The sequence below is a fragment of the Schistosoma haematobium genome, chromosome ZW, assembly GCF_000699445.3.
Source record: "Schistosoma haematobium chromosome ZW, whole genome shotgun sequence".
Lineage (NCBI taxonomy): Eukaryota > Metazoa > Platyhelminthes > Trematoda > Strigeidida > Schistosomatidae > Schistosoma > Schistosoma haematobium.
Genome location: NC_067195.1, coordinates 11,168,182 through 11,240,270, shown reverse-complemented (window position 1 = coordinate 11,240,270; position 72,089 = coordinate 11,168,182). Strand labels below are relative to the sequence as shown.

The 72,089-nt window shown below is 34.6% G+C and overlaps 2 protein-coding genes across 7 annotated transcripts in view; one reads left to right on the top strand and one right to left on the bottom strand.

Annotated features, from left to right (window-relative positions):
• The window catches only part of GLY10_1 (putative polypeptide N-acetylgalactosaminyltransferase 10), a 17,159-nt gene extending 5,679 nt beyond the window's left edge, over window positions 1–11,480 (bottom strand). Inside the window, exons 1-3 of one of the 3 annotated variants that reach the window (XM_051210394.1) lie at window positions 11,403–11,432; window positions 9,757–9,849; window positions 7,625–7,996 (exon numbers count right to left, since the gene is read on the bottom strand). In XM_051210394.1, the coding sequence (XP_051070382.1) occupies window positions 7,625–7,996; window positions 9,757–9,764 (380 nt within the window). In that variant the 5' untranslated portion in view covers window positions 9,765–9,849; window positions 11,403–11,432. Of the gene's footprint in view, window positions 1–7,624; window positions 8,017–9,756; window positions 9,850–10,271 lie in introns of all 3 variants that reach the window. The other 2 variants (XM_051210395.1, XM_051210396.1) reach the window with 2 other exon arrangements.
• Window positions 11,481–18,119: 6,639 nt separating this feature from the next.
• Window positions 18,120–69,423, top strand: MS3_00002766 (uncharacterized protein). Of its 4 annotated transcripts, XM_051210392.1 has the most exons (11): window positions 18,120–18,677; window positions 18,713–18,742; window positions 32,300–32,554; window positions 38,947–38,986; window positions 40,353–40,600; window positions 48,808–49,261; window positions 55,216–55,343; window positions 60,257–60,488; window positions 63,774–64,436; window positions 65,559–65,761; window positions 68,269–69,423. In XM_051210392.1, exons 1-9 carry the CDS (start codon window positions 18,519–18,521, stop codon window positions 63,812–63,814), a joined length of 1,587 nt encoding a protein of 528 aa, XP_051070378.1. In that variant the 5' UTR covers window positions 18,120–18,518; the 3' UTR covers window positions 63,815–64,436; window positions 65,559–65,761; window positions 68,269–69,423. The 4 variants fall into 4 exon arrangements, with proteins under 4 accessions (XP_051070378.1, XP_051070377.1, XP_051070379.1 ...); XM_051210390.1 differs by lacking the exon at window positions 63,774–64,436; XM_051210391.1 differs by lacking the exons at window positions 18,120–18,677; window positions 18,713–18,742; window positions 32,300–32,554; ... (1 more) ...; window positions 40,353–40,600; window positions 48,808–49,261 and having other exon boundaries at window positions 53,450–55,343; window positions 65,563–65,761.
• Window positions 69,424–72,089: the final 2,666 nt, after the last annotated feature.

Below are 72,089 nucleotides of genomic sequence, written 5' to 3'. Positions count from 1 at the left end.
TATGTTTCGCTGCCGTAAATTAAAACAGAACGAACTGCTGCGCAGTATACTCGTCCTTTTATTGATAGACGGATGTCTCGCCTTCGCCACAGGTGACGTAAGTTGGCAAAAGCCAAACGAGCTTTTCGAATCCGTGCTGAGATTTCATCAGACACTCACCCATTAGGGCTGATCAGACTTCCAAGATAAGTGAAGTTGTCGACGCGTTCGACTACTTCACTCCCTATTCTTAGTTCAGGTGTTGACGCAGACCAGTCCTGAAGCAATAACTTGCATTTAGAGGGAGAGAAGCGCATTCCAGACATTCTGGCATTGTTGCTGAGTGCTACCAAAAGACTGCATTTTATGAGCGTTTTCACCAAACAGGACTATAACATCCGCGTATTCTAAGTCGATAAGTGGACCTCCTGGTAGATCAGTACCCGAGAATTCAGTCGATGACAGCGTTATTTTCACCAGTAGATCTATGATGAAGTTAAACAGAAATGGAGAAAGTGGACAGCCTTGACGGACACCACTTGAGGTTGCGAAAGTAGACGACAGTTCGCCATAAGCTCTGACTCGACTGGTAGTGTTCGAGTAAAGAGCCTTCACAAGGTTTATGTACGACAATATAAATGTATGCAGTTTGCCAATGATGATTTGAAATGCTGAGTTCGTGCATTGTAATATGTAAAACAGTCGAAAGTAGTGACTGAAAATACCATATAACGCTTGTGAATATCGTTACTTTGTGTTGTATACTAAATATGGAATGTTTATGTTCTATAACTACTAATCATATACTTTTAATAATCTTTTACATTTTACTATCCTCGGTTTTCATCTGCAATAACGAATTGAGTCATGGTCAGCAAATTAATACAACATTCGAGTCTGTTATTCTGGGTTTTTTATTTATGCCACTATATTGGGTAGGCGAAGCAGACTGTCTTTTCGAGAAACAGTTTTGTAAAAAGTGTGAGACTGGAGCAATGAAGGAAGCAAAGCAAATGGGCACGTTAGCAGTTTACTTTGTTTTAGTTCGTGTTAGTAAACATTTCGATCCAACTATACTTTATCTAATGCAGACGGACACGTTAGCAGTCTAATCCAATGCAGCTGCACTTTCCTATCACATTCAGAAACTTTGTAACAACTCAAAGCTCTGAGAGCTATGATGAATACACTAGTATGGCAACAGCCATTAGTACATGTTACATGCAAATATAGAGTGCATAGACCGATGCCTACACACTCGATGATATACACATAGGTACAAATATGATTCACCTCAGGCCGCAGGCCAGCGGTTACAAATAATCAATCAGTTGAGTTGTGAGTCGTCTTTTGACGATATGCTCCTTCTCGTACATACCACAAACAAGTTTAGTGTCAACCACTGTAGTGATTATGGTGCAGTTTATGGTCTTTCGCTCTGATTTGCACCGGAACTAAGGAGCCTTCCTAAAGGTAATCCAGTCAGGCACCATTAGGAAAACTCTTCCTCGTGTTCTTCATTTCACATTTATCTACGTATTACGCCCTTCCTGTTAATCTATATCTACGACATAGTGGGGGATTAGCCCGGTCTCCATATCCCAGGGTTAATATTTTTTCTCAGTAACGATACAATTACCTGCATCTGGCATCTTAAAAACCAGGTTGAGCTTATTTATTGTAACAATGCACACGATCTATACTCGATTGAGCAACATATTAATCAAGTTTCGCGGCTATTTTATACTGATATGACGGGAAGAAAAGTCGAAATTCGATTGACTGTTGACTACACCAGGATATGGTAATTATAAGAAGCTGCTGAAGCAGTATTCAACAATTTAAGTCATTGTTTAATGATATACAAATTTTTATACTCTAGATTTTAATTTGTAGTGGGAACAACTTTACTGGGCGAATTTATTATGCCTCTGAATCAATTCAGCACAAACTATTTAACCATTTTTTTACTGTAATTTTATATTGCTTAAAAATGTATAAATTTATATTTTTGCTAAGCGTTAGTCCTTTGAAGACAGGTGGTATTGTCTTCTGATATTCTATAAGTTAGTGAGATACGAGGTTTCAAAAGTGCCAATTGTACTTGTTGCCGGTTCATGTATTATCGCTCCAAATAATTTTGAACTGTGCTAAAATCCGTTCGATTAGATTATATTACGTGGTAATAAATCATTTCTAAAATGTAACTAGCATACACAAGCAGTATTAGACTTGCACAATCGAGGCGGGTTAGGAAAGGTTAATCATGAAAAAATACACTTTGAGATTCCATGGATTTTCAGTGCTGATATTAATGTTGTAAATTGAAAAGTCGAGACTTGAAACTTGGAAGCAATCATGAGCAAAATGACTGTGTATCGTTTCCCTTAGTCCGATTACACTTTCTTAGGGTTTCCAAGTAAGACAACTGTTGGAAATCAGTCGTATTTCTATCCACAAATTACCTAAGTAATTATTTACATCTACCAACTGTGATAACTCCGCCTGTAGCTCTTCTCGAGTTACTGCCGGTCCCAAGCCTGGGTAAAGGAGGAGGATTGGGCATGGGGTTAGCGTCCCCATCCCGTAGAAAACTAAATCGCTAAAAAACGCTTACCAGAAAAAATTATTCAAACCATTTAAACTCTGCCCTGAAAGTTAGGTCTTCATTTAGAAGAATTATGACGCTTCGTGGTGAAAGCCGAGTTCCTTCGGAGGCCGCGAGGCCGATGCCCCTTCTAACAACCAGAGCAAAAAATTTTATAGGTACATGGAACGTCCGAACAATGTGGGAGACCTGGAAGACCAGTCAAATGACAACGGGAATGAGGAGATACAACTTGGCAGTACTGGGAATCAGCGAAATGCATTGGACTCAAGCTGGACAACAAAAGCTAAATACGGGAGAGATGCTACTATACTCCGGCCACGAAGAAGAAAATGCTCCACACACGCAGGGAGTTGCTCTAATGCTGTCCAAAGTAGCACGAAATGCACTTGTAGGTTGGGAATCTCACGGATCCAGAATCATTAAAGCATCGTTCAAAACAAAGAACGAGGGGATCACAATGAATATTATCCAATGTTATGCACCCACCAATGATAGCAACGACGACATTAAAGAACAATTCTACGAGCGGCTGCAGTCAATCATAGAGAAGTGCACAAGAAAGGACCTCACCATTCTGATGGGAGATCTAAATGCCAAAGTCGGAATAGACAACACTGGATATGAAGATATCATGAGATGACATGGACTGGGTGAGAGAAACGAAAATGGAGAAAGATTCGCAAATCTGTGTGCATTCAACAAATTGGTCACAGGAGGCACAATATTTTCACACAAACGTATACACAAAGCTACATGGATCTCACCGGACCACACAACAGAGAACCAGATAGACCATATCTGCATCAATAAAAAACTCTGAAGGACAATGGAAGATGTGAGAACCAGGAGAGGAGCTGATGTAGCTTCAGATCACCACCTAGTTGTGACCACTTTAAAACTGAAGCTAAAGAGAAACTGGACAACTGGACAAATAGCAATACAAAGGTTCAATATAGCCTTCCTTCGAGATACTAACAAAATCAAAGAATTCAAGATAGCTCTCAACAACAGGTTCCAAGCCTTACAAGATCTACTGAAGGAAGAAGGAACTACTATGGAGGACAACTGGAAAAGTATCAAAGAAGCGTTAACTTTAACGTGTCAAGAGGTTCTGGGCCTAAAGAAGCGCCATCATAAGGAATGGATCTCTATAGAAACACTGGACAAGATCAAAGAAAGGAAGAACAAGAAGACAGCGATTAAGAACAGCCGAACACGAACAGAGAAAGTCCAAGCACAAGCTGAATACATAGAAGCAAACAAGCAAGTGAAGAAAAGCATTAGAGCCGACAAGAAGAAATACGTGGAAAAACTAGCAACGACGGCGGAAAAAGCTGCAAGGGAAGGAAATATGAAACAACTTTACGATACAACGAAGAACCTAGAAGGGAAATACAGTAAGCCAGAGAGACCGGTGAAGGACAAAGAAGGCAGGCCAATCACTGAAATTCAACATCGAGACAGATGGGTAGAGTACTTCGAGGAACTCCTGAATAGACCGGCTCCAATGAATCCACCGGACATCGAAGCAGCGCACACAGATTTTCCTATAGATGTCAATCCAACAACGACGGAAGAAATCAGAATGGCCATCAGACAAATCAAGAGCGGGAAAGCAGCAAGACCCCACAATATACCAGCTGAAGCACTGAAATCAGACGTCGAAGTAACCACAAGCATGCTTTACCCTCTATTCAAAAAGATTTGGGAGGAGGAACAAGTGCCGATGGACTGGAAAGAAGGACACCTCATCAAGATTCCAAAGAAAGGAGACCTGAGCAAATGTGAAAACTACAGAGGAATCACATTACTGTCAGTATTAGGAAAAGTCTTTAACAGAGTTTTGCTCAACAGGATGAAAGATGCAGTAGACGCCCAACTTCGAGATCAACAAACTGGATTCCGTAAGGATCGGTCGTGCACAGACCGAATTGCGACACTACGGATCATCGTCGAACGATCAATTGAGTGGAACTCGCCACTGTACATCAACTTCATTGATTATGAAAAGGCGTTCGACAGTGTAGATAGGAGAACATTATGGAAACTTCTTCGACACTACGGAGTTCCTGAGAAGATTGTCAATATTATACGGAACTCATATGACGGACTACAGTGCAATGTCGTGGATGGAGAACAGCTGACAGATGCATTCCAAGTAAGGACCGGAGTCAGACAAGGCTGTCTACTCTCTCCCTTCCTCTTTCTTCTGGTGGTCGACTGGATTATGAAGACCTCGACATCTGAGGGAAAACGCGGAATACAATCGACAGCTCAGAATCAATTAGACAATTTAGACTTCGCAGATGACCTGGCCCTCCTATCGCATACACATGAACAAATGCAGATAAAGACAGCCAGTGTAGCAGCAGTCTCTGCCTCTGTAGACCTCAGCATACACAAAGGGAAAACCAAGGTCCTAAAATTCAACACAGAGAACAGCAACCCAATCCTTCTTGATGGCGAAACTCTGGAAGATGTAGAATCCTTCACATACCTGGGAAGCGTAATCGATGAACAAGGAGGATCAGATGCAGACGTAAAGGCGAGGACTGATAAAGCAAGGGCCGCATTCCTTCAGTTGAAGAACATATGGAACTCAAAACAACTGTCAACCAATATCAAAGTGAGAATCGTCAATACGAATGTCAAGGCAGTTTTACTGTACGGAGTTGAAACTTGGAGAACTACAACAACCATCATCAAGAAGGTGCAAGTATTTATAAATAGCTGTCTACGCACGATACTCAACATCCATTGGCCGGATGCCATCAGCAACAGCCTTTTGTGGAAGAGAACAAACCAGCTTCCAGCTGAAGAGGAAATTAGGAAAAGCCGATGGAAATGGATAGGACATACACTACGTAAATCGTCAAACTGCATCACGAGACAAGCCCTAAGTTGGAATCCTGAAGGAAGGCGGAAAAGAGGAAGGCCAAAGAACACATTACGTCGGGAAATAAAAGCAGATATGGAAAGGATGAATAACAACTGGAAGGAGCTCGAAAGGATTGCCCAGGACAGGGTTGGATGGCGAATGCTGGTGAGCGGCCTATGTTCCTTCACGAGGAGTAACAGGAGTAAGTAAGTAACCAACTGTGATAATTTAGATAATTAAGATTAATTGATCAGAATATTTGCTTTTAAGTCTCATTGTGTATACCACAGATCCCTTGGGAAATCAAACTATAAAGGCAAATGACTTTAAGTAAGTTGTAAACAATACAGTAGTATTCCTTTATTGAATAGTATGTGCAGCAAATGAGGATGGGTTTGACAGACAATCATAAGATTAGCAGTACTCAGTGTAAGAAGTTACGTTCACCAGAAGTTCACAAAAACAGAATTCGGGTAGATGATAAAAAGTGAGCTGAATTTATGTGAAAAGAAAGCATATGACAGAAAGGTTTATAGAGGATACTGATATAGAATAATATGAACTAAGCCCAATAAATAAGGTATCCGACAAGTCAAACATAGGATGAAAGCTAAAAGTCATACGAACTAACACAGTTACTGAAACTTCAGTATGCTAGAAATACATTTTTCTTTAGTGGATAAAACCGAAACAGATCTTGGACCTTATAATCGCACACGAACACAAAACAGGTAACTTAGTTCGATTGGCTTCTTGTATAGTAAACAGAATTTTTAGATGCAATATTCCCAAATACCTAAATCGGAATACTTCTTCAATTAGCAAAAATACATAGAATAATATTTTGGTGTAAATGGTAATGTTAGATTGGGGGCAATGCACAGCATGATTCCATAAATGTTGCCAACAAAAAATGTCAGCTTCCGTGACGTAGAGTGTCATTTAATCTTTTGTAGTCCATAGCTTGATCCGATATTGTACTCAGTGTTATTTTGTATTAAAAATGAAAATGAAATGAATAAATAAGCATTGAATGTTTACTTAATATTCCGAATCTAATGTAAACAATTAGCCTGCACAGAACAGAAAAAGCTCACGGCCCGTGAACGCCTTTCTTAATTAGAAAATTAAATTAGGCAGTTTTACCAAACATTGGGACTTTACTGTTAGTGATAACAATGGTAATCAACAGTCATATCTGAAAGTGTTTAACTAGGTATGTTATTAGCACTAACGACAGTCTGCCGGTGAATATCGAGGCGGGACAGTGTAAACTTTGATGCACTACCGAACACCAACTTGCGTAAAATACGAACACACGCCAGTAAACTTCGAGCCGCTTAGCACAAACATCTGACAAAACTGCTTACATCCTGCGATAATAATGCACACAGTACATTCACTTGATATTGTTTTACTTGAATCTTCCCATTGATGTTTTAGGACTGAAATTGATCAGCCTATTATTGGCATATGTGCATACTGTGCGTATGCCTCGATATTGCCTTAATTTACAAGCATTATAAGCAAAAATGGATAGTGGCTAACAGTGGAATCCAGGACGCGCGTTTCGTCCTGTTTGGGACTCGTCAGCTGGATGTACCTGCATCTCAGAGTTGATGTTCACGGCTAACCACTATCCATCTTTGCTTATAATGCTTGTAAATGAAGGCAATATCGAGGCATACGCACAGTATGCACATATGCCAATAAGAGACTGATCAATTTCAGTCCTAAAACATCAATGGGAAGATTCAAGTAAAACAATATCAAGTGAATTAAACTTCACTCCATTGCACAAGCAAGTGGCTACCAGGACTCAGTAGCTAAGTGGATAACGCGACGGCATTTGAAGCGAACGGTACTGAGTTCGAGTCCCAGAGCGAACACCAACTCTGAGATGCAGGTACATCCAGCTGACGAGTCCCAAACAGGTAGAAACGCGCGTCCTGGATTCCACTGCTAGCCACTATCCATATTTGCACACAGTACATGTTTTAAGAAAAAGCTATGAATTAACTGATTATAATGAACCCTAGTTTCAAATATCATAGTATGAGGAGCTATGTGAATTTTCAACATATGCAGAAACAGGTGTTTAAATCACATTAATAAATGAAAAAATTTCTGTGTCTGAAAGATGAGGTGAGACTTACTGCTTTATAACTCGAATATCTTCATGGTAGCTATATTCGAATTTCTGGATACTAATGGCATTAGGATTATCTTTAGTACAAGGACGCAATTTAACTGGAGTATACTCATTTGCACCCATTGCATCCAAGCATAAATATGAGTCGGCAACCGATCGAATCTCTCCATCAGCCTTAGATATTGGTTCGATGAGTGGGTACTTCTTAACCAAATCAAATGCTATTTCTGTCATAAACCACTTAAATGACTTGCACTTAAGTTTCTCTCGGATTTTGCGCTGCTTGGTCAAGTCACCTGCATCCAAATCCCTGTATCTTGGTCGCCGTTTATACAGATACTCTTTATATTCATCCATCCAAACTTCTGCTACACGTCTATGAAGGAAGCGATAATTCTCAGTAAAAAAAAGAAAAATATTTACTTTGCCTTTATTAATTCCTTCAACATCAGTTATTTATCAGTAGGGTCCACTATTTACAAAACAGCAAGAGTAAATCATAGATTTTAACGCATAGAATTCCCACCTATGGCATTAATATTCTATGCTGTCTGGTGATACTGAGTGCACTTTTTACCACCTAGGTTCATATAGAAACGGGAAAATGATTATTCAAGTTTCCTAATGACTCAATTTGTTTAGGTATGTTAAATAGCACAAGTTGTTGTAAACCTATATGTGGTCAACCTGGTTGAGTGGATTGTAAATCCAGACTATTTCAAACCTTAAAATCCCCTCGTTACTACCTATAAAAGCAGACAAAACTCTATTACTTTGAAGAGATTTGAGGGAACTTGTTTGCTGTCCTATAGTTTCCACAACTGAAACAACAGAGAACTAATCAGCTTCGTAGTCATATTTTTAACATTTTTTCCAAAGTACTCAGTCTGAAGGACTGAAAACAATTATAGGGTTCATTGAAAGCTAACATTCTTATCAATCGCGCAGACCAGCTTTCACCTTTGTCACTTTCGGGCTGATACGGAATAAAATATCAGAACGAGTAGACAGTGCAGTCGATATTTACCAAATTATAAGAACTGATGTTTCACTCACCATATCTTTTAATTACTACTAGCATCTAGTCACACTCTACAAGTCAGTCAGTCAGCTACAACGTAGGACCAGGCACATATGTGCATCGGTCCAGGTTGCCATACCTCATTAGCACAGTAAGATGAACACCGGATTCATAGGAGTGGTTAGGTCAAAGGTGGTAAGTCAGTCAGTCAGCCACACTGTACAAGTAGTTCGGTCATATTTTCATACACACGAATGATCTAAGGTGAAAGTATGAGGATGATTCATCATCCTCTAGATTTATTTAAGCTAACCAGATATGTAGTGAAGGAGAACAGCATATTATCGAACTGGCTACTTTGGGAATTTCCAAAAAACATTTGTTCTCTGAGTAAATCAGGGGTCATTTATTTGAGTATTTTAACTCAATGTCGACTGATACTATGCAACAAATCTAATGTATACAAGGTCCCAGATGTTAGTGGAAATACAACACAGTTATTTCAATTACTTACTTCACCAAAAAGTCCATAATTCTACTTTCATGAAGTTATGTAGATATTGACCACACTTAAGTTACTCAGGTTAGCATGTTACACGAAATAAAAAGATCAGCCTATCAAATTGACTACCCAAACTAATTTGCATAATGAAGCTCTTATTGAAGTGTCCTGGGTCAAAATGATGATTTTTATGCGTCCAGATATATTCTGTAGGTGAAAATGTGTTTCCCGACTTTTCAATCGTGGTAGTTACTGCCTTATCCATATTTATCCACCACTTTAGGTTGCGATATTTTCTATTAATGTGACGTGTGATACAAAACTTGCTAATGACTTAACTAAATGTTTTACTTAATGGCAACAGAAAACTTTGAGTAGTCATGTAAAACAGCATTTTCTAGTCATATTCAACATTACACTTCTGACCGTATAGTGGTGGGATACGATATTAATTTAAATCCATTTATACTTATCTGGATCCTAACCTGAATCCACAATGATAGCAGTGATCGACCGCTGGCCACGCTAGACCATGTGGGTGAAATTCATTTTTAATTGTGTCATCACTTTCAAAACTGAACAACTTATTGTCTAAGTTTAATTAGTATTTTACCTGCACATTTCTTGTTTACAAATTGCACCAGTCTGAGGTGATTAAATCCTATCCTTGGTATATAGTCAACTGATCGGTTTGTGTTGTAGTTAACTAAAAATAAGGACACAAAAATTTGTTCTGATAAGACATGAGAGACACTAAAGCCGTCATGTAGTTGAAAATTAGGGAAAGTTGGTTTTGCGACTATTAAGCTGAAAGTATGGATTTAGCCAACATATATCACCGAAGAGTTAGGTAGTGTCACCACTTCTTATAGAAAATGCATGAATCTGAACTCCAGTAAAGAAATTTTCTTAGATTTCAATTGAGTACGCGAATCATAAATGTGCGGTCAAAATTACACAAAAAATTCAAAGAGCGAAGTAAAATATATGTCGATTTTGTACAAATCAGTGTACTTTGTCTTAAACTATAATGTTATCGAATGTTAGAAATAAACTTAAAAATTCAACGGAAAATACCGTAGACCATGTCCTAGATAGTCAGTAAAATAATACAACGGTTTCACTCACTTGTAATTACGACCAACAAAGTCCCCAAATTCTGCTTTCGGAAAGTTAGTTGAGTATTTACGATATATATGGCCTATTCTAGAACACGGGGCATCAATCATACGCCCTCCACACATCCAAATCTTGAACGATAACTCGTATTGCTCTCCACCCCAAATAACAAGACCAGGATCATAGCCTCCAAGTTCCCAGAACCATTTCGCACTGATAGCAAACAGACCTCCTGCCATCACTGGACTGTCAAAAGGCTCCTCAGGATGATATCTATCTTCTGGTAATCGTGGAAGGCGCTTATAGTACAACTCCCAGTCAAATGCTCCCCGAGCCCCTTCATCTTGTGCACGATATTCAAAAGTATTTGCATCTATTACATCAATAAATGGACAAACAACAGTTTTGTAGTTCGCAGCAATCGGATCAAGTAGCGGCGGAAGCCAGTTTATTCCTGCTTCACAATGAGAATCCAGAAAAATGAGCACTTCTCCAGTAGCTTCTCTGGCGCCTGCTGTTTTCGCTCGAATAAGACCTCCCCTCTGTTCCAGGTGAATTACACGTACTATACCACTTGGATACGCAGTTGCAAGATGATTATCAAGTTCATCTTTCAGATATTTTCGTGAGCTTCCATCATCAACCAAAATTATTTCCTTGATTAGTCCTGAAGGAGCTCGATTCAAAACAGATGCGACTGTGCGTAGGAGAGTCTCCCAATGCTCTTCAAAAAAAGGGATAATCACTGAAGCAGTAGGAAGGTTGCTGGAATATAGTTTTCCTTTACAACGTGGATGGCGGATATCTTTAATAGATCTATCTGTTTTGATTTTCCCACTAACATACACACTAAAACCGTTCTCATTTATAGTTTTATTGGATAGTTCTCTATCGAGAGGGGATAGTTCGAAAGCCATGCCGTTCTCTCCAGGTCCCACTCTCGAACTTTCAAGTGCAGTAAGTGAGTAGTTTTCCCAGTCTATTTTAAATGGCTTTACATTGTGTACACTTGCAAAATCTTGATTCCGGATAAGTTGGCTTATAGAATGAGGTCCAGATAGCGTCTTATCCAAATATTTATTATATATAATAGCGATACAAAGTAGGAATAGTAGGGAGATTAAAGATAGTCGAACTAACCGAGAAGGATGCACACGCATCTGCCACACAGAATAAGCAACCAAGGTCAAACTTAATGTGGTCGTTCAATTCAAGGGCAAGAGGTTATAAATCGAGACAAAATGTCTCATAACAAGCTTGGGTGAATTAACCGTTCGTTTAAGCACAGACCTATATGTTCAAATTTAGGAGAAAGACGGAGAAAAATTTAACTTCATATGCTAGGTTGCGTTTAAAGGCTTCATTTGTGGTATGTGCATATACCTACAATATCAATATATTTGAGGTCAACTTGTTTAAATCGATGGATTTCTTCGCACTCACCTCTTGCTGTTTCACTACGGTTCCCGGTATATGGTGATGTCCAATGTATGGTGGTCTAGCCACTCGACTGCACCAATTCTAGTCACTTAGACAGATATTTGTGGATTTGCATATCTTGAAATTTGAGTGGGTGTGGTTGTCTCAGGACAGTAGGCATCCCGGATACCAGCAGTTATCACATCACCAAATAGGAGGTTGGTTGGTCACAATGTGAAGATTACCACGTGATAATTCCAGTGCTGTGAGGAGACGATTGCTTCAAGCATAAGTAAGTAATCTACGTAATTCGTAGTGTGTACGAAAACGAAGTCGAAAGGACAAGAGGGGGAACGGAGATGAAAATAAGTGAGACAGGAGGTGGTTACCGGCATGTGGTAATGATAGTCACGGTAATTTATGAGACATGAGTCAGACACAACTAGTCCACAAGGAAAACTGGCAAGCCATGAGTGAGAGCGTATCTGTCAAGTCACTTCATTCGGGATAGCATCCCAAATGTAGAGCCTGTCCACATAAGGTTTCCGTTTTAGCCCTATCACACCGAGTTGCCCGTCTACGTACTTGGTCAAAGAGACTTATGTCTCTTTTGAGAGGACACAATGAAATTGTGAACTGAAAGTTGGGGTCATGAGTACGTCTCAAACGGTGTTAGGAAAGACTCCGTGGTGATTGCACCACATAGTCTTCACATGAAGTGGAGATTTGCGTTTGACCTAGCTGCAACCCATGTAGTTTGAGTTGCTGTCTGGGCTTTCCGTGGTTGCCAGCCTGAGATCATGCCCTGAGGAGACAATCGGGAGAGGATTTCCATGGAGGGTGAAAATGCTTTGCGTCAATTGATGCAAAGTGTTTATGACATGACATTCCAACTAGTCACGTTTCAACCCATTATCTACTGTTCGTTACCCTCTTATTTTAAGGTCCTTCTTAAGCTTGAGCGAATCAGTTTCTCTTCACATGGATCTCTACATCCTTGCATTGTCTGCATAGGTTGGTGCTGCTAAGCTGATGATATCTATCAGATCGTTTATAAAGATCAAGAACGGTAGTACCCCTCCGTGGAGCGCTCCGACTATTATATTGGGCATTTGAGTCTTGCTCAAACTCATATTCTAGGGTATGAAAGTTTGTAATCTGTCTCTATGACCAGTGAGCATTATAACATGTCAACCTAACTATCAACTGGTATAAGGATTGAGAGGTGTTCAGCAACTGCAGACTCCTGGTTTGGTTTGCATTAAGCACATCAGCTATCTCTAAGGTAGTGATATCTTTGCTATTTAGGTTTGTGTGGTAATAGATTCTTCTGCTTTGTAGGCTTTCCGTTCATGAGCCTGTAGAGATACTTGGGGCTAGCTTGCAGTTGACTGACAATATCAAATGTTACAGATGTCACAGGATTCACTGTAATAGGTCACTCAACTGTCATATGACACACTGGTTCTAGGAACAGAGGATAAATTTTCATGCAAAAGAAAATTAATAATAGTGTATTTCTGGCAAACCTGACATACACGATATCTACGGGAATGATCAATATTATACAACATGGGTTTACAGATAAGATATTACACAGTGAGATGATAAAATATGCAACATCAATGAAAATTTGTGATAAAATATTCTTGCAGATACATTAACAAGTTAATAAATGGGTTTGTGCTTTCGTATTGTGCTATTAGTTCACATATTATGATCTGTTCAGTAATAGCACATCGTACAAATGTTAACCTTGAAGAGCACACATTCACTTCCAATTTCACCTTTGCGCGTAGATAAGGTAAGAAACATTCTCATCCTCCCAAAGTATCTCGTTTGTGACCACGTTAAACATGACTGTACCATGGTTGCTTCCTCTTATTAGTTCGTGTACATGGACGTCCTCAACAAAAACTGATCGCTTGTAAGTAAGTAATCTTATCTTTGGGTATTTTGTTTCTGTTTCATCGTATGAAGCCACGCACAAGTTCATTCAATGATGAGCATCCAACGCCTGTGAAAAGCCGCATATGCAAAAAGCCCATGGGAGTTGCTTCCTGAGTGTTGAGATCTAGGGATGAGGTTTCGAGCCTCCGAATATTAGTGTAGCGGCAAATAATTCCCTGAAGTCGTTAACTCTGTAAGTCTTCGAGATTGGATTCTGAAAACATTGGTTTTAATGGAATCACCTAGCTGAAGGAACTCCGTCATGTAGATGCACCAGATCACGAAGGGAACGCCGTGCTCACCATCCCCTGCAATCGTAGCCAGATTAGATCAATCGATCCCCAATATATTGATAGCCTGTCAAACACATCTTCTAACCTCCTCGCTTCCGTCTTTTGATTTCACTTAGTGGGTACGATTCATATTAGGTGCTACTTGTTAAAGCGTTGTCAAACTTTAAATACCTGTGGCATCTTCATTAGGATTTTGTGAAACCCCGTGGATAGTAGCTTTAGAATCGCTTGTACCATCTCTTCTTTTAAAATCAGATAATTTGTAAAAGGGCCCATATATTCCTTCGAATAAGTACTTTCCACTGTTCTCATTAAAGCAACAGCGTGATTCTGTCACCTCAGTTAATTCGGTACCGCGACATCTATGGCTGCAAAGATCATTTCACGAGCTGTACTAGGCCTGAAGATCATCAGTTAAATCTCTTAAGTTTATTTAACTGCTGGTCCCTGGGGTTTCACTTAAATATCATCCGTAACGTGTACTGAATCTAAATTTGCATTTACTGGTGGGGTTTCACTTTTGCTACGTGTTGGCCCTTATACCAGTGGCATAACTTGGCTGCAGTGATACCACTTCCCAACATTGTGAAGTATCGGTTCCACTGTTTTTGTTGAAGGCTGGCCTACCTTCTAATAAGCTACACTTCGATACTGAGAAGTGAGGTAAAATCAAGGAGTTTCGTTTTAAGTCGTTATCTCTCACTTTTAGCAATTTTGGAGCTACGATCTCGCCGTTACCCTTCCCAACGCTCACCCACGACATCTTTAATAGTGAATCCAAACACTGCAGAAATCGCATTCGAATGTCATGTCCCTGGTTTTAACGACCGGCGAGTATGCGATGCAAACATCGTTTGTGCGTTGCTTCGCCCTAGTAGTCAGCACAACAGACAGTTTGTGACTCTTTGTTCACCTGTTTCGATTTTCCCACTAAGCTTACTAGTGATAGGGAATGGAATGGGAGTGTGATCGTGATTGCCTAGTAGAAGATTCCTTTCCGGTGTTTGAGTTGTGTGATCCACAGTTCATACACTACTCTGAGATTCGTTTTCTAGTGTTACAATGCTTCTAGGAACGGGGAAATTCTCTGTACTTTGATCTCTGTCTTTGCTAGTCGTTCTTGCAGTTACAGGGCAAGTACTGGTGACAACACTATTACTGCCTATGTTACCCAGTAGACCGAAATGTGAAATATGAAACTATTTAAGGAGGAATAACGCAAGATGAAGGTTTTGAAGTAGAGATATAATGGAGGTAAGTCAACGTGTTCAACATAATAATAGGACCTGAAAGGCATTTGAAATTTCAACAATGCAGATGACTACCCTAGCGAGTAACTAGTTACTGATTCCTAAGTCTTGTGTTCGCAAAAACGGATGTATGTTCCAGTTGGATCAACTAAGAAGAGAGCAGTTGATTAGGAATGCTGGACTTACAACACACTGAAGTAACCTTGGTACGATTATGGTCTATCCACCTTATACCTCCTAATAGTAATTCCTCACAGTGACTTGTCATTCTTATTCGACCCTCAAAAGTTGTCAAACCTTTGTAGGTCGCTTCATCATCAATAAAAGTCTACTATAAATTGCAGTCTCCCAGATTACTAATATTATATGGATCTTACAGCTAGTGTAGTGCAATAGAATAAGACGGACCAAAAGGAACATGTGTTTGCTCGAATAAATTGTAAAGCGAGATCGTAAATATAGTTCTAGTTTCAATATTTTAAGCAAAACTACGACTGTAGCTCTTCCGGAGTTGCTGACGGTCCCAATAAATAGTAAAGGAGTATAAGGCATAGGGTAATAATCCTCACACTAGCCAGAAAAAATCATTTAGGCCATTTGAACTCTGTGATGTAATTTGAGTGTTCTTGATTTAGAAGGGTCTAATGGGTCGAGAATCATCATACCATCCTTCAAATCAAAGGAGGCAATCGTAATGACTGTTACCAAATGTTATACACTCACCAATAATCACAACTACAACGATGGAGATCAGCTTTGTAAGCGTCTGCAACTGATCGTGGAGATGTGCCCAGGAGAGGGCCTGACAATCCTGATGAGAGACCTAAACGCCAAAGTCCGAATGGACAACACTGGTTGTGAAGACATCATGAGAGGACATGCACTGGAAGAAAAGGATGAAAATGGTGGTAATTTTGAGAAACTTATGTGCATTCAACAGTATTCTGACACAAACTCATGCATAAAGGTACATGGTTCTGATCGGATAACACTACAAAAAAACATGTAAATAACATTCACATCAATGAAATATTTGGGTTTGTGTAAGGAGTGAGAGCAGAAGAGGAGATGACATGGCTTTATATCACCACCTTGTGTTTGCAAAGAATAATTTTAAGCTAAAGCATCAATAGACAACTGGACTAACAGCATGAAAAAAGGTTTAAAGCAGCCTTTCTTCGACATCCTGATAAAAATAACGAATTCAAGATTACTATCAACAACAGGTTCAAAGCCTTATATGATCTACTGAAAGACGAAGAAACTACAATGGAGAAAACTGGAAAGGGATCAAAGAAGGACTGATTTCAACGTGTCAGGAGGTTGTAGGTCGCAAGGAGCATGACTACAAGGAGTGGATCTCTATGGAAACCCTGTTTTGGATTCAAGAAAGAAAAAACAAGACGACGGTGATTGGCATTAGTTGAACAAGAACAGAGGAAGTCAATTCGTAATCTGATTACACAGAAGCAAACGAGTAAGTGAAGAGAAGCACTGGAGTCGACAATGAGCTAGACGTGGAAGAGCTAGCAACGACGATGGAAAAATATGCAAGAGAAGGAAATATGAAACGACCATGTGATACGGCAAGGATACTAGCGGAGAAATATTGAAAACCAACCAGTCAACCAGTCAAGAAAAACGAAGACAAGTCAATCGCTGAAATACAAGGACATAGGAACAGGTGGGTAGAACACTCTGAAGAACTCTTGAATATACCATCCACATTTAACATCAAAGCAGCACTGTTAGTAGAAGATTATTTTGACAGATTTACTTCTTTTAGTTACTTCTTTTACCCCTTCGTTTAAAAAAAATAACAAGGACTACTGCTTATAATAACCGATGCGAGTTTCCAATGAAAACCCCCGTAAACCTTTGTTTGATATTCCATCGTTAACGAAACCTCCTGAACAAATTTGTAAATCTGATGCTATCTTGTTTCATCAAGTTAACCGTTATGGGAAATTTGTGAAACGCAAGCCTCTCAGTGCCTAGTTTATATGCAATAAATGTAAGTGATATGGCACACATCTCCGTTATTTTCTTCGATAACCTACAAACACGGGCCTTCTTACACCTCTTCTAGCCACTATGATGTATCACGGCAGATGATGGGTGGACACGCGTTACACATGTTTTAACCTTTCCTGCTTACTCAAATGCTCTATGATAAGCGAGAACTGCTTCTACACACACTACTGGAACACTAGTAACTCAGGGGTACCTTGAATGGTATCGCACATCGGTCTACACTTCCGCTTAGCTCTCTAGTGTCTCCGACCACCACTGATTACAAAGATGGCAGATATAATAATTCCCTCTTCATCCTGATTGGCGACTAAGCAGACTGCCACTATTAAGAAGTAGAGTTGAGTTTAACCGCAGCCATTGCAATCCGTACGAATAGTTGTGTTTACCTTGATAATCGAGGATGCATAGAAGGGATATGAATTCTAATAAAATGTTTCAAAATGTATATTTTCTAGTGATTGAGCTGACCACCATGTGCATTAGAAATAAATAATCAAACTATACTAGAGTTAGATATGCACAACCTAATTGATATGCCAATATCATTAAACTAATGCTATAACCTTGCCCTTTGTAAATGAGTTGTGTTTATAGGGACATTAGTACTAGAATCACCATCATCATAAACATAATATTTACCAGTAAGCTTTGTCGAGAGTGGTGATATCGTTCAAAGTAGAAACGAATTCTACATACTCTATAATATCTCTCAAAGACATTCGTACTGTGAAGAGTGGAACTACTAACTTAGGTGAACAATATTGTTATCAGTTGGATCGTCATTAGATCTAATATTCACGAATATTGATATAAAAATATCAAACCAATCAAAAAAACTCTCGAGTCAATGATGAAAAAAATTAATGGATGCAACTGATACTCACAAAAGATAAAAACATAAATTTATCTGTAGTTAAGCTATATATACCATTGTAATGATCGTTTATCAAATTAACTTAATTAGTACAATAAATTTAAGTATACATTCATTTATACCAGATAAAAGCATGATTGCGATCTAATTGAAGTGAATATTATTTGTTGTTCCTACGTTTTGTACTCAGCGCGCGTGTTTGTTTTAGCAAGGTCGATAAACAGCGCGTACCTTGGGATCCTGTTGTCACTCGAGACAGCGTGAGTTTGTGCTGAGGCTGGTTGAAAAGCTATTTGTGACCGGAATTTCGATTTAGCTGAGTTGGTCCCCAAATAACCTGCTACCTTTTCGCATGTTTCGGCAGTTCATCAGTCACGAACGTGAAAGTTATGCGATCATATTTTACTAAATAACATTTTCGGATATATCTAAAGAGATGGAAGTTATTGTTGAGTACGACTATACTGCTGAAGAAAATGACGAATTGACAATTAAAAAAGGAGATATCATCAGGGATGTTTCCCAGTTTGAGGAGGGTTGGTATATTGGATGTTTAAATGGCCGCATCGGAGTTTTTCCAGATAATTTTGTGAAGGTAAATATAGTTATTTTCATGAAAAAATGTTTCAGGTTAAAGCGCCTATGCAGTCCAAAGTTTCGGTAAGTTTTCACATGAAGATAATCCTCTTCAAAGAGGACATTTGTCCCTGAAGTTATTTGTAAATCCTGTAAGTCATACTTATTGTGAAAACGTTTTCTGGTGCACTTTCGCATTAATAAAGAGATCAACATTTCCACCTCCACTGTGTAGGTAGCATAGAAACGTTTTGGCTATAATAAACATCCTATTAGAAAACACGTCTGAATATGTATGTGTATGATGAAGTTTTTGAATAGCTTTCATTTAACTTAATAAAAAAATCATTATAGAGATATGAAAATCGATATGAATGCATTATATTACAACAAAAGTTCATCGCCAACTAATTTTGTTTTAATACGAACAGACGTCACTGACTTTTTCCTTAAATTATTGTTGCTCACTTTTAAGTAAGTGAATACTAAGATGCATTTATATGTATATGCTTTTTAATATCTTGCACTTTTAGTAAAGGCAGCCAAACTAGCAATTTACATTCCCCCATAGGTGTTTTATTCACTGATGGTTCGCAGGTATTGAAACACAAGTTGAACTAGTATCTCCACGTTCATATTTTTCAACTGCACTTATTTCCCAATGATATTTTTTAGACTTTTCTTATAAATAATGACAGCTAGATGATTTGCTATCTCACACTGCTATAACTCTAAAAATTTTCGGTTTCATAAATGGTATTGCTTGTGGTGGATCCCAGCAAAATATGCATATCAACATATGCTTCGTTCGCGAAACGATTTAGACTTTTAGTCAGTATAGGTTCGTAATTCAGTAACCTTAGTTGACGTGACGTGGTGAGTAGGTGTAAAAATTGAAATGTTTAATGACTTAAAACATCGGTGTCGTTGCTTAATCCTTGCATGACCGTTAAAATCCATTAGTCATTGTAAGTTGTGGAATTATACAGTTCTTTAAAAGTCATGTGTACACATATTTGCAATTTTTTGATTCATATAACCATCCTTTGTACGGAATTAACAAGGAAATCTAGTCTTAAAAGTCGGATGAAATAGTAAAGTGAAAAATTGGAATAATACAGCTTAAGTGCTTTAGGAAAATAAATTGTGTCCTAATATATGCCACATTTAAGTCTGGCCTTATGGACGGCCAATGCATAAAAAATAACTACGACCAATTCGTCCAGTGTTTATGCCTTAAAACTATCATGCTTTTTTATTCACAGGTATACATATGCACTATAAAATGCATAAGTTAACAGAAATCGAAAAAGACTTCCGCATTTGTGTCAATATTTAGTCAACTTTTAGTCTATTAGAGCTACTAAAGCTTTCAAGATGGGTAGGATTGTCGCCTTACTCAACCGCTTAAATCCTTATGGTCAGGTTAAGCATCAAACTGAGGCAAAAATCAGGACCGATATTCTACTTGAACTTGAAAATCCTGTTTTAAAAGTCATCGAACTGCTCCACAAGCGGTTTTAAAAGCTACATATTGCTAGCGTTCTTAATAAACAAAACTATTACAAGTTAGCGACAGAACATCTACTAGATTTGATTAGTACCAGAGGCGTGTCTAGATTAAAACAATGGAATATCCAAATATCGTTTATGGACATTGCTCGATTTGACTAGTTCAAACGCTAGTTGTTCGTTAGTCATGATATGGAGGACTGTGTTCAACTCTAAGGCTTTTCATAGCTCAGTGTACCTTTTCGATACATCGGCGAAAGTCCACTTTATTATTGCATCTGAATGTTAGTACAGAGGAGTGAAAAACAACTTCCAATAGTAATCGGTAATCTTGCCTAAGTTTCGAATGCTATCAAGGAGTAATAACATAGTTGATAAATTGTTATTTCGATCTAACATTCATCGATGAACATAGGCTTGTTGTACCTAAGAATTGTCTGAACTTTAAGATTTTGGAAACCACAACTCTTCGTTTCAGTAATGGTCATTACAAGGTCATTTGTATTATCCCTTACAAACTGAGACAATAAGGTTTTGTTTATTATGAAATAATACCATGATTTGAACTTTAACATAACAAGGCTATCAAAATTGAGTTTTATGCAAGTCGCAATGTTACCACGCAGTTATAAAATCTCAAAAAAGAGTTACGTAATTTATTGTTTTTCGGAGCATTATAGCATATTAACCCATCATATTATATATGATTTATGAACTCGCTGATCGCCTGAGTGGCTGTTTATGAAAAAAGCTAGAATTTTTCAATTTCATTTATGATTACGAAATGATATAAAACTTGTGTTTATTCCTTGCATTTCTTATCTACATGCGATGTAGTCAACTTATTTAAAGTTTAGTTGAATTGCAATGTTTATGAATTCAGTCTGATTATTAGGCTGATACAATATTTAGATGAACAGCCAAATTCTCCAGTTGCTTTACTTCAGTTATTACTAAATAGTGAAGCGAAACATCAATATTTATCTGCGGGTAGTTCATTGATAAACAAATCAAAAATATCTGGAAGCACTGGACGGCCGTTTCGTCCTAGTATGGGACTCCTCAGCAGTGCGCATCCACGATCCTGCACCACGCGGGGCTCAAACCCAGAACCTACTGGCTTCGCGCGCGAGCACTTAACCACTAGACCACTGAGCCGGCATCCAACGCTGTTAATGTTTAACTTCAACCAATCCACGAAGTTGCGCCACCGTACACCATTGTCTTCAGTGAGTTCCTATCTCACAACAGACCTGGTTGAACTCCACTGGTAACGGCTTCTCACTAGAACTTCGGGAGTTTTTCCTGAAGTCAGTCACTAGTGAGCAGTTGATTATTATCAGAATGGGTTTTGTGGAGATTTTAGAAATTTCACAGATTGAAATCATGAGTCAGTTGAAGTTAGACATTAACACCGTTGGATGCCGGCTCAGTGGTCTAGTGGTTAAGTGCTCGCGCGCGAAGCCAGTAGGTTCTGGGTTTGAGCCCCACGTGGTGCAGGATCGTGGATGCGCACTGCTGAGGAGTCCCATACTAGGACGAAACGGCCGTCCAGTGCTTCCAGGTTTTCAATGATGGTCTAGCTTCAACTGACTCATGATTTCAATCTGTGAAATTTCTAAAATCTCCACAAAACCCATTCTGATAATAAATCAAAAATACACCAAAAACAATCCCACTAAACAAAATGTATTATCCTTACATTTTATTTACTGTGCATCATCCCATATAAGAGATATATATACCCCTATCATGGTAAACCTTTGGACTTGAAAATATTCATAGTAGGCGTTTTTGCTACAATCATTCACTAAGATTATAAAACATGCCGTTACTATAAACCTTAAAGTGATATTACATCATAAACATATGAGTTACTCAATAATCATAATTTAAAATGTTATGTTTCTTATGTGTGAACGTTTTGTCTATCACCTCTTCAGTGTTGAGTGAGACAATAAAAGGACAAATTTGTTGTTTAAATCAATTTAATTTTGTAAACATGTCTATCGCTTATGAGGCTAACCTGAAATTCAGTCCGAAGTAAAAATACATCTCATTCAAAACTTTATATTATATTATTCTTCACCAAATTTCGCATACCGAACAATTAAAACTGTTCTAAGGCACTTAACGTTTGAATCAAGTCAAATATTTGGGCTGTTCATTGGACTGCCAATTAAAAATGTTTGATAAACGTTGCGAATGTGTGATCTAAACAAGTGATTAGTTAGAAACGATCGAATAGTGATGCAGTCAACGGTAGTAATGATAGGTTGCTTGGTTTGTGTTAATCGCTGAAACTTATTGTTCCGTCAAGATCCATTCTTGCTCCAACTTTTACTGCAAACACTAAGTTATGATACATTATCCTTTTAGTTTTCTCAGTCTCATGTCATCTGTTAAGTCCCATTATCTGATTCTTTGGAAAGGCATACCTCAGAATGATCAAAATGCTATATCTAATTATAATATACAAAGATTTTTCCTACAACATAAATGTGGTAGCATAGAAAATCCTCAATATTCCCTCAGAAAATGAACTTCATGATTCATTCATAGTTTTGAGACAGAATGTTTTAGTATTTTGATTTAAAAATGCTCCTAATTGCCTATTGAGTTTCAGACTATTTTTCAGGTAAATTATAAGTAATAGACAGAGGTACCGTTTTCTAGTTTGAGTTAGAAACCTGTTAAGGATTGAACATGCGTTACGTATGCCCACTGCCTACCTTGACGGGGAACGTTGTCTAGTGTAGGTGTAGGTTAGAAGAAAACTAGGAACGGTCAAACCAGAAAATGACACTGATGAATGAAGTTATTAGTAATTTAATTGGGCCATATTAATAGATGTAGACGACCGCGTTGTGGTCAGCATTATTATCGTAATAAATGACTAAGAATCGTTAGTGCATACACTCCTTTTCTTCGTACGAAGCATTAACTTCGAAATTTCTAATATCGTTTTTCCTTTCCCTGTATCTTCTCTTTTCTACCACTGACACTGTTACTACTCCTACAACTCGGTAATTTGTCTTGAAGTATTTCTATCTTGCTGTACTAGTGTGGTATGGCAACTGAACCGAAACATATATTTGTAGAGTTCCACAATGTGCACGAGTGACTGTCTGGGTAACTAATACAGACAATTCTAATCATAACTTTATCACTCACAATCAGACTGAAAATATCAAAACATCGTAATCTGATTTAAAAATTACCACTATGTAAATAGAATTTATAAAAGCTAATGTATTACAAAGTCAAAAAAAATGTTATGAATCAGCAAGTATTCTGCGGGTTCTAACCTTTATGCGACCACTATATTCCACTTACTATCGAATCGGTTATATATATATATATATATATATATATATATATATATATATATATATTGATTTATACTTCTTGCTTGAAAAATGTAATAACAACAATCTAATTACAAGAAACAATTTAGATAACAAGATAAACTGGTAGTGAGTTAGATAAATGTTTTGCTGTCTTGGTACATTCATCATATCATAGCATAAATTTTAGGTAGATAGGTGTTGTGTTTTATATTTCAATACATGTTAATTCGTTGTCTAAGACTAAACTATTTCCAAGAAAACTTATAATAAATGTCAAGTCGTACTATATTCTTTCTAAATGGATACATTTAACAAGGAACTGTTCTCCTCAGAAGATATATATATATATATATATATATATATATATATATATATATATACTAAATAAAAGTATGTTTATAATTTACAAATGTAGACTAACACTATGAGAAAAGTTGTATATTTATTCAGTTAAAAGATCTTCCGAAAAAAAACTGATACCTTCAAGAATTCTTCATCCATTTATGTTAGTTTTCTGAGACATTTGAGAAAAGAGATACATTTTAGTAAAGCGAGAAGAACAAGATTTATGGAATAACATGAAATCATCAAATTTCAAGATTTCTCATAGGCTGCAAATGGGCTAAATTTGCATTAGTGATGTGATTATCAGAGTGTTTTTTTACATACTATAATCACTGAAGTTTACGTTGAAACGACATAAGAAACAGGAAACAACATATTTAATATAAAATAAGGATTAAAGTAGCACTAAAGAGAAGCTTCTCTACATCCAAACTACTTTCAGTGTATGACACAAGATGTTCTTTAAATCAATCAAAAGTGAATCAATACCCTATTGATATCACATCCAATTATATTTACGAATTAACACATACTTGTGGAAGCAAGTACATAAGCAAGACTGAAAGAAGGTCGCCCACAAAGTTTTCTGGACTTATTGTGTGTTTTGTCTGAATGATAATGATTACAAGGGCGGTCATCAAACATTTGATGGATAGTGGACACAACGTGAGTTTCCAAGATGCGTTAAAAATAATCAGCAGTCAGTGTACACCACTTTTACTCTGCTTTGCAGAAACCAATACCACCAAGCCCTTTCAACCTGACCTTAGTATACTGGAAGAAATTTTGGTAAGCCTCTCATTGTCATGGTAAGATAATTATATTATTTCAACTCTTGTCAGTTAGGTTATCTCATCTTCGTGATTTATAACTTAAAGTAAGAAATCTCAATAACGTTCACTCACGACGTTGACTTTAATTTTATATCAACTAGGTGCCTTGAATATAACTCATTTGTTAACAATCTGTTTTTATTCATTGTTTTTATCATCTCAACAAATAAATGCTAATCAGTCTTAACTGTTATATTAGGTATGTTGTTTCCTCTGTTTCTCATATCGTTTTGAAATAAACTTCATTGATTATGGTATGTAATAAAAACATTTTTATAGTGATATTACTAATGCAAATTTAGGCCGTTTGTAGCTAATGAGAAACCTTGAAATATAATGAATTCATATCTTACACCAAATCTTATTCTTCTTGCTTTAATTAAATTTTGAGGATGGGGAGTTGTGTAGATTGTAGTAATTCTAATAGTTGAATTCATGAGTCGATCTAAGATAGACCACCATTGAAAACTTGGAAGCACTGGATAGCCGTTTCGTCCTATTATAGGACTCAGCAGTGGGCATCCGCAATCCACAACATCTAACTTCGGTCGATCTATGACCTTGCGCAACTCTTCATCGATAGACATTAACACAGTTGGAGACCGGTTCAGTGGTCTAGAGGTCAAGCCTTCGCGCGCGAGACAGAATTTCATGGGTTCGAGTCCCATGTGCGGGATTGTGGATGCATACTACCGAAGAGTCCCATACTAGAAACGGCGGTTCAACCCTCCCAAGTTTTCAATGGTGGTCTAGCTTAGATCGACTTATGAATTTACCTATTAAAATGATTTAAATTTATCAAGAAATTAGTGTGTATTAAAAAAAGACTGATAACTGTACTTTCGTTCTATAGATCAAATCGTTCGTTGTTTCAATATATTAAAGACTGCTCATTGTTTCTTCATTGTAATTAATGTATTATTATTATTTCCGTTTGAATCATTTCTGTTTTCGGTTATCAACCATGACTTTAAAAGTTGTTCAAACTGATATTGTTTTCTGTGTAGTATTGGACAAAATGGCAATCATGTTTTGTGCGTTAATTTACTCACATCATTGATTTGAAAACCTATGAACTTGTTACGACTACTTGTTTTTTCCACACTTTGGAAAAATATCTTGGACATTTCAGTAAACAGGTGTAATAAGTACGTTCACATACATAAAATGAAGTTCTATTCATTAGACCATCTTTGGTTACTAAATTTAATCAAAATGGATCTAAGCAGTTTAAAAATCCTGATAGAATATTCAAAAACAGAATATTCGATCGAACAATTGTTTTCAATAACTTCATCATCAGGCTCAACTATTTTCAGCCCATAATCATAATATTTTACAAAGGCCAAAATAAGGCATAAAATAATGAAATTGACAATGTTATATGTTAAGAATGGTGAACGTTTGCATCTGTTACGACATAAATATCCCAAAGTTGTGTTATTTGTAAATTAGACAGGTCATTTGATAACTGTCATAATGATTTGTAGTAAAGTGTCAAGTCATAATCAAAATAATGGTAATATAACAAAATCAACAAACCATGTGAGTAAAATGCATCGTAGGAGAATTTCGTCTTATCAATCGAGGTAATAATAATTTCGTTGTGTGTAATAAGAGGAGTGTTATCAAAGTAATTACGATAAAAAGAATTCATGTGAACTGGGAAAGATGAGTGTGAAGATTAAGATATAAACACGAAAGGAATTGGGAGGGGCGACAAGCGGTTTATAATATCCAGTTTAGGTATCCGGTGATCCAGTCGTGGGCCAAGGTAAATATAGAGGCTGGATATGTAGAGGGGCCGTAATCTAGCTCCTTTAGGTAGATTCTTTGGAAATTGACATAAAGCCTCATCTATCTTCGTATGATGTTCACTACCTACCAAGTGAGAAAGAATGGTACTGTTAATTGATTTAGTGATTCCTCTTCCCAACCATGCTTGTACATGTTCACGAACACTCAAGGATAAGGCCATCTGAGTACGGCCTATGTAACTGGCTCTACAGGAGCAGTTGAATCGGTATACCCACATGAAAGAGTTCATCATCGGTAACCTATCCTTAATTTTTTGTGTAAGTACTGGTTTGGTTCAGAAAATTGTATGTAACTTGGAGACCTAAAACGTCGATGTTTTAAAACAGCACCCACTATGTCTCATTTAAAATCCAGTTTTGGAGTCAGGATTTTTTACTGACGATGTAACGCCTTCTTTTTTTAGTACCTTCTAATAGAATTTTTCTGAAGAAGTTATTTCACAATGTGCTCATAAGTTGGTCGATTTAGCTATCTACTCTATTTTCAGGACATAAGGTTGATTCTGTCTTTGAGACATTTAACCAAATCTATTTTGTAGTGAAGAGGTGTAAAGTTATGGAAATGGGTATAATAACGTGTCCATCTATTCTTTCTAAATACATTTCCTTTTATGGGACTGTCTATCCTCCCAGAATGTATGACATCACAGAAAGCTATACTATTGTCGTTCTCCTCGGTGTTGAATTTAATAGCTGGGTGAACGCTATCGAAACTGTTCAACAGCTCTTGTTTGTCAATACTTTCGTCACACATGATTAGTGTGTCATCCCTGTATTGACAGTAATAATCTAGTTTAGATGGTGGTTGGAGGTAGTCAACAGGAAACCCTGGACCCGGGTTTCGTGCTACTTGGCACTCGTCAGCAAGGTGTACCTGTAATCTTGAGGGAACTGGTGCTCCCTGGCGGATTCGATCTCGTGTCACCCAGCTTCACAGTCAGAGACGTTACCACTGAGCTATCCGAGCCGTGACTAACCTCCTGTAGGACTGAGATGTAATCACAATTGATTGATCACTGGGTGGTGATCAATCTCATGCTTGTCTAGTCCTTATTAGTGCAGATCGAATGCTATCGATCATGTTGCAATGTGGCCACCAGTCTAGGTGACTCGACACTGCGGGCACCATGTATTGAGATTAGATGGTGGTTGGAGGTAGTCAACAGGAAACCCTGGACCCGGGTTTCGTGCTACTTGGCACTCGTCAGCAAGGTGTACCTGTAATCTTGAGGGAACTGGTGCTCGAATGCTATCGATCATGTTGCAATGTACAGGTACAGGTACACCTTGCTGACGAGTGCCAAGTAGCACGAAACCCGGGTCCAGGGTTTCCTGTTGACTACCTCCAACCACCATCTAATCTCAATACATAGTGCCCGCAGTGTCGAGTCACCTAGACTGGTGGCCACATTGCAACATGATCGATAGCATTCGATCTGCACTAATAGGGACTAGACAAGCATGAGATTGATCACCACCCAGTGATCAATCAATTGTGAATAATCTAGTTTGTTTAGAATGTTGCTTAACGGTCCATTTTCCAGTTTGATTGGAAAAATATTAGCAAGGATCAGGCCTAAGGGTGATTCCATTGCTACTCCATCTATTTGTCTGTAAAATTCATTGTTAAACATAAAGTATGAATTTGTTTTCGTGATTTTGGATAGTGATCAATTTGTCTACATAATCGAGACCGTGAACATGTGATTAATCTAATCGATTATGATTAAAAATAGTAACGTAACGTTCTATGATAGAGTGTCTCCAACATCTACTTTTAATATTCATTAATAAGTGAGTCATTAACCATGTATTTATTTAGAAAGTATGCCAAAAATGTTACAGTGATTGTAATGAGCTTTTAGCTATTAGATTTTAATGCCAAAAGAAGAGAAATGTCTGAATAATTTGTCAAAAATTTATTTACTAGTTTTCCTTTGTGCAATAAAAATGTTTACTGGAAAAATACTCAAAATTAGAGTCATGAACAATGGTACAGTATTCTAACAAATCGATAAAGAACCCACCAATTATTTACTTCTAGAGATTGAATCTAGGTTGTTCAGAATCGGCGTAAACGCACTATTATTGTGTCATATACGGAAACTAATATAACTGAACCTTCAACCCATTATTTCATAAAACCTGTCTTCTCATAACCTTTCCGCAATGTCTTTGTTATCGAAGAATGCGTTTTTGTTGACCTCAGACATCTTTTATTAATCTTCGCTTTTGGCTGCTAACTTGTGAGTATTGAGAAAGGATCCAACAGATAGTAATGAATTTTAATCATCATAGGCTGAACTTCGAAATTAATTAATTTTTATCATAATGTTGTATCATATTAGATCGTACATAGTGTATTACATGTTTTGGTCAAAAGATAGGACATCCTACATCAGTATGGTTCAAGAGAAAATTAACAAACGGAGAAGCAGTGAAGCTGAAATAGTATTAGTCATAGTTGGAAGCTACATGTAAGAAATGCAGTTTAGAAGGAACGAATAAAATCGAAGAATAAAATTTATTTATTGCTGCTAAGCTAAAGACTGAGAAAAGTAAAAGATGTTTACAGCTGAGCCAATGAAAATGATTTTTGACCATGAAACTTAGCATCTCTAACCATTCATTGAAAGCGTTCTCAAGCTGAACAACAATTTATACTGTGCACGGTTTATATATATGTTTAGTCTTTATTCACATTAAGATATGCATGAAGACTGATTCTTATATATAATCTATCCTTACACAGATCAACTACAGTTCAGAAGCTCTAGATGTGATAATCATGGAAGTATCACTGAATTATTACTACTAATCCTCTCACTATTTCTACTACTCTGGAATTCAACTTGACAATTTGATTTCTTTGTGTTAATAGAGTATGCCAACTTGGACTGGTGTATACTTTTACTAGGTTCTCAGATGTGTTTGACTGACTGGAATTACAGATGTATACATGTAAAAAGGAACTCAAATTTTCTACAGATTAGGAATTGATGTTTTTAGTGTGCATCATGATCACAAAATGTAGATCTAAGACTATCTGTTATTCGTCTTTCATCATCCTACACGGTTTTCCGAGACACTAAATCATTTAATATAACTTAGGGATATAGTAGTTGTCAGAAACACATTGGTCGCTAATAAACAATATAGAACTTATCTAAGTATGAATTCCATTTATGGTTATATGACAATTTAGTTTTTAACGTGAATAGTTTCTTTTATCAAGTGATCTAAAACAAGAAAAAAAACACTGTATTCGGCAAAAATTACATGAACTTACTTGAATTTTCTCTTGTTCAACTTTAATCATGGAATAGATTTTACTTTAAATTCTCTACTCATTTATCTGATCATGACACCTTTATGTAAACTTTTCCACAGTTTAAGAAGCATGTTCTTTTCAAAGTTTGATCATTATATCTTGCATACTAATGAAATTTTATTGACTGGTTATGAAACCTATCGATGATATATGTGCTTATTAATGGTAGTTAAAATGTACTCTCATTTTTTATGACTTTCTTATAACACTTACAAAATAATTAGTTTTAGATAGTGAACTTTTTGAACATGTGTAATCATATCTATTAGTTACATAGATTAGAGTTTGCTTATGTTTGATTGTCATCGTAAAAAATGCGAATTAATTAATTGACAATCGATTTCGACAATTTAGCATAAATAATCTTCAGAGCAGTTAGCGATTTATTTATGGGCCGAAAAAGTAGTCAACAATGATAGCAATCTTAATGCTTTTAGACATCACACATTATACTAGTTATTTGTACTTTAAATTAGTAGCTCATTGAGAAGAAATAATGATACTAACAGTGTTAATGCCACTACCTTCTTAATCCGTTTGGAAAATAAAAGCAATGTGTTTAATGCCAATAGTAAACAGTCTCTAAGTGAAACAGTCTTTTGGCTGTAGTATTGAATTTTTTTATAAATGACTAGTTTCATTAAAAATGACTCAGTTAGTCAGTCACAACACAGAAACTGGGACGTATGTACATCGGTTAAAGTTTCCATACTCAATTAACACAGAGAGTTGAAATCGTTAGGGTAAATCCCAGACTAGATAGTAACAACATCAGTGATAAAAAATAAGATTCAAGAAAATATAAATTAATGATATCAACAGATTACAAGGATTTCAGAAGCTTGGAATTTGGGAGAAGACAAAGGATGGATGCACTACGCCACTGCAGGCGATTTTCAGCCCTATCCTTAAAAGTTCCTAACCAATGGTTATGATAATCACATGAACTCCAACCAGATAGTATACACCTGTTAATATAGCTCAGTCGAAACATCAGTCGCTTCATGGACGGAGGTTGAACATACGTATTACATGTTCTAATCACCTCATTTGATGGAGATTTACTACCTTATTAATCGATTTGCTATCTTTACGCAGTATCATTTTCCTGACCCAGACATTGTTCACTCTGTGGTCATAACATACACGAGCAATGCCTCGAAGACACCTACGATAGAATACTAGTAACGTATGAGTATCCTTCATTCTTTATGGCCACATTTCACACCTATAAAGTAGCACGGAGCGAACTGCCGAGAAGTAAACCCGTCCCTTGACAGATATCTCACCTACACCAAACGTAACGCGTGTTGGCGAAAACCAGTCGAGATGTCTCAATTCGTGCTGAGTTTTCACCAGACACCAAACCGTCGGGACTGATGAAATTCTCAAGATAAGTGAAGTGGTCGATACGTTCAATTACTTCACTCTCTATCATTAATTCAAGCGCTGATAAATCCCAATTCTGAAGCAGCACTTTGCATTTGGAGGGAGAGAACCTCATTCCAAACATGCTTACATTGTTTCTTAACGTGTCTAGAAGACTCTGGATCTTGCCAGCGTCTTCAATTTATGAATTAAAAAAGGTGCAAATTTTTTAACAAATTTTGTTAAAAATCACTTATGATCGTATATCCATCAGTTATTAATTATATAATAGGCTTTTAACTCATTAAATGAGGAAAAGATCAGTGATAACATGATGAGATGATTCAATCGTTCAGTTTCATTTCATTGATCAGTGGCTTGGTTAAGTAAAATAAACAAAATTCCATTTTGACATCAAGAAGAAATACTAATAAAGTGGAAAAATCTTTCGCTACGATTAGTTTTCCATCAGGGCTCTACACTACATGACGGAATAGATCTACCCTGTGTCGCGGATTCTAACTAATAAACAACATCTGGAACTTGATCTAATGTAAAATTTCTATCGGTTTTTTTTGTAATAATTTTAATTTTAAGTCCTACTTACTTTTATACTGAACATTCAGTAGGTGTACAGAAGCTATAAGTGCGTAATTTATACATTAACCATCTAGAAATGCGTAATATCATGGTTGTATTTGTTGAGAAACCTCACGTTTTTCCATTAATAATAGTGTCAACGTATGAAAACATATGTTCGAATGGATCAATATTTATCTATCTAACAGATTTACATATATGTCTTAGTCGCATATTTCTGATATATTTACACTTTCTACTGATTATGACTAGCATTTTTACTATCTTATTGGACTATGCCCCTTGACAGGTAAAAGTCTGTTAATACTGACTGAAGACCGCCATGGAATTGGAAGAAAAATATTCCTTTTTCTTAATTAAAAAGAGATTATTTAGTGTTTATTCGACAATATATTACAAACACTTCTAGTTGTTAAATAATAAAAGGAGATTCTCCTTAAATAATTCACGACTTTTGTTGTAAATTAATGTATTTTATTTTACAGACTATTGCAGTTCCTGAGATTGGGTCAAAAGAGACAAACGATAATGATAATAATAATATGTCGAATAGTGATTATGAAAATAGTAATATTAATACTACTACTACTGCTACTACTACTACTACTACTACTACTAATAGTCAGTCAAGTTCTGCAACAAAACCCAAACCTGTTTGTGGCATTGGTTTAGGCAATATCTTCAGTGGTCAACCTATTCAATTAAAACAAACCGCTTTAAAAGAAGTGGTCAATAAGGAAGTAAGTAATGCTATTGTTTTTACTATGTTGTAACAGAATGCCTTGTATTTCAACTCTGCAATGATCGTAGTTGATTAACATGATATTGGAATGTTTATCGTTGTTTGGTTGTGGGATGAAATTGATCTCTTAATCTAAAGAAAGCGATACTTATATTATGCTAATGGTAGTTCACCTAATGATAAGAAGATCGAGTTTGAATGTGAGTGCTGTTACAGATATATACAGGCGTGATTTTGATGACCTGGAAGCATAAGTGCTAATGGCTTGAAGCTCATCATATATTACCTTTTATGATCTTACTACCGGAAACAGAAATCCATGGGGTAAGGTGAGCTATACTACTTATAATTTCTACCTTTTCTAATGCACTCCATCTGCTGTGGGAAGTTTGTCTAGTTAAAGACTCTGGCTTGCCGACATCAAACCCTAATGCATTTGGTAGTACAACTTCGCTCTGGGACCATAAGTTTCTTTAATTATTATCTTGTATACCAGTCAACTTGTTTGACATTATAGGAACTACAGGAATGAGTACTCCAAGAAATTGAGCTTGATTAGATCATCAAAATGTGTAAATCTGACTGTTAATTGTTTCTTTAATAAAGCTTATAATCAATTCATAGGATGAAAAGTGTGTATCATTTCCTTGTTCATGAGAATTTACATCTTATTATTTTCTTTCTTATTGTGTCTTGTTCATTTGTTTTCACATGAATTCGTCTTATTTTAATCGCATTGTTTTCTAATCGGTATTAGATCACTCAACTGTCAGCATGTAATAACGTGTTTGTGTATATGGGTAATATAATTAGTATGACTAGTCACGTGTTCAGAGTAAAGTTTATCAAAGATTACAAAGAGTTGTACGCATTATCATTTACAATTTATAGACAGATGAATACAATGTGAGAATGTATGTTGCATTGTATATTTATTACATTTAATTTGTTTCATCAATTTACATTTTGACAAATTATTCATTAGTATATCACATCATACAATGAATTATTTTTCTTGGAATAATTAACCTAACAAAGTTTAATTTTTCATGTGATTTTAGCAGTTTCTTTATTGTCAACTATTATTAATTAATATTTAGGTTTCAAAGATTCATTTCTAAACTAATGTAATCAGCATTCATATGAGCACTCACTCAATATATGCTAGTTTCATTTTTATTTACAAAGTAATATATGACAAATATGATTGTTATTATTAATTCATACATTACACGATTCTTTTAAATGTTTACAAATTCAATTAAATAAGCTTTTCAAGTACATTTAAACTACTTATTTCTTTTAGTAATACATTTAAACTCCTTGTCTTACCTAATATATATTTATGTGCGTATGTATTACTTAAAAAGGATAAGTGTAAACTATAGAACTTATAACTTTATACAAATGAAAAGATGGGTCCTTACTGATCATATTATGATCTTTACATTCTTCAATGAAAAATTATTTCTCGTTTTTAGTGTAAGAGGTTTGTTGATATTGTTGAACATCATAGTTTACACTACTAACTAGTCATAATTAGAAAACTATTGATAAATAAGAAACGCCAGACAGCTGCTTTGTCTCATTATGTGTTTTCTCATCCATTGGGGATCATACATAAAGCCTTCGGGTCTTACGGCGAGAACGCTACCTCTGAACCAGTGTATTGCTATCCAAATTTGATAAGTTCGTGAAATTGAGCGATTATCATCCTTTATTAATAACGATATTTCCATCACACTCAACATGTTTTAACTAAGCTCGTCATGGCTTTTCACTGGAACTTCGAGAATCATCTCTCGAAGATAATTACCAGTAATCAAAGGGTTTGTGAAGATTTTTCATAAGTAAAGTTTAGTCATGCAGTTATAGTTGAAACCTTTACCTATAAGCAACGAATCTAGTTTCGTAATACGTATAAAGTCCTATTATTCTGTTTTGCAAAACTTGTCTTGTTAGGATTTAAAATTCACTTCAGTCAATGAATTGTTAATTTAGCTAACTCAGTCTTTGCTTTTTATCATCAAGTCGACTAAATTGTTAACATTCCATTTTAGGTTCTGTTTTTTATTATCCACCAACGATTCACGAGTTTTGTATGTCATACTGAAAAAGTCAATATATCTATACATGTATAAACAATTTATCTTGATACCTAATTCCTAGTTTTAATAACAGACAGACTTTATCATCAATGAGTACTTTGAGTTCATCTTAACTCAGTTTCCCTCGTACATTCTGGCCAAAAAGATAATTGGGAAATTCAATGAATATGACCAATATTTTATTCACTTCTTACAGTTTAACGATTAAACTTCACCAAACGACTAAATATTCAATAAAATAAATTGGAATATTATGTAAATTTCTGATTCGGGCTAGAACTGATTGTACATAAACACTTAACTTATTTCAATAGTTGAAATCATGAGTCAATTGAAGCTAGACCACCATGGAAAACCTAGAAGCACTGTACGGCCACTTTGTCCTAGTATGGGACTCCTCAGCAGTGCGCATCTACGATCCCGCCCCCGGCGAGATCCGAATCCAGGACCTATCAGTCTCGCGCGCGAGCTGACCATTTTTGCTAAGAAATCTAATTTAAAATAAAAAGATAACTAGTCATCAACATTTTCACGTCAAAATTTATTTTTAAAATTCACTCAATAACATTTTTCTCCATCCAATTCTATCCATTGACTTATTCATTCAACTGTAGTTTTGTTTATATAAAAAGATTCTTATCGCTTTAAGTACACGGTAGTCAAACCGTATTTCAGGTTTATTCTTAGCTATCATTTCCAATAAGGAATAAGTACTATCTGAAGGTTTTTTTTTGTGCCAAAACGTTTTAGTTGATAAATAGTAATAGTTTACCATTTGTTATTAAATTGTTCACGATAAAATATCCTATAATTAAATCATATACAAATCTCTGTGTACTAAATAGTTCCAGCCCAGTATTCATCTGTAAGAAAGTGCACCCAAAAGTACAAATTCCCAAATTTTGAGATCAAATACTGGGTGAAATTTAGTAGTTTGCATTTCTTGACTTCAATCGGCCATCATTCATTGTAATCTGTTAGCTGTATTAATTTTGTGTATTAATTTGAATAATTATCACAGATGTTGATATGAACTTTTCTATCTTTATTTATGTCAGTCGACTCATTTTCTATTCATCTTATTAATTTAATCTCACTGTTCTGATGCCATGTGGAAACTTGGGCAGGTGTATAATTACGCCAGGTTATAATGTTGATTATGACTAACTGATGGTTGTTAACCACAAACAATAATTTTCTTTATTTAGCCGAAAATGGAAGTGTGATTCTTAAAGGGTATTTTTCAAGCTGATTGACGTTTAACAGGATGTAATAACTATGCCTTATATAATCTCTTCAAAGATCCCATTATAATTGATTGTTGAGAATCCTTTTGTTAGTCAGAAATCCATTCTGGAGAGATTTTATCTGAGTATAGATTATTAAAATGAAGACCACGCCTTGCTTCTATGCAAATTCAAACAAGTTATTAATTATCGGTAAACACTTAAAACCGTTATCATGAATAAGTTTAATTAATTTAGCATGAAGATTAATACGGGTTCTACAGTATCAATAATCATTTTCCACTAAAAAAATTTAAAACCAGCATTTTTTAATTTGTATCTTATACACATTGATACAATTAAAAGTGTGATTGATTGCTTTTTAGGTTTCATACTAAAAATAAACATTCAAACAAGAACTAGTGACAAACATCTACGTTTTCAATTGTGATCATATGAATCAGAGTATATAACGTACAAATATCATACTAATACTGATATGTTGTATAGTATATCATATAGTTAGCGAAAATATAGGTGTGGTCTAAATTGATTGTACAGTGTCACAACTGGATTCATTTACTGATTTTACGTCCGCGGTTTAGTTATCTCACTTTTTAATTCTGTTACCATATTGTTTTACAAAACGTGTATGTTTATGCTGTGAGTCAATTAAATTATGTACGTTATTCCTTTTAAAATGATAAGATATATAAACAGGAACTGGTTTATTCAGTCCAATGACAATAAGCAATACGTACCACAAAAATAATTTGCTTATGAAGAGTTTTAACAATTGTGATTAACTTACATTTATCTTTTTTCGGCAAATATTTTCAGTTAGTCCCACCTTCATGTCAATAATACACTGTAAAGCATACATATTTTTACAAGCATGGATTATTACACGATTACATCTTGCATTGTAATCACACTTAAACCAAAACACGAGCCGACCGCTTCAGTTTTCCCGCTTTTAAGTTTCGTAGTATTTAGCTTGTAAATAGTCTGTATGCTTTCTAGAACACGTGTGAGTACGTTACGCCGTTGATATACGTAGTTACTTAAATAAAACCAATCTAAAATAAGATAATTCATTGCAATATTTTACTGGTTGAAATATAGGTATCTAAAAGTCTGAACAGAATACTAATCTACCTAGAAGAATAATGGTAGAGTTTCGTATTCAACATATCATATTTACGATGGACAAAATATATACATTCAATACATAGAAAAATTTCGTGTACTTACATAACTTATGCAAATGTTGTCTATTCGTGTTAAAAAAATAATGAAATATTTCATTTAGTATACTTCTTGAGGTAAAGTCTTAAAATTAAAAATATTGTCACCATTTACTTAAATGTTTTTTTGTAGAATTTTCACTACTTTGTATAAAAACTATAAATCTGAGGGTGAAAAAAAGGTAAAGGAATCATATGATTATATTTTTCTAAAGTTGGGTATATTTAACATCAGTGTTCATAGTTAGTCAGTGTAGTAAAGCTGGATTCATTCTCTATGTTATTCTAGATCCTGACTATCAGTGCTTTTTAATTACTAATCTCTTCACTAGATGTAATCTAACTGACTGAGTAAATTATCTAGTGTTCATTTAAAAACACTATTTAAATTAATTTTTTTAGTCACATCAGAGAACTACTGTAATGGGTCAATATAAAAAAATATTTATTCTGTGGTGCGGTTTACATATAATATACAGAAATGTTAACTGGTTGATCATAATGTGTAAACATTTTCATGCTTTCCAAGCCATGATTCATGTAAATAATCATTCAACTAATTAACTCTTTAATACCAAAAACTACTATTGCTTGTCCATGAATTAAACAATATCAGGTTAATTAAAATTTGTCGATTATTTTATTCTGAAATGTCTGAAATACACCAGTGTTAACTTATTTGTAGTTTATTTGTGTAAATAGTAGGTATGTCACAGTTATATGTACGCACGTATTTATGTGTATAGATTACCTGCTCCTTCTAAATTAAAAGTAAAAACCAACTGTAAAGATAATATATCTATATATTTTTTATGTTGTTGTGAATTGACTTTCAGATTAAAGTACACTCTTATTTAAGGATAACCTTAAAAGAACTGAGAAAAATTAATAGCCAGGTCCCATCCAACTAGAAAACAGCTTTTATAAATGGATAATTTATAGAAAAAGAAAACAATAATATTAAAAAGAATGATTCGATTTGGCATAATCAATAAATCTATTAAAGTCATCTACAAGTTATGCTTCCTGTAAAACGGCGAAACAACGACCTAGAAATATATCTTTATGGATACAGATTGTCCATGTTCTTGAAACGCTTACAAGGACCCAAGCGGACTTTTAAGCAACCCTACACTGTCCCCAGTTAAGATTAGGATTAAAAGTTGAGGGTTAGAGTTGTCATCAGAAAAACTGACTACAGCTATATTGTAAAAATGCTCTTTAGCCAATATGAATGAGTAAATGTCGCTCAAAAATCCAGAGGATGCTGTCCGATTAGTTCGTCCACAAAATGTATAAACACCAGGTTAAGGTTTATTTCAGAATTATGAGTTGGGATACAATTATAGATTCAATTTACCTGTTAATTAATTAAATCAGTTGCTCACCTAATAATTATTTATTATCCATCATAAATTCGGTGTTCTCTATTCGAATTTGTAAAAACTATTAAAGTTAGGATAGTTCTGTGACAAATAACCATGTTTTATTCAGATATCAGTTTGTATGATATAAATTTGTTAAGTGATTACTACGTCAAACAGAACTCGTGATAAATACCAGGCTGAAATTTCAATATGAACTTCAACATTGAGATGTTTGTACACTTGACTAGTGTGTTTCATGTAGGACGAAACATGTGTCTTCGTTAATCATTATCTGAAACATTATATATATATATATATATATATATATATATATATATATATATATGAATGATATTTTAAAATGATACTTTTAATAAATACCAACTAGTTCTCGTTTAACATACTTGAATTTTCTTCATAATTACTGTTTATTCATTTATAGAATGAATCAGTACTTGAAAGGGATATCAGAAACAGTAAAAGTACGTTTAAATGACTGTATTTAATGCATGTTTGGCTTAAAATGTGATAATATGCGTTGTGGACTTGTAAACTGCCCTCTTTTAATGACCTAACAACCTAGAATTAAATACCTAATACTAGTTTAGATATTATTACTTTTCACGAAACAGAATAAACATAAAGCAGAACACCCCGTTTCTCTATTACTGTAGATTTATTTTATGAGGTATAAATTATGTCGAAATGGTTTCAGATCTTTTGACAATAAATCATAACCCAGCAAGACATCACTTTTTGGCTACTTGTATAAGTACATAATAAATACATCTATATTGACAAAATCTAGTTATTGAGATGACGTGAGCTTGTGCTGAAATCAGTAAACTAAGTTATAGAATAATGTTTAGTAATGTGATCTAATATTTCAGTACTGATGAATGTCCGTTTATTCTTACTACGAAATAATTTTAAGTAGTTTAAATTAATATTCTTTCCTCCGTCAATTCAATTAGTATTGATTACAGTTACATTCGTAGGGTACAGGATGCACCCTTAAATACTGCTAAACAAAACATTTGTGATCAATAAAAGTGACACTTAGCTTTTTATTAAAAATCGAAAAAAACTAACACTTTTTACAATCGTTTCTGCGCTTCGAAAAAATTAAGATAAATAAGATGTAATATTTTATAGAGCGAATAAAATCAGTCTTCTAACACTTGAACACAGAATCGTCAAAAAATATTTCATTATTATATCATTCTATACAATTTTAACAAATATGCTTAATATAAGTTGTAAACATGCAGTACTAATGTTAAATTACCACTATTTATGTAAATATACAAACTTCGAGAGAATCCTTGAGAAAAATTGCGGAACCAATGATCAAAAGAAAATTATATTAGTTCATTATTAAGGAATTTCTGTTTCCCGATTACGTGAAGATATAGCGGTAAATCTTGGCAAATAAAATAAGTTTATCGTTTTCTTTAATGTATTCCGTTAGTTTCAATAAAACATAAAAAGCGAATTCCTTAGGTCTATGGTTACATGTTTGGTGAATACATAAGATGGTTCTGGAAACTCTAACCAACCTGAAGTACTATTTACATATATATCTCAAGGAATGTAAGTCATTCACATCCAACGCTAGTATTGATTTTAAAATTTTATCAAGAAATAACAGTTTAGTGATACTATTTCTGTTCAATATCAAGTTGTTGTACACTCTTGTTTTGGATAGTTTTTATTATAGTTAAATGTAGGTTTCACAAATTAACTATATTCACCCAGAATTCAATGTGTTATTTTTAATGTCTTCTTTTTCTCAAAAGGGTAAATGATAACGAACTCTCTCCATTTATTTTCATTTTCGCCTCATAGTTCTTGATGATACTTCATCGAATTATCTAACAAACCAAGTTCGAGCACGTTATGAATATATGCCGAAACAGGCAGATGAGTTAGAATTACACGTAGATGATATTATTCAAGTATTAGATCGTAATCTACCTGATGATGGTTGGTGGAAAGGTAGAAATATGCGTACAAATTTAATTGGTATATTTCCGGACAATTTCGTTTCACCTATTAATGGAACAAATAAAGAATTGGATGAAAGTAAATTACAGGTATGTATGAAGTCATTTTTAAATTAACTGTAATGAAAGGTCCTTATTGTTCTATGTAGTCTTACTAGTTCTGAAAAGTAATTCATATTGATCACTTGCCTTAACAACACAAGTTTCATATTTACAGAAAGAATGGGCTTCACTAAGACTACTGTGTTGTTTTTTCCTTGTAAACAACAAAAATTGACTGTTTATGAGCTTATTGTTAATTTTAGTTACCAAAACTTTGTCAAACAATGCCGTAAATAATTTAAAACAGACAAGAAATTTATGTAGATGTTTTTTCCTAATTTAAAGATTCATATTTAGCCTGATGAATACTGGAGAACAACATTAAGATCTCGATAAGTTTTAGTCATTCGGAAAACAGCAGAAATAAATGACTAATTTACCATCGAAAATGGCCTCCAAATACCCTGGTACGGCCAAGGGTAAAAGATAAAAGATAAAATTGACGGAGATATCAAACATTTAGTTCTACAAAACAAATACAAACAAATGAAAATGTGTATCACGATGCAATTCTAACTAACTTACATAGATTATCAATTATGTCAAAGAAAATGGAAAAATGTCTGAGTTGTCTAATCTTTTTACTTTACTTTCTAGGGTAGTGTTTTGCCAGTTGAAACCTTTCTCCAATCAGTTTTATCTACTTCTGATCGTTTTTATTTTCGGTAAACTTTATTCATCTAGTTGGTAAATGTTTGACTTTCAACTGAAAGGATATGTTTTTATGCTTAATATTCATTGCGCTTCTTTTTCATAGACCTCAAAAATATCTCATCTAAAAGTATTTAGGCATTACATTGTGCATCTTGGTTCCTGAACTAACAGACCTGATCCCAGTGATAAGTGATTATAAAGAAAGAACAATGAAAAAACTTCTTGATCCACTCTTGACATTTGTATGATCTATTTCACTAACAGTATAACCGTAATGGCATTTTTGAAATTCATTCGAGATTATAGCATGAAATTAAGAAATATCTTAATGTTAAAATATTTATAACCTAAACACTTTAAATTTGTAATTACATATAAGATACAATTGTGGCCGAATGTAGTTCATTGCTTGATATATTCTAAGTTTTACAATGTTTCATGCATTGCAGCATTTGCAAGATTACTTTGTTTTTTTCCAAACGAGTAGAATATGCATCTGTAAATATATTTTTTATTATATCCCAATGAGTATAAAATTGTATTTCTGACATTTCGCTATTTAATGTAAACCACTTCTACAGATTAAATAAATTACTGAATTAGAAAAGAAATATTTATTAACTTTCTACCCAATGCTCAATTTATTTAAATCTATCAAGCCTACGCTTCTCATTGATAGCTATGTATCTGTATAGTTCTGTTTTCTTATTTCTCTGATTAGTTTAGTGGTTGATATGATCAAAAATTATGTTACAGTTAGTGACTAAACAATCTTAATCATCATTTCAAAATACGTAACAATCTAACTTTGCGATTTTTTAAGCCAATAAAATAAGCACTGGACGGCCATTTCGTCCTAGTATGGGACTCCTCAGCAGTGCACATCCACGATCCCGCACCCCACGAGATTCGAGCCCAGGACCTACCAGTCTCGCTCCAGGCGCTTAACCAACTAGACCACTTAGCCGGCATCCAGTGGTGTTAACGTCTAACTTCAACCAACCCACGAAGTTGCGCCACAGTATACCATTGTCTTCAGTGAGTTGATTCCTCACCGTCCAGGGCTTCCAGGTTTTCCATGGTTGTCTAGCTTCAATTGACTCATGATTTCAGTCAGTGAAATTTCTAAAATCTTCACAAAACCCCTTCTGAAAATGAGTTTAAATACGCTGAAGATATATATAGATGCATTTCACTAACGAGAATGCATAAATCCTACTAATTTCAAATCAGTAATACACTGTAAAACATGTATATATAATCAACAAATGTACTTGTATATGAATGTAGCACAATATGAAAAGGTTATTTATGTAGGGTATAGGTTGGTTCAAACATTATACTTTACTATTATCATGCAATTCGTGTTTACAGGAGAAAATATCTAATCGTTATTTTCCATTTAAACACTAATAAAACTAAGCAGTACGTTGGTAAGTATGAATGTCATGGTTGGACTTGATAGTTTCAAATAAATTGAGCATTGGTAAAAAGTTAATAACAAATATATTTTTTGTTATATCCCAATAAGTAGAAAAATTGTATTTCTGATATTTCGTGACTTAATGTAAGCCACTTCGTTAGAGTAAATAAATCTTTGCTCTGAAGCGGCTTACCTTAAGTCACAAAATGTCAGAAATACAATTTTTCTACTTATTGGAATATAAGAAAAAGATATATTTATGATTAAGCAATATTTTTTTAATGCTTTTTAACGAAGTAAGAATAATACCTTGTTTAACCCTGTAAACGTCGACTTAACATGGAAAAAAGAATATTTAGCTCTTAAATGTTCATATATACAAAGAGAGAGGGAAAGAGAGAAAGAGAACTGGATTGAAAGAAGCCATGTAAACAATGATAAATGGATAGAAAACATAGAAAAACTTTGAAGTCCTTACAATGTTATGTAGAAAACTTCCTTACAATCCATGTTAAAGAAGGCGTTTACACTTGTCTGTTATTGGTAACTTTTTTCCAACAGAATGTAATATTTAAAATAATTATGTGAAAAATAGTGATAAAGAAACCATTGGGCGTATCCCACTTCTTGTTTATCTATATTTACAAGTGTTTGTGTGTGTGCAGGCTTTTAGTTTCAAGGAAATTAATGTGTATTTGAATGGTCCGTGTTTTTTTCAAATGCATTTCATAAATGTAAACAGTAGTACTAGTAGTAGTAATAATAAAATGTATATAACAGGAGGTGTAAAATTCCATTTTCAGACGACAGAAAGTAAACATTGGTCGTTGCGACAAATTTGAGTATTCTGTTTATCACTGTTGGTTTGTTAGTCACTATTAAAATTGATTTTTAAAAATTCAACTTTTACTTCAGGGTACATTATTATTAGTTACTCTAAAGACAAAACAAAGATGACTGGACTTAAACTTACCATAAAGATATCCGATTCATTATGTTACATAAGAGTATATGTTTGCTGAATGTTCTACATAATATCAGTTCACGATGTCGTTGAACATGGAAGTGAACTGTAAAGGGAGATTTAGACTTCATGGTGAGATACATATGATCAGTGACTGAAAACGTTGAGTATTTTAGCTCAAACTTTGTTGTAATGGCACAGACATTCTCCTTTTTATTTCTTTTTTTACAATTATAAACACTATGACCCTTTTTTTGCAACTCATCTTCCTAACATAATTTTGACGTGGTATTATGATTTAATAATTTGAGCTGAAGTATATTTGTGCCAGTTTCCACGTTGTTTTGGTTGACTGATTCTTCCAAGAATGAAACTGCTCAGAAATGCACATCCATAATTCCTCAACATTAAAGAGCTATGTACTAGGATGAAACAGTTGTTCATCACCTTCTGGTTTTCATTGGTTATCTAATTTTGATCGGTTCTTAATCTCTGTATCATCCAACGATTTCCACAAATCCCTTACACTGATAATGGATTCTGAGTTAAATTATTTTAATGCTTATTTAATAGTGATATGCTAATGATTCAGAATACTAGAAATTGAGAAAATTTCCAGTGAACAAATTCTAACTTTCTTTTTAGATCAATCCTTCTTTCAATTATTATCCATACTTTTCATTTAAACAACCAAATAAACGCCAGAAAGTATTATTTATATTTTCATTTCGCTGGGAATATTCTGTTGAAATTATCACCTAACATTATTCCTATTCTGTTTTACAATCTACCATTACTCTGAATGCAATTAATCCAATTTAACGTTTTTGTAAACAGGGAATGTATCTCATTTCTTTCAATTCAATTGCAATTAAACCAGTACAAATGACCTTTATTTTACCATTATATACAATTGGAAAACATTTTGTTAATTTAAACAATTAGATAATGATCATCGCTTTCTATTAACAACGAATTAATTTAGTTACACATAGTACTGCTTGGAATTACTTATCGGCAAACGAAAAATTTCGATACAATTATTTGCTTTTTTAAAACAAAAAAACAAACAAAGACCCTATGATCATTTCGAATAAATTGAGCATTGGGTTGATTGTTATAAATAAAAATAATATATTTGTAATATCCCAATGAGTAGAAACATTAGATTTTCTGACGTTTCGTGACTTGGTGTAAGTCACTTCTTCAGAGAATAAATAACCAAATTAAAATTAATCCAAGTTTAAATAGTACAACGGAACGATGCAAGAATAATATTTGATCAATCAAAAACAGGTCTGAACAAGTTGATGTCATGTCATTTCTGTCAAGGTGATTCATAAATGATATATATGTAAATTTGTGTGTGTATGTATGTGTGCATTGTTTAAGAATGAAAACTTGTGTGACCTTTATGGTAAGAAAGGATAGAGTTTAAATTTGTAATATGATAGTGTGAAATTGTAAAGAAGATCAGACTGAATGGCTAGGATAGATGGTCCAAGTAGGATGTATAGTAAGACCTTCCTTTCTATTGAAAGTATGATTAAGCATTATATGGAACGCCTCAGCTACCCTCCTTTCTTTGTAGTTGGAAAAGCCTTTTTGCAATATTTTGATATTTTTAAAATCGATTTGGTGGTTGTTGAAAATGGCATGAACTGCTATTGCCGATTTAATTTGAAGTTGGTTCAATTCTACAGGATTGTTAGGAGGTTTCTTTGTGAATAAAACAGATTATATTAATAAAGCTCTTGAACATCTCTCAACAGGACCTTATGAAAAGACCAACCCAAAAACTTCTCTAACGATTAAGAATAAAGTCAAATTAGAAACAAATCAACTTCTGAACGAGCTAAAACCAATCATTGGGGTCTCACTTTGGTTTGCGTTGCATCCCAAATCATGTAATGTCTCACGGTTTTATAGCTTACCAAAAATTCATAAACCAGATATTCCTCTAAGACCGATAGTAGACTTGACAAACACCCTAACATATGCATTATCAAAATATTTAAGCAACATATTAAAACCACTGCAACTCAACTTACATAATATAATTAAAGACACATGACTTTAAATCAAAATTATCCGGATTAATCATCGAGAAGAATGAAATCATGGTAAGCTTTGATGTCGTTTCTTTATACACAAGTGTTCCCATTGATAAATGCTTAGAATTCATTAGTGGTTTACTTGAGAACGGCAATACTCTTCCTGACAGATGTCCGTTGAGCATCAGTCTAATCATGAAATCCTTAAAACTTTGCTTAAATTCAACGCTATTTACTTTTAACGATATGTTATTCAAACAAACTAACGGTGTAGCGATGGGATCCCCCGTGTCCCCGAGTGTAGCCAACCTTTTTATGGCATACATAGAATCAAATATCTTCGCCCACAACATTATACCACGAATTTGGCTTAGATATGTAGACGATACATTTGTTGTTATAAAAAAGACTCATCTAAGATCTTTTTCAAAACGAATAAATACACTTTCATCGCACATCAAATTCACGGATGAAAATGAAAATGTACATGGTGAGCTACCATTCTTGGATTGCTTAGTAAAAAGAAATCCAAATGGAAGTCTAAACCTATCCATTTACCGAAAACCGACACATTCAAATCGTTATATTGACTTCCATTCAGCACATCCTTTCAGTGCAAAGATGTTGTTAGCCTTAAATCTTTTTAGAAGAGCTAACAAGATCATCACATCAGAGGAAGACAAACAAAAAGAACAAATGAATATAGTTAGCATCTTACAATTTAATAATTTTCCTATGAACATTATTAGAAGCATATTAAAACAAAACAGTTTATTACATTATAATAATTATTCGAATGAAATGCCATGGATTGGTACTGTAGTTCTACCATACCGTCATGGCACAACAGAAGAAATCCAAAGAATCTTAAAACATCACAGAATCAAAGTGTATTACAAAACAACGGACACACTACGTAATACTTTAGTTCGCCTGAAAGACAAAATCCCTTTCATGTCCACATAGAACTGCGTCTACAAATTAGGTTGTATTGATTGTGATGCCTATTATATTGGAGAGTCATCCCGCGAACTCGTGACTAGAGCCAAAGAATATATTAGGTACACAAAGAAACCTCCTAACAATCCTGTAGAATTGAACCAACTTCAAATTAAATCGGCAATAGCAGTTCATGCCATTTTCAACAACCACCAAATCGATTTTAAAAATATCAAAATATTGCAAAAAGGCTTTTCCAACTACAAAGAAAGGAGGGTAGCTGAGGCGTTCCATATAATGCTTAATCATACTTTCAATAGAAAGGAAGGTCTTACTATACATCCTACTTGGACCATCTATCCTAGCCATTCAGTCTGATCTTCTTTACAATTTCACACTATCATATTACAAATTTAAACTCTATCCTTTCTTACCATAAAGGTCACACAAGTTTTCATTCTTAAACAATGCACACATACATACACACACAAATTTACATATATATCATTTATGAATCACCTTGACAGAAATGACATGACATCAACTTGTTCAGACCTGTTTTTTGATTGATCAAATATTATTCTTGCATCGTTCCGTTGTACTATTTAAACTTGGATTAATTTTAATTTGGTTATTTATTCTCTGAAGAAGTGACTTACACCAAGTCACGAAACGTCAGAAAATCTAATGTTTCTACTCATTGGGATATTACAAATATATTATTTTTATTTAAAACAAAGAACCTGTTTTTCTTTGTGATAGATCAAAGTAAAGAGAACAAATAAATGAGTACTAATGCTTCTTGTAATTCAGATTGTAAACGTTGCAACTTTGAATATTGATCAAATAGATTCGTTACATCACCATTTTTGAAAATCAATATATCAAAATTGCCGATCTTGAAAAAAAATTTAAAAATATGTCAGTTATATTTTAAAATGGTTTTTTATAGATATCAATTCAAATTGTACATACTCTATTTTTGAAAATAAAGTTTAACTATACAACTATGAATAGTCTTATGGAACTTTCAAGTATTCACATCTTAATAGGAATTATATTTCATATGAACCAGTTAAATGATACTATTGTATTGAATTACAATAATAATTTAAGATATAACTGATATATATTCGTTTGGTGTTTATGGAATTCTTACTAATCTGTGATTAATAGTTTACTAAGTTAGTATAAAACTTGGGGTACTGATTTGTTCATGTAAAAAGAATCAGTGGGTATATTTTATAATTACATCAAGTGTTCATTTGATCATCTTATATAAGCCTATAAAAAGACATTTATTCTGTTTTTAATTAATAAATGTAACTCCTTGGAAATATCTACTTTCAATTATTCCTACAGATAGAGAAATAAAACTTGGAAACATAAGTACGAAGTCAACGACCTAGCTACATATTTTATGTTTTCTAGCGATGATTATTTCTATTTTATAAATGTTGAAGCTCCCAAAGAATTGCTGTAAAAAAATTCTCAATTTCCACTTGCCTAAAGTATTATTAATTAAGAAGTGTTAACTTATGTTTTGTTTAATTCATAGACTGATTTGGGTTAAACAACCACTGAAAATCATAGAGCACTGGAGAGATATTTTGCTTTCGAGAGAGGGAGTTCACAGTAGGACTAACCCCCGATAACATCGAGAATCAAATCCAATACTTTTACGCTTTTTTTTGGGTATCTGATGAAAATTATGCTCAGACTGAGCATTACACGTGCATATCCTACTTCTATGGTAATTATCTGGTGTTAACTAGCGACTATCTTTAGAAAAATTTCTAAAGTTGTAATTAGAGGTTGACCGTTTTTGGAATGAAACGAGTATCATCAACAGCAATGGATGATGATCGCGAATCACCCTCTATTGACTGAAGCTGATAATGTAAACTTTTGGATATCAACCCAGTGACCTGAAAATAAGGCTCCTTCCGAATGATCTGCAGATCGTGAACTCGAACGCCTGTAGAGCTGCGAGTGCACGATGATGAGTAGCTCAATAGTCAAATAAAACATTTATTTAGCTTACTGTGATTTTCACCAGTTATTCGAAAAAATTCAATCTTTTCGTGTAAATTATTTTCAACTTTAGTAATTTATCGTGCAAATATTATGTTATGATTTTATTTGTACTACAACACTTTAGTATTCTAGAAATCCATCTAATGTACCAAATAAAAGTGTATCTGTCAAAACAATAACACTACAAAATGGTAACGATAATACTACAAACAGATGTCCTAAAAATACTAATTCTACACTTCCACCAAACTCAAATAATCCAACTGCATTTGATACGAATCGAATAACCAATAATAAACCAACATCACATAATTCCTCTACGAGAACAGCTATTGTTTCAAGTTCTGGTATGATAAATTATCCACCAAATAATTTTACAAATACTTTATCTACCGTGGGATCATTATCTTCAGTGGTAAGATCAAATTCTACGGGCAATTCATTAAATATTAATCAACCAACTTCCGTTACAACAAGTTTTGGTCTAATTCAAAGAGAAAGTAGTTCAGCAATCAATGGTAAATGGAGATCAACTGGCAAACACAATTCTTACGAATTATCAAAAGTTCACAATGGAGGTAAGTATAATATGAAATTCATAATTGTCTATTTAGTTAAAGGAGTATACTTTTTTATCACTCAATAAACACGGTAAAATGTGATGCCCAAATTTTAACATTAAAGAAGACATTTTGAAAATTCTAATCTAACCCTAAAATATCAAAATAAAAGGATGTAATTTATTTGAAACACGACACTTTAATTGTACAAAACAAAATGATGTAAACAAAAAGACGTTAAAAACATCGAATCAGGATATGCCATAAATTTGTTGAATGTACACGTAATGAAAAATTGGGTTCTTCAAATAAGCGTATCACAGTACAATCTCAACATGTACTATAGATTAGAGGCTACCATTCAGCTACATTTAAAAATTAGTATCAATCAGAAAAATCATTTTAAAACTACACCCGTAAAATAGATAAGCTGTTTAAAGAATAACATGAATAATATAGAATAACATACCTAACAAGAAGGAATGAAACTTGTCATCCACTGAATTATCTGATTAGCCAGTTTGATTGATAAAGTGATTTATTTATTTATTTATTTGAACACACAAATATTGGTACAAGAGGGCACCAAATATATATGCGCCACACAAAACAATGAGAATTCGAAGAGAAAAAAAGAAGTTAATGAGCGTAACAATAACGAACAGATTAGTGTAAGGTAGTGTAATAGTAATAAAAACAATAATAATAGTAATCATGAGAGAAAAGGAAAGGTGAAACCGGAAGAAATCTTCCAGTTAAGGAAGAAACAACCACTTTTTATGAAGAAAGTAAAAGAAGGTTACAGCAGAATCGCCACTGGCTTCTATTCTGAGCCATATCTCATAACGTCTCTAGTCACTGTGTAGCATCAGCTCTCGGACCTCAACCAGGGAGTCGTGAAGGACCAACAGGAGCCAGCCCTTTGCAGCTTTCTTTCATGCCACAACACCATGTCATGCACTGACCACCTCTCCGCTTCTTCCAACCAGTCCCAGAGTCGGCAAATAATGCACGACGTGGAATTCTCTGGGACGACATTCGTAGAACATGTCCAAGCCACCGAAGTCGGTGTTTCAAGATGGTGACATCGATTGCATTATCATCTCTGTACCAGAACACACGATGCTGAACCTCTGCATTACTAACATGGTGTCGCCACTGAATGTCAGCAATCCTTCGGAGACAGCGATGATCGAACACGGAGTCGTCTAACGTCCTCAACTCGGAGAGGCCAGGTTTCACAAGCATAGAGCAAAACTGCTCTCACCGACGCGTTGTAGATCCGACCTTTTACAGCCAGACTAACATCACGAAGGCTCGAAAGATGGCCCGGATTGGCATAAGCGTCTCTGGCTTTCACTATACGTGCATTGATCTCATCACTTACGCCACCACCAGCACTTATGCAGCTACCTAGATACACGAACTTCTCGACTACTTCTATCTGCTAACCATGCAGGGTGAGTACAGGATTAGAATCCTGCCAGTCTTGTAGAAGTACTTTGCACTTCGAAGGTGCAAAGTACATTCCATACCTATGGATACTGATTGCCAACTGATTAAGTGCGGATTGCATGCCTTGGGCATTATCGCACAGTAAGACAATATCGTCCGCATACTCAAGGTCGAGAAGTCTTTCTCCAGGCAACAGATCCACACCACCATTACTTACATTTATCAGAGCTGTTTCCAGAATGTCATCGATGGCAAAGTTGAAGAGGAATGGTGAGATTGGGCAACCCTGCCTAACCCCACTGCTCGAATGGAACAATGGAGAGAGGTGGTTGTATGCACTCACTCTGCCTGAGGTATTTGTATATAGGGCTTTTAGGATGTTAATAAACTTCTCAGGCACACCCTTCTTCAATAGACGATCCCAGAGAACAGTCCTATCCAACGAATCGAAGGCAGCCCTGATGTAAAGCAACACTACGATTGTTGGCCTTTGATAAGTATGGCGGTGTTCTAACATTTGGCGGAGGGTGAAGATATGATCAATACATCCTCAACCAGAACGAAACCCAGCCTGCTCCTCGCGAGTCAATCTTTCTCGGGTTTTGAACAGTCTACGCAGCATGACGGAAGCCAAAAGTTTGGACGCAATCGGAAGTAGACTTATTCCCTGATAGTTGTTATAGGAACGACGTGAACCCTTTTTAAAGATAGGGACAACTATCGACTCATTCTATGACGTTGGTACACTCTCTAGTTCCCAGACCTTTGTAAACAACGTCGTCAATTCCTTAGTCAGGAAGTCACCACCATCTTTAAAAGGAGCTGGAGGTAAGTCATCTGGGCCAGGTGATTTGTAACGCTTCAAGAGTTGGAGTTCCTTGCGGACTTCCTCCTCGTTTGGTGGATCAGTCGTCACCGGCCATGGAGGGCAGGACAGTCTGACCGATGTTGCCGGAGCAGCAGGCCAGTTGAACTGCCCTTCGAAAAATTCTACCCATCGTCCAAGACGTCGATGGATGTTAGTGATTGGCATCCCATCATCCTCGCAGATTGTTTCACTCACACCAGACTTCTTGCTGCCAGTGACTCGGATGAGTTGGAAGAGCTGCCGGTAGTTACCAGATGCAGCTGCTGCTTCCAGCTCATTAGCACGCTCCGACCACCAGGCTTCTCGGTCCTTACGCAAGCTTCGCCCAATTTCCTTACGTAACATCCTTCGTTTATGGTCAAACTCACAGTCACCCGGAGTAGACCGACGGGCTTCAATGAGTTGTAAGGAACCTGAAGAAACCCAGTGCTTATAAGCGGGACGTTTCGCGAACCCACAACTGACTGTACTCGCCATTTTCATGGCGTCATGCAATTGCAACCAATGCTCATCTATACTTTTCGGTGAAATGGTAGCTAGCCTAGAAACTAGGTCGGTTCGATACTTACTAGCAACAGAAGTTGCAACCAGCTTGCTAATATCAGTCCGTTGGTGGCGGTCACTTCGTTGTCCACTGAAAAGTAAGGTAAGATTGGCGCAGACCAAGGCATAGTCAGAGTCCAGATAGGTACTCCAAAAGGAACGGCATCTTGTACACAACCACGCCAGCGGTAGCTGATCGCGATGTGATCAATCTGAGTCCAGGCTTGGGACGCAGAGGGAGGACGCCAGGTGGCACATCGGCGATGACTGTGCCGGAAGTTAGTGCTAGCCAGAAAAAGGTTGTGGTCCGTGCACAGTGGCAGTAGACGGTCCCCGTTATCTGACCTGCGACCAACGAGTCCCCATCGGCCACCTAAACGACTCTCTTCTGTGCATAGACGCCCGACCTGAGCATTCAAGTCTCCGGCTAGTACTACAATATCTATTGGACGCACTTTCTGGAGAAGGATAGATAACTGGTGGTAAGACTCATCCTTGATTGCATCCGGGCTGCAATCTGTCGGGGCATAGGCAGAGATGACGAAAAGACATCGTTTCTCACTCCGATTTCTTCTCAATTTGATGGAACTCTCTGCTCTAACAGCACATAACCGACTGTTAATGGGGATCCAATCGATTAGTGCTGCCTCAGCTCTAGCGCTTAGTGTAACACCAACGCCAGCAAGACCAGACGAAGATGCCACAGGGTCCCCGGATATACGCACCTAAAACAAGCTTTTTGAAGCGACAGATGGAGAGCGAATCCGTAGTATTTCACCAGTCTTGAATACGGGTCTCGGATAGACATCAAACGTCGATATTAAGACTTTCCAAAGACATAGCCAGCCCTATCTGTTGTCCGACCTGCATAAGTGTGCGAACGCTGAAGGCAGCCAGTTTGAATGTTGCACGTGGCTTCAGAAAAACTGCTTCAGTATTCGTAATTGGTGGTAGCGTACTATTTCCAATCAGACAGTGACTCGAGAACGTTTAGATAGAACCGAGTTTCCACCATAGGCGAGCTGCTGTATAAGTCGAAAAATAAGGATACATAAAGTGGGAATAAAAGAGAGTGAATAAATGACGTAAAAAATAATAATAACAATAATAGTAATAATAATAATAATGTGAATCGTTTGATTATTAAGCAAGACAAGTATTTTCCATAAATATCGACATTTCATTATATTTGTGTGTGGGCTGTGATACTGCATGGGTGCCCAGACCGAAGCATGTGGTTTTCTTAGGGGGCCACACCCCAAGCCTTTTACCTAAAGGTCTAACCCACAAGGCAGTGCAGCATCGTGATGAGATGCTGTCTCATGGTAGCCAGTGACCAACGATTAGTTCATACGCCATTTGTTCCCGCAGGATACTGGAGCCCCTGTGCACCATTGGTTTGGGATCCGGTTAAAGCGCCGGACATTCGCTTCTCATCCTCTCATTTTCGTCAACAACACCCCAGCCACGAGAAGGCAGTGAGTAGGACTTCTTTGGCAGAGGCTGTATACACGTGGCCGTGTGAAATCAGTTCGAGAGGGCGGGCACACCTCACGAATTCGATCCCGTGTCACCCAGCTTCACAGTCGGAGGCGTTACCACTGAGCTATCCGGGCCGAATTGTATTTGAAGATAATGGGTCATGATATTAAACCAAATGAGTTTACAAGGTAAATTTGTAGTCATTTTACTGAAGTGACTATAATTTTATTGTTTCGGATACTAAGACCTTTGTTTTCATCTTTGCATATATTGGTTTCATTGTTTGCATTAAGTTTTCAGTATGAAAATATCTAAATTATTTGACTTACAAGTTAGACGTGTGACTGACAAGTCTATAACAGGATGAAACCTGCGTCCTAAATTCCACTGTTTACTACTCGTAAACTGTTACACAAACTTTTGACTTTATGGCAATATTGAGACTATCCTCTAATGATACATACATATCAGTAGAAAGTGACCAGTCTCAGTCGTTAAGGTCAGCGTCTGGGAAATACAAACATTTATAGATGAAATTCCATACCCGTTGCACAACCTGGTGCTTATCTGAACCCCGTAACTCAATACATAACGCGTTTGTGTTTGGAGAGATCGGTAATGTGTTCGACCTTCAGTGAGAACACCAACACTAGAGTCGAGCTACATTCAGTTTACAAGTTTCAAATTGGACGTTTTTAGTGTTACTCAGCATTTTTGTGGCTCGATATCCGACTCCCATTTGATCCTATGAATGTTATTGATTGTTATTGAAATATACATGTCGTCTATCCTCATATGTAATTATCGACTTAAATCGCGTTAGTGATTAACGGAATGAAACAAGTTAAGTACGAAACTGAATTTCGAATACGTGTATTTCATACAATCGTTGATCCAGACAAACAAAGCGAAGACAAGAGAGCGAAGTGAAACGAAAGGGCGCGTTGTAGCATGTGAGCCAACTCGGTTTAGTCAAGTGTTACTTGATATTTATAGCCAGGCAGAAATAAGTCAAAGACATGTATGTGATGAATAGATTAAGAAGTGCATACGCTTACTCTCATATAAAAACAATCAAGGTTGATAAGCGAATAATTGACAAGGTCAAAATGTGACCCAGGAAGGATGAATAAATTGGCCTGTCTAAAAGCTAGAATAAGCTATGTGGGGTTGGCATAGCAACCGACACTACAGCATCCTACTATGATGAAAAAAGAGTGTGCTTTATCACATTTTCGCTAGTTTGAAACTAGTTTCACATTTATTTTAAGAAATATGAACAATATTTGTAGCCTCCATCTTCTAGTTGGGTTTAAACGCCCTTCACAAAATCATGTATTTGGTAACAAAGTAGCATTAATTTAATCTTAATCTATTCAAAATATTCTTGAACAAAGTAAAACTTAAAATAGATTCCATTAGTGAGTTATCCTTACTAACTGAATTATTACTGTTCAGTCCCAAAGTCAAATAAATCACGGATGCCCTTACATGTAAATGTAGATAAACTTTTTTGATGTATCTGTAAACACTTTCCTAGTGTGCATATCAGGAATTTCATTGAATTTTTATGTTAATAGTATAAAAATTAAAATTAATTCATATACTTCTTGACTCAACAAAGATGATGGTGATACAAAGTCTTTGGATAATACAAATGTACAAAGGTTAGTTGGGTATACAAGTGATAGACCACGACAAACTGGTCGAAGACTGCCTACAAAGTTGTCTAACGCTACGAATGCGGTTCCTGTAAGTAATAAAAGCAATGATAAATTTTTTTTGTTTTGTGTTACAAAATAAAGCTGGTCTTAATGAAACAGTTTGTATGTCATGTATGGACTGTATTAGCTGTTATGATACGAAAGTTTTCACAATCATTATAAGCAGGTTTGGAGTCAGTTAGTTAGTCAGTCGTTCAGTTTCGATCATTGTATAACCTGGCATTAATGTGGGTCAGACCAAGTTGCCACACTACATCCTCACGATGTGAAATAAACAAGGTAAACAGAAAAAGAATCGAGGTAATTTAGTGGTAATGATAATGGGAAAGACTAAATATTGAGAGTATAGTTACAAAATAAGGAAATAAGAAGTACGCAAGAAGGAAAATTGGGACTCATGTTCTTCCGTCATTGGTAGTAGTTATAGCACAAATCGCAATCAGGTAGCCTGAATTCACCAACAGTCTATTATTTCACTGACTAATGGCATGTTTTGGTTTGGTGGCTCCTAGCTTTCCTCTCAACTATTTCTACATCAGCAAACAGCCTTTCAAGGTAAGCGGTGGTTAGGTATACTTAACACATATCCTAGACACCTCAGCCAATAAAGAGTTTATAGATAACTTACATTTCTTATACTAACTTGTACTTGATTTATGTTGATCAAATTACTGAGCCTAATTACTGTTTTTCAAAGATAAAGTTTGGGACGATGATAATGACACATTTACTAGCAAATAGCTTGGAATAATAAGTTTCTTAAGTTCCAGCAGGAAGCTTTCATCTCTGGAACAGCAAAACGTAGTGACAGCTATTAGATAAAAATCGTGAAACATTACAAATTGTGTGAAAGTTTTCATTAATTTCCTTTGCTAATAAATTTTGTAATACGACAGTTCTTCAGAGTTTATGTTAAATTTCCTCAAAAACGTTAAGATAAAATTTACTTATCAAGCTTCATCATCAGTTGAACAAAACGAATTGTTGGGTTTCATAGAGATAGAAATTCAATGTACTAACAGATACAAACTTGCAAATCATTCTAGACAGTGTTTACAATTTAAGATTTTATGTCTTATATGTATAGATGGAGATATTATTCAAAAAGTGTTGGTTTCATATTGAATGGATCGGATATTTGGCATAGATTATTCGATTGCGTATATAACAAGCTTTTGTAATATTATTAGACTTCTTGACCAAACTTACTAACCCTTTGTCAGTATAAATCATTGACATTGTTGTGTCTTGTGGACGCTGATTTTTTATAGCTCAAGGTTTTAATCGATATTTTGTGTTATACTGGTCAATCAGGATTCAGATTGTCAGTTAGTTTATAGCCGGGGAATTTCTATTCACCAATTGACGCACTAACATAAGAACAACAACAGAGACCTTAACGCTTATTGGTCCTTGATCTTCTTCTAAACCAGTAGCTAATCAGGAAGCAGACTAGTTCTCTGTTGTACTCAATTTAATTAATCACATAAAACTCTCACAATAATTTGCTTGAAATAATTGACCACACAACACATCAATCGAGAAATCATACTTTAAATACAATCATTCCATAAGTGGTAGATGCCTGAGCAAGGAGTACATAATTAATCAGCAATAACTAAGGTATAAAATAAATATATTACAACAATCGACAGTTTCACTGTAATCTCACAATAAGGAAAATCTAGAAATGAGATGATGAAGTTATCTATTAAGCATACAATAAAATATAAATATAATAATAGTACCAAGAATAGTTCCGAAAATTCCGATATTCGTCCCGTTATAACAACTGATTCTAAGTCATACTTTCAAACTTCCATTCTTTCGATCTGACGCAAAAACTGAAGAATATTTATAGCACAAAGGTGGGAATAAACTGATGAAATATTCCTACAAACTATAAATATTTTCGTGTCAACGTTTATGTAAAGTTGGTAAAATCGAATCTGGTATTCTCATAAAGATATATTTATTTTAAAAAGTTTTACATGACAAATTGACGTTACCCAGAAACTATTGAATATTGAATATCTGTTACTTTGTAGTAACTGTAAATCACTAAGATAATTATGCAAGATCTTTGCACAATCACTATTTACATATGTATATTTGTTTACTTATATAAAATATAATTCGATAATAAATGTATTTTTTGTTATATCACAATGTAAATAACATTTATATAAATCATCTAAATAGATTTTTATATCAAGTGTACTGTTCAGAAATGATGCTTTTTCCCCTTAATTAGAAGTGAAACGCTCTATAATACACTCACATGGACAAAGAAATACACATAAAGTAGTTGTCTTAATGGTAACAAAAATGGTGAATATTATTTATGAATTTCATGAAATCACAAGCGACCAGCTCGTAGAAGTAGCGTAAATTCCAAAAAGATTTAGATGAACCTTAGTGATAAGCGCTAAGTAGCTTGAAACCTTGGTTCAAGGATTCCAATCTGCTTTCTCAAGCCGTCTAAGATTAGTAAACAAATGTGATGTAAGGTGGTTGACAGTAGTTGACAGGAAACTATAAACCTAGGTTTTGTGCTATTTGGAACTCGTTACTAAAGTGTAACTGTAATTTTCGGTGAACTGATGTTTCATGGGGGATCTTTTTCCTTGTCACTAAGTCTGAGAGAGTACTATTAAAATAACAGGGCCATAACTTTTATCTAGCCTGAGATAGATTTACAGTTGATTATTTCCATGGTATTGATGAACTTAAAACTTCATAAACATAGCGTAAAGAACTATCAGTTATAAACTGTTTAATCTGATGCAAGTTATAATTAATTTACTTTGAACATTAGGAATTCTCTTAAACTTTGTTTGAATAAACAGAGTCGATATACTTCTAGCTGAGGTCTGTAATTAATGAAAAATTCTTTACTTTTCTAATAAGCCGCATATTTATAGATATCAGCCTTTCATAGTAAAATAAAACAAAAATACTGTTTAAAATTTCATTTAGTTATTAATCGGTTGCATAACAATGGATAGTTATTCACTGCAAAGATTTGTTCAGTGTTTTCAATAGTTGGTTGGTTCAAACACAATTGATTACAATCCACAGAATTCATCTGTTGAATACTTTTAAATTATTTTACAGATATAATTTAGAACAAATTTAATAGTTATTTAGAAATAAAAATGCTTTTCGTTTATACAAATTCTGAGGAAATAAGTATAGTTTATCTGCACCGTTGTCATAGTTACCTGAAAAAATTTGACAACTCTTATAAATAAAGTTATTTGTTTTATATTTAAACAGGAAATTAAATTTGTTAAATGAAGCTTAAATAGAAATTATTCTACTATCAGTTTTATGCTTTACTAATAATTAGTTGCTTATGTCTATCAAAAATATCTGGATCTAGAACGTGACACTAAGGTGTATCATTACACCATAGTAGATTTATTTCTGTTCTGTGCTGGATATCCAAAACTCTATATAAAATTAGGTGACTGTTCATTTTCATAGAACTGATATGTCTGCTTAATAAAATAATTCATTCACTGTTGGAAATATGATAATCAACTACTGAAAACAGAAAAACACCGCCAGCTAATGATTACTAACCAAACTTTATATTAAGGAGTCTAGAATCCTTGATTTTTGCTTGTCTAGAAGGAGAATTGTGGCTGCAATAAACGTATCATCATAACAAAAAGTATTCGCCTTGATATGATTGTAGATACGTCAAGAAAATTTCGGCATTTATCTAGACCAGCGCATAGAATTAGTTGGTAGTAATTCATTTCCTCCTATTTGACAGTAACGTTTTGAGTCGAGTATTTTTTTAGAACAATTATCTGATGGCATTTTAAGCCTTTAGTTTTTATTCCAAAATGACACAGTATCTTCGCTTGAATTTCACAGTATCTAATAATATTCATATGTAGCAACTGTTAAAGAGTAACATCCCTAAATTTCATACTGAAATAGAATGTGAGCGAAAGATTTTGGAAATATAAATTAGTTACCAATCAGTCAGTATTTCGATTGATTGTTTCACTGATAATTATGGGCAGTAAATATGTTTGTTTATCATATTTATTATGCATTACCCAAGCTAATCACTAATTAGAATTATCATTCTGATTGTCATGAGTAATAAATAACTACTAACGTAAACGACTAGTTGATCACTTAGCAACCAGTAGTTGAACTCATTTTTGTCTAAATATTAGTGTTAGTTGATTTCCATCAATAAGGTTGGAATTTAGACACTAAACTTAATAATTATTTATCGTCATTAACTTTATTTGATGTTAAGCGGTTGATGATAGTCAACAATAGTCATTTAGCTTGACCGCGATTCTACATGTAGCTCATCTCTGCTATGTCCTAGAAACGTGTGTTCTCTATATCACTAATTTTCACTTACAACAACAACGAGATCAATCAGCTGAGACTCGAACCAATCAGTGATAGTAATTCTTCACTATGAAATTGTGTGGCAATGAAATATCCCGCGTTGACAAGTTTTAACCGATACGAAGCCTAGGTTCAGGATTGTTACTTAGACGTGTGTGAATTCCACTTACCTTAGAACATCTCCAGTATGAATTTAATCTAAGTCTAATATAAAAATAAGATCTACTCAATAGTTTACTGTATTGATGATGCATTTTTCATTTATTTAACATTATAGTAGTATATATGAGCCTAAAGATAACGCTTACGTGTCACCAAACTGTGCGGCAACTTAGTAAATCATAACATGTCTACAAACATATAGATTTATCCAAAAATGAATTGTGCTAAAAAGTGTTATACATTTATAGCGTACAAGATATTTTGTTCGACAGACTCAAAAATCACTTAGAAAATAGAATATTTCAAGATTAACTGCACCAAGAAGATAATAATTAATGTTTTAGTCACTCTTAACTTTCATAGAAAAACTAACCGTTATTTTTCCAATCCTAGGATTTTACTCACACATTGAATACTCCAATTCGATCTAGTATTGCAGCGTCAAAACCAAATGATGCTCATGTGTATGATGCATCAATGACTAGGACTAATGTAGCATGTATATCAGCGAATCATGAAAGCAATGTTGGTTCAATGAGTGCTGATCAAATTGACAAATCTAGTGAATCGACATATAAGCAGCAAGGACGAACATCTAGTCATGCTACAAATCCATCACGTGCCGGTAAATAAAAGTCTGTTTGATAATCAACTAAATTATTTATTGATTATTCTTAATTTTTTAAAGGAGATCAACACATTTTGAATAGTTATTGAGAACTATATTCCTGAAAGAGAGAATTTAGCTTATATACCAAATACAGAAGTATTTAATCTTCGTGGATTGGTTGAAGTTAGACATTAACACCGTTGGATGCCGGCTCAGTGGTCTAATGGTTAAGTGCTCGCGCGCGAAGCCAGTAGGTCCTGGGTTCGAATCCCGCGGGGGGCGGGTTCGTGGATGCGCACTGCTGAGGAGTCCCATACTAGGACGAAACGGCCGTCCAGTGCTCCCAGGTTTTCCATGGTGGTCTAGCTTCAATTGGCTCATGATTTCAACTTGTGAAATTTCATTAATATGTTTGTGTATTTGACTTGGTGATACTTACTGGATAATGTAGGATGCAAATTTGAGACAGTTGGATGTTGAATACTTCAACCACTAAACCATCACCTTCAGCTCAACAACAGTTGAGCTGAAAATTCCTAAACCTTTTTGATGGAAGTTGAATGTATGCAACTATTATAGTGATAAATTAAATTCATTGGGTCACAGTTTTATTCACGTTTTCAAAAAATTTTAAAATGTAGTTTCTTTATTTGTCCAGAACATGAAACTACTCGTTTCTTACTTTAATTCATTCTCACAGAAATACCTCTTATCAAACCTTTCACCCATAACGTAACGTCTGATTGATGATAACTTATTTTAAACTGACTCGAAAATCATATTAAATGTTGCATTCTGCCTAAAATATTTAATTTTTGAACACAGTCACTTAAATTTACTCTGATTTCACTTTAAAAATAATATCATATTTACATTCAAGCTCATTTTAAGTATGGATTCCTGGAGAAATAACTAACAAATGTTACATAAATCTCACAGCTTCTGTGATTGTTTTCCAATGCTATGTGACGTTGCTATTCAACCATGTGTTCAGAAGAGCCTTCATTAAAATTCCTACAAGCATGGTGATGGAATATCTTCTCCCTAGCTGCGTGTATCAGACTGTAGCGTAACCTATTGGTTAAATGACTATTTGTTATTACAATAAGTTTATAGTGTGACTTCTACGGAAAAATTGGATATTCACTGATATCCGCGTAAGTGAAGCATATTCACTAATTAATTGCTCAACGAAGCTGACTAATTTTTTTAATTCACAGAACTGAGTATCTAACTAATTTGGTAACTCAAACAATTACAATGGAGAACCGTATTTTCTAAGACGTAACATGGTTACGTAAATATTAAAACACCTCGTTACCCATCTTGTCAAAAAGTGTGTTTTGATAAAACAATTAGACGCCTTCATTTTTCACGATGTCATTAATCACGCCCATCGACAGCGCTGTAAACTTCGTTATCACCTAGATTTCATTTGTTCAAGTGTACAGTAGTTATATTCCTTTAAATTATGAACATTCGTAGAAAAGTTCAATAACAAACAATAGATCTCAAACATTAATTAGTGTTATACAGGTTTATGGAAGTGTCCCTCATTACAAAAACACATTTACTTTGAGGTTAAACGTTATATAGGATATTGCTATTATAAACAATATCATTTTAATAGTAATTTTTCGATATGAATATTACTGATTTATTTCACTGTTTTATTCGCACTCCAGATCACATGTTTTTTTCATGTTATTAATCTCATTGATATTTAATGGTGTTTCATACCAGTGTAATCGTTTGCGTTTGAATCAGAATATGCTATCTTTTCCTTAAATTCTGGTTCTCTCTTTTTTAAAAGTTTTTTATCAGTTATTCCCGTCAACCTGACATCAGCAGTGTCTGAAATTAATTATTTCATAATCTGAGTTACGCTTTCTTCTTAGTCATTAATTTCTATACTAAAAATGGCTTTTTCCTTAATATATTATTTATATTATACATCTTATCGATGTAATTCAACTTCGGAAAACACAAAACATTTAAGGTTGTCTATTCATCATAGTGATCACGCAAAGAAATTTTTAAATACAACTGAACATAACAGTAAAAATATCCTTAATTAACAAAGTTTATTTGATTCACAACACCTAAAGCTGAAATTTCGGATGACTTGTAAGATCGTTTGATGTTAGTATGAGCTTTCTTTTACATTTAATTGGAACTTGTTCTTGTTATACTTGATTATTTCTCAGTAGTTCAAGATTTCTACCTCAGCAATTACTATTGAATGATAGTGTTTTTTTCTCGGCTAATGAAATACAACTTGGGCAATCGTAATAAACAGTTATACATAAGTCCAATGGTTATCCATCAAATATCGTTTTAATGCCTGTAAATCTGATTATTTTCATTACAATTTCAACGACTCAAAACGGATAATTTCCCATCCAAGTGATCAATGTTTCCAAAACTACTTCATTGCGCAATTGACTGAAACATTTCTTAAGAGAATTAAAACTAACTTTTGTAGAACCTCACTTGATAATTCATGCGTAAGTAATGCGAATGGACATATTTCACATTTTTCTGGTCATAAGTGAAAAAAAAAGTTTTTCTCTAGTCAATACGCCTTCCAGATGGTTAAAACATTACTCCTTAAAATTAAATTACACAGAGAAAAAGTTATTTCTAAAAACTTCAAAGAAAAAAATAAATAGATAAACAAATCACTGCGTGGTCGTCTGTATTCATCTAGTTCAGCTGCTCTAAAGACTTATATTATTTTATTTTATCTTTAAGAAGAACGTTTTAACTCCACTTCTTATGATTTCGTAATAAAATCTGTATTCACACTTGTCACATCACGTCAACTAAAAGATTTACTGGCTTGTTTATCCAAAATTGTGTTTTGTTATACTTGATTTAAACTAGTGATTTTTCTGCCTGAAAAAACCCACGCTTACCGCTAGTACTCGACAGATACTTAGATAGATAGACTGGTTGACTGATATTGAGCTTTCGCAGTAATTTCTAAAGTTAACTATTTTGTATAGGTTTTTATATCTACCATTCATTTACCAAATATATAATTTCATTTATCCTTCCCAATGTTACCGTTGTGAATAAGAACGTATTTTCACGATGAATATCAGAATACCGTGTCATAGTTTTTATTGTTAATTATAAAATAGATACACATAATCATTGTCCTTGATAGAGGTAGATTCCTCCATTTTAGTGTGATTTCAAGTTGCAAAAAGTACTATTTAACATTTTATTTCCTGAAAATAAGCCGTTCACATATCTGCTTAATCTTGCATATAAATTTACACTTCATTCATTCAGTTCATTTTGTGATATCCGCGTCGCCAGTTTCTTGTACTTGAAAACGAAGAACCACTACAAGTTCCATGGAGTCAAGCTAGAACACAAAGACTGGTACAAGTGAAGACTTATTGATTCCAAATACGATGACCATAACCCAAAATATACACTCATGTATATAATAATTTGTACACCTACTTGAATATTAATTTGTAAAACTGTTACAGTAATGAAACGACAACAAAATCCCATGCTGCATGTCATACTGAATACAGTTCACGTTAATTTAATACAAAGAAGATCATTCTGGATAAAATTGCACTGAAAGTGAGACCAATTTTATGTTGAGCAAATTAATGCATCAAAAAGAGTGTTATTCTGGGCAGTTATTACACTGAATTAAGAATATACGATATCTCACCCTTCTATCCCGTCCGATCAAAATGGTCTTCACACAGCGAATGAAGTCATCCATCTTGGGTAGTAAACATCCAATATCCAACATATTGTCTACCTATATCAGCTTTGTAACTTTCTACCCAATTCTCATTTTATTCGGGATTGATACTTATCAACTTCGTGTTCTTCTGAGAACCTCTTATTTGTTTAAGGTTCTCTTAGAGTAAACTGTTTGTAACACTTCAAATCTTACAGTTTTAAATGGACTACTAAAAATCCTTTGCTGTGAGCTTTACATTGTTAAGTAACTATGACATTACATATTGTATTAAGATTTTCTTTAGAAATGTTTTGGCTTAGATGGACACTTCTATGTATAAAATTGGATAAAATTTCATTGATTTTAGATACAACTCTATTCAGTTCCTGAGAAAAAAAATGACTAAAAATATGAGGATATTAAATTTAAAAACATTCTTAGGTAAATAAGTAAAACATTCGTGCTGTAAAATGATAATATTAAGCCTAAAACATAATAAATGAATATATCTGATTTGTTATAGACGGTTCTTTGATAACGGACGCAAATGTTTAATTATCATGTATTGAATTTTGTCACGAGTTGACACCAATTGAAGCACCATATGAACCCAAGGAACACTAGGCAGCTGCTTTGTCCTAGCTCTGGACTCCTCAATAGTAATCGACAACTACCCCATTACTAAATGAACTCACGACCTTGATGTCTTGTGATGAATACTAACTTTAAGCCACAAAATTCTAATTCACTAGTTCGAATATCCAATCTCATCCTACTCGTGATATTTTAAATACTACCTGAAATTATGAAGACTGAACTGTGGGGGATTTATATTTATATCTTCTATTAAATCCAATAAATAAAGCGTTTCTCATACAAATACTCTGAGTGAATTCCAGGGTAATTAGAAAGTCAAATAGGAAGAGGCTAGCGCACGTGTACCTTGAAGCAAGCAAATACTGGATTCATTTCCATTATAAAAGAAGAATATAGCTGTCATAACTTTGTAAATTTCGAAACGAAACTATGTTTGTAAACTAAGTTAATCATTGAATTAGTACACCTCGGATATATTTTACCCTAAAAAGAAATGGAATTTTAAAATACGGAGAATAAATCATGTAGATTAATTTTAAGAGTAATTTCATTAGCTAGTGTTTGAGTTTTATGATTAAACTTTTCTGGTCTAATGTTTATAACTGGTTCAGTATTCATCAGCCGATCTTTGTAATGATAGTTAAAATATCGCAGTTATTATAACAAAGATGTTTATCTCAGTTTATCTAATGTTTAATAATAAGATGATACAATATTTATGTTTTAACCTTAAATAACTTTGTTTTTTTATTTAATATCACATTTCTCAGCTAGTCTTCAAGGCAATGAAATCTCAAATGGTTCGGCAGAATTAAATCGAAGCTCTGAAAATCTACTCATCTCATCAAATCAAGCAGTATTAAATCATCGTAATAAAAACCAACAAAATGATATACAACATCAATTTGACCAATTTCAAAGTGAGATTAAACAACAATTACATGATATTCGTCGTGAATATGATACATTAAAGGTAATTTCACTGTTTTCAATATTAAAGATAAATAAGTACTATTTAAGCATATCATTAAATTGAACTATGTTTTTGTTTGAATTTTATTCAAAATCCTTCAGGCATAGATATTATATTTATGATAAAAGATAGAATACTTCAATTATTATCAAATATAGATTAGGATTGAACGAAATAAACACCGGCAAATTGATGGAATATTTTAGTGAGTGTTAAAACTCCTAATTATAATATACAAAATATTAAAAACGTTCACTTGAATATTTTGTTATAGTAACATTAAAGAAATGAAAGGCTGTACAATTGATTAGTGTTCCTTCATGCAATTGGTTCCCTTTATGAATTTAAATGGAGCAAGAACAAACATTGATGCAGAATAGTATGAATTCATATTATTTCGAGGTTTCTCGTCAGCTGCTTACAAAACAAAATTGTGATAGAATTTTTTACATGGAGATAGTGTGAAACAATTGACATAAATGAGTGTAAATAACTGGATTACAAAAATAACTATATATATATATATATATATATATATATATATATATATATGCTAGAAACAGGTCAGAGGTCAAAAAAGGGGTTAATTCATGTTGGGTGGTGTAATAGTGTTCTTCCATAATCAAATTAACGTACTGTAAATACAAAGTTCTGACTCTGAAATATGTAGTGACATGGGTTTTGCCGTTTCAGTAAACTTTTTAATACATATATTTTCACGAAACTTATTTTTGGTAACTACTGAACGATTTATCCCTCTTTTCTGTAAAATGCTCATCAGAACGTACATCATTGAAGAACATAAGTATATGAAAGCCACAGACATAATAATCAGAACAACTAAAGCATATTTTAATTCACTAGACGTAATAATCAAATGTAATTTTGTGCACAACGTTTCATGAAACGTTCCCTAAATACAAGTTAGTTGGATTAAGCAATCTTTCAGCCCTAACTTGATCCACAATTTCTAATACATGCACATAGACGTGAAGTAAATGATGTTTTCCTACTCATTCAAGCTATTCATGCTTAATCTGGCAGTCCGTAACTACTATCAAACTGTTGCAATAATTTAAAGTATATTTCAAACACATTATTCGTTCGGTATATGCTCTATACATTATTTTCTTAACAAACCTATGCATTTCACTTAACCCAATTGTTATAAAAGAACCATTAGACGATAAGTGAGATTTACGAAGCACTATTGCCTATGTTAATAAACAAACAGTGACGTTGTAGTGAACGAAGACTCAGTTAGGTCAAATCAATTTATGGTTTATTACGACATCAGTTGGTGCAATGAATTGACGTTTTCTAAATAATAAAAAGCTTGACACAACGCTACAGCAGAGTGTATTTTTGCACAGCAAAAAAATATTCACACAAAAACCTTTTATATCAATTTAAGCCAATAAATTATTGTTGTGTTCTCTGAGTTTAACAGTTTAATTGCGAAGCTTCCATTGCTTTTCTAAACAATAACATTAGCTCCTACTTCATGTCAAAGAGAGCTTATGTGTTTGTACACAAGCGTTAAATCTGTTCATTCCTATAACGATACTTTCGATTAATTACTGTAGTCGGCTTTGTTTTCCTCACTTCCCCTGTTTTATATCTTGTTCGTTTGACTTATAACAATGTGGTTAATCACATTTTTCCGTTGTGGAATATATGTTAGTCCCATTTTTACATTTGATGTGGTCTGTGATGCGGTTATGCAAGGTGGTGATGAAAACTTCCCAACTAATTTGTTTAGTTTAGGTAGTACAACAAAAAGTTGTCCAACGGAGCCGTAAATCTTTCTTTTCATTTCAAAATCATCTAAATTAATAGATAATCAAATAACAACTAATATCATATCCATTCCTTTGACACGGAATTAATTCAACTTCGAACATCTCCGCTAATTTATGGCTACAACTTTGACGCAGTTGACTTCTACTAGATAATTACTTGTATAGAGAACATTTTTATGTTTTTACTATGTAGTGTACCAAAGTATACTTAATTTAATTTTGAATGATACTTCAACCACTTCGATTTCTTTCATTAAACCTAAAAAAACGATATCTTGAGTACAGTGATTATTACCATCTACGACCTACAACTACTGTTCTTTCTCTTTAGCTTTATTCCGATTCTTAACCTAAACTTTTTGATTTGATTTTTATCATCCTCTCATTTACTCATAAAATAATACTTCCTATAATTGTAAATAGTTTCTGGTTGAATGCAACATATATCACAGTCGGTTTAGTCAATACAAACTAGAATCTCATCAATATATTTCTCACCAACTGATCATCAATCCCTTTTTACTTGGTTATTTCACCACGACTTTGTTGTTCTATCAAATCAATTCCAACCTTTACATAGATTTCCTTTGCATAATTCTCTGATTTTTTATTTAAATATTGTAATTTACATTATAGTTGTTGCATTGGACCTATTCTGGGTTATTTAAAATAATCTTCATATGGTTTTATGAATTTCTTTTAAAGGAAATGCATGTACAACTTCGAAATGATTGGTTAAAAGGACAGAAGTGTTTAACTGAACGATTTCAAACTCTTATGAATGAACTTGATGAAATTAAGAAATTAAGAGCCAACGATGCTATCGAGTTATCTAGGTTTCGTAAAATTTTAATGCAATTAGATGCAAGTTCACTTATCGATTCATCGAATCACATTAATTTTGGTACCACTGATAATGAGGACAAGTCTTTAACTGATACAGACGTTACAGAGTCGACTACAAATGTATTAAACCAAAAAAGTGTTAATTTTAGAAAAAATCCTTTGAATGAAACTGAAGAAAATCATAAAGATCAAAATGAGAACATTGGTTTATTTGATAATAAATATCAAACAAATCAACTAAAATCAACATCCGTTAAACCTTCACTTCGTCCTAGACCTATTCCAACTTATGGAACTGTCAGTAATATGAGTAATTAAAATTCTTGTTGCTTCTAAACTTTTCTGATAAATTTTACTTTGTTGAGTTATCACTGCAGAGACTGTTTGCTTGAATAGATCGATCGACTTACGTCAAGAATTAAAACTATTCAACGTTGGAAGTTCAAACAATGATAAGGGATTTTTGTAAATAAATCCTTCCATTCAATTGTTTGCATTCATTACTTTTTATTTTTAATAATTCCTTGTTGCACATTCGTATACAAAAACATATCTACTATACGTTTAAATATTTATACCTTGAACTTTTTTCACTAGTTAAAGAACATTGATCATTTTTAATTATTACAGGTTATTTATTATAACTTCATTTGGTTTGAGTAAATACTATACCCATTTTACTTCGACTTTTTGAGGTATAGTCACTTTGATTTTACCGTTAAATGTTACAATATTGCTTCCCCAAGCTTATGTCCTTTATTCTATAGTTTAAATTGATTTAGTTTTCGAGATGAAACAATTACTTGACGAACGAATTTTGTTTCACTTTTATATTTTGATTTTACGCTATGTAAGCAACCTAATTTGTCGTCTGTTATGCCTTATGAAATATTTATTCAGTATTTTGAATACGTAAGCATATAAACTAACTCCTCTATAATCTGATAACTGAATCAAATATATTTCTTGTTACATTAATTTGAAGTTGGTAAATAAAATCTGTACGATAAATGGTGAACTTTAAAAATCCTAATACAGTATATATATATATATATATATATATATATATATATATATATATATATATTTGTATATTGTGTTTGCTTTAGGCTAGACGTTAGAAAAAAGTTTTTCATGTCCGGCAATTAAAATAAAAGCCGAAATTTATTAATTATTTATTAGGTAGACTAAAGTGTTGAATGAGTCAACCTTCAAAAATAACTCTGGGAATGTTCATAAGATTGAGATTCATCGGTCATTGCAATATTTGACAGTTTCTATGATACACTCATGTTATTTAAAGATTAAGTTTAAAAAAACAAACATAAAGCATTCATAACCAAGTTTTATATGGGTGAAAATCTCTGTTTATTGCGCAAAAGTGAATTCGTCCACTGTTTTGAAATGGTTGAGGCTAAGCAAGGTCTAACACATTTTAGTTTAGCGCCTTATCTTTGATGCTAAGTGGTTGAAGCTAATCAGTATAAATCCCTGGACCTAGGTTTCATACTATTTTAAACTCGTCACCAAGGTGCACCTGTAGTCTTGAGGGAATAGTTGTTACTTGACATATTCCATCCTGAGTTACTTTCTCCGTAGTCTGTGACGTTAACACCAAGTTATCATGACCATGATCGACCATTCTTTATTACACTTGTTAACCAATAAATCAAAATATTCTTAAATTCACTTGGCATTGTTTACCTGAATCTTCCCATTGATGTTTAGGATTGCGATTGATCAGTCTCTTATTGGCATATGTACGTATTGCCTTAATTCACAAGCATTAAAAACAAAGATGGAAATTGGCTAGCACTGGAATTCAAGAATGCGCGTTTCGTTCTATTTGGGACACGTGAGCTGGATGTACCTGCATCTCAGAGTTGATGTTCACTCTATGTCTCGAAACCAGTGTGAATATCAACTCTGAGGTGCATGTCCTAAGCAATAGGCAACGCTGCAACATTCAATGGAAGTGGTATGACTCGGTCATGCGGGCGCAGCCAGCATAACCTCTCATTTTTTGTATTAAACACATTATTCTCTTCCCAGCTCAAATGTGTTCTTCAGAAATGCTAGACGTCATATCACTGATTGTCGCGGTAGGAGGAATCAGTGCAAAAAATGGTATGCCTTTCACATAAGATCTTGTAGATTAGATAGTCAGATCATGACAAGTCTACAATTTCGGGATTAATTCTATTATTACAGTAGCAATTATACCGAAGTAGATCATAGATTCACAGTACTACTTAAACAATCCGGCATAAAACCAACAAGGTAGATATTTGTTGTAGGTGCTTCAGCTTAGAACTCGACATAGAGAACTGCGACCAACTCTATGTTGAAAATATGTACGTCAAAATAAAACAAGCACTTAACGAGTACGTGCTGCTCAAATTCAGATCGGTAACTGACCCTGGAGTACATACATATGTACAACCTTCGAGACATACATATCTACTGTTAAAGTTGAAAAATATATCAAAACTCATGAAATCTTTATCACCAAGTATGCATTATCATGGAAAAGCCATCCCATTGAAATACGCATAAAAGATGAATTACATACGTTTGTAAGACCTCTAGATGAAGGTCTTGCTTACTCTGAGCTCGTAGCACATGCGAATACAACTGAGCCATACTCATATATCATAGGCCTTCAAAATCCCTAAATCATAATACACTCTGCGTTTAGTCTCAAGTTCTCTCCTCCTTGGCAGTTGTATTGGGTATGTCTCCGCTACCGTATGTCCTCCATTAATTTTTACTTGAAGTAGATATAACTCACCGAACATACTTATACTGCTCAACTATGATCGGTTTCAAGGGACGCTCGATAGTGACCTAGAGTTGTCAAGTGAACTTCACAATCCCTTGCTTATTACCAGTAGTCTTGCATCTATGGAGTCATGACGCACCTGTAATGGCTGTGCTTCGATAATTAATCACCCTCGAACCGTTATCGTACAATCTTCAACGGTGTTTGAAATCAAAAGGTAAAAAGAAGCAGCTACTACAGTTTATTTAGCAGATAATTCGGACCAGACAGCAGAGAGGCAAAATGGATGAGCAAGCTAACTACGGTTGTAGTAGTAGCAGTAACAGTAGTAGTAATAGTAGTGAGTGAGTCGTGAATGTAAATGTACATATATATATATATATATATATATATATATATATATATATATATATAGGAAAATGGATGAGTCATCGAATAGGTTAAGCGGTTAATAATGAAGCTAGCAGGATGAATATATGCGTAGGCGCTAAACAATGTTCAAGCATACGTATTTCATACAAGCACAATAAAATAAGGGTACAATAAATTGTTATAGTGCGGATGACCGTCCGCTAAATAAGTTAGCAAAAGGGCTTAACTGGGTTCATTGAGAATAAACTCAATTGCACGTGAGTCGCTATACACCAACTGTTTAGGACGGCACAAAGCAACATCAGTACCAAGTTTATATGAGCTTCTTCTTGTCTGTTTTCACCATTTCACTACTTTCACATTCACTTTGTTCACTAACCTTTGATTCCATGTCATTACTCCTTGCTTTATTTATAATTATTGTATTCCTACACCTTTCCGCCTACTTCAAGAATCATTAGTCCCTAGTTATTCCATTCTGAATGCTTATACATTATTTAGAAGCCCATGATTTATATTACAGTCA

Bases quoted from the DNA above. Each gene is read 5' to 3' on its own strand.
- MS3_00002766 (XM_051210390.1), top strand. From the start codon at position 18,519: ATGGAAGTTATTGTTGAGTACGACTATACTGCTGAAGAAAATGACGAA. The intron at 55,344-60,256 runs GTAAGTAATAAA...TTCCAATCCTAG, and splicing joins ACGCTACGAATGCGGTTCCT to GATTTTACTCACACATTGAA. The intron at 60,489-65,558 runs GTAAATAAAAGT...CACATTTCTCAG, and splicing joins TACAAATCCATCACGTGCCG to CTAGTCTTCAAGGCAATGAA.